Below are 72089 nucleotides of genomic sequence, written 5' to 3' on the forward strand. Positions count from 1 at the left end.
TTTGGTTCTCCTTTTTTTTTTTTTTTTTTTTTTTTTGTTTCTGTTTGACGATTCCATCGGGACATCTATTTAGATCTTCCGTTTTTTTCCCTTTTTTACCGAGTGATTTTTTTATATATATATATGTTCTTGATGAACCTTATCAACGTAAGCATTTTCTATGACTGTTTTTATTCTGAAAATGTGCCTCAAAAGTCCGACCGACGGACACAGATTCATGCTTACGCAAAAACACTATTGACCGAAATAAAATATTATATTCATAAATTAAAAAAATAAATTCCTTGAGCATATATTTGCGTTATGTAATACTAGTAAAGCAGCACACGCGTTGCATGTGTAACATAATATATATATATATATATAGACGTAAAACTTGTGGATCAAAAATCCAATTTTATACAATAATTATGTATTTTTTTTATTTTTTTTGGCGTTAAGTTTTTTTAGTGGAAAAGTTTTGTATAAATTTAATTAAGAAACTTTTTTAAAAAAATACTTAAGAGAAGGGCAAAATGGGAAATAATTTTTTTTAAAAAATACTTTTTTGAAAGGTACATATTTATATAAAATAAATAAATAAATCATAATAATAGATAATAGATAATATATATATATTATAATCATATTGAAACTCGTATTCTTATCTCTATATCAAGTTCAAAATTTAAAAGGTCTATTTAAGAATCATGTAAATAGACATCCTTCCCCACTAACGAGATAAAATTAGACTGGCATAACAATGGCAGATCAACCGCTATCGACGGATTTGATCATCGAAGTGTTGATACGTCTGCCGGTGAAATCTATACTAAAATTCAGGTGCGTTTCCAAAACATGGCGTGATTTGACCAGGAGTCCTGTATTCATCAACGCACACCAAAACCGCAAGGGAAAACAGAGGTCATTGCTTGTGAAACGCTATTCGTCTTCACAAAACGGACACGGTGAGGTGTTGTCCTTTTCCGACCAATCGATTCCAATTGTGGATCGTCATCTGCATATCATATGTCAACGTTTGCCACCACCAAGTGGAAAATCAGGAGAAAGTGCTTTCTCAACTCACGACGAGGAGTTCCTCGACGAGTTGCTCTCGTCCCATCTGTCGATTCCGATTCGGGGTGGTTTGAACATCACATGGCAGCGGGACTCAAACATCACAATCCATGGCCCCTGCAATGGGCTTGTTTGCATTGCTTTTGAAAAAACTCTGTTCTTGTGCAATCCGGCGTTGCGAGAACTGAGGCGAATTCCCCCTCCTGCGGGCTGTATTGCCCTTCCTTTCCAACATGGATTCGGGTTTGACCCAATCACTGGTGCTTACAAGATCATCCAGATATCGGATATGAGACATGAGGTGCCGAATGATGTAAGATTCTGGTACACTCCGAAGAAGAATAGCTTAAGGATTGACCTGTACAATTCAGCCTCCGATTCGTGGAAGCAAATTCATGGCGAAAAAATGCCTGATCTTAGTTACTTACCTGGTTATGAACTCTTCTATAACGGCGCAATACAATGGGCAATCATCTCTCCCGGTAGTTCTCCATGCATTCTTTGTTTCGACTTGAGCAGAGAGAGTTTCCGAGGCCTAGAGTTCCCTGATAGCTTCTGTTCATTTGAAAGGGACCTGAGGTTGATGGAGTTGGATGAAAAGCTGGCAGTGGTTCGCTATCAATACCAGATGATGATAGAACCATGGTGCAAGACGGAGATTTGGGTGATGAAGCAATACGGGGTGAAAGAATCTTGGACCAAACAGTTTGTTATGGACCCTCATCGAGATATCTGCCCTATCCTGTTTTTGAGGAATGAATTGTTGAGTGTTGAATCTGATGACGGGCAGCCGTCGGCACTCCATGAAAACCAGTTCAAGGGGTTTCAGTTTTACGGAGATGTTCTTGCGGTGACCTCGGTTTTTTACGAGGAGAGTTTGATTAGTTTGAATGAAATTATAACTTGCAAGTGACCGATGAGAGTTTGATTTGTTTGTCGTTAGATAGGATAGTGAAGAATGAAGATGGTCTGTTTTTGGTCTCTCTTTTTCTTTTGATAGGGAAAATGTAAGTTTAAATATAATTTAATTTTTAAATTCTAGTGATAGAAATTTTAAAATATATTTATTATAAAAAAAAAAATTTATTGTACAAAATCAAATTTTACTAAATCATAAAAATTATATTATATTAACATACAATAATTTTTTTTGAACATACGATATGTAAAAATATATCAATTTTTTTTTAATTTATATAAATAATAATATTAATAAGTTTCAGGTCATATCGAATCAATCTGGGTTGACTCGAATCCAATTAATTTTTCGAATTAGCTTTAGGATCTAACCTAATTTGACCGGAACCAAAAAGCTTAACTCTAACTCGATATTTTTTGGGTCGACTCGTATCGTATTAGTTGGGTTTATTTTTGACACCTTATCGCATGTGTGTGTCTATTTAAATATATATATATACACACACACAAATGATCCCCTAGTGGTTTTTTTTAAAAATTTTTTGCACCACTAAAACCTACTATCGGGTTTTAATGATCGCTAACAGATTTCTTGCACTCTAGGGTGCAGGGGATCAAAATTTATATATATTATCGACCGAGGCACACGTGATGCGTGTGTGTAATAAATAAATTTTGATATATACTTTAATACGACGCGATGATCTTTCTATAATATATATTTTGTATGATATCTACTCATATTAAATTTATGGATAACGATTATTACACAATGCTTTTTTAAACAATAGTTGTTTTTCCATCAATATAACGTCAATATAGAAATTTAGTAAATCAAGAAATGATTGAAATTGAACACGTATTGTAAAAAAAATTGAATGACTAAAATTAAAAAAAGCATCGTCATTCCCTAATTTTCAATTATTTTATAACAACTAAATACATTAATCTTTAAATGTTTCATAACATAAATATGAGATATAATTATTTGAAACAACTGTTCAAAACTTTTCTTCTTACTTGTGACACCTTGTAGAACTGTAAAATGATGAAAATTTATTCAAGAAAAGCGTTGGTAAGAACTTGACGTCGCTGATTTTTATTTTTTGAAACTAAATGTAAGAGTGTAATTAAGAATTAATACATATATTGTTGAATTTATATTTTCTTAACCAATTTTTATTGTAGGATAAAAATTGTAGGTAGCTTGAGGTTTGATTAATCTTAGTTTTGAAATATGATCCAATAAAACAAAAAACGGAAGAACCATACCAAAATAATTGATGAAAATTAAAAAAGATATAAATAAGTACTAAAAGGTTAAATAAATAAATGAAAACTGAATTTGAAGTTTAAAATTTGAATTTAATGGGTGAGAATCGCAAGAGATAGGAAAAGATCTGGTAAAAAAAAATTATATGGTGGAATAATATATAAACTGATAGCAATTAAAATTTAAAGATCTCGAAATAAAATTTAGATTGCATATATGAAATAAAATTTAAATTGAGCTAGATAAAATCAGAATAGATTTTTTTCTATCTCTTTTTGAGATTCACTCTTAATTTTCAAAATTTAAACCACAAATATTGATTGAGTGGAAGCCGAAAATCAACACAATTTTTTTAAAAAAAAATTCTGAAAAATCAATTTTAGACACTAATTTTTTTAAAAAATGCTTCAAATAAAAATAATTATCACTGAAGAAAAATATCTATGTGACTAAGAATGAATAAAAATTTTGTGGCAGCACGAATTGAATGATTAATTTAATTTATGAGGATAAAATATGAGAACTGTAGATGAGCATACAAAAATCGTTTCACGAAAATAAAAGAATTTGAAAATATACATCTGAGTTAAAATTTAAACCAATTGAAAAAAATTGGATTATTTTTGTTCCTATCGATTCTCAATCATTTATTTCAAGTTTGAAATGTGAAATATAGTTTTCATTATATAGTATTTTTTAAAAAAAAACAATGAATATTAAAAAGAATTAAATTTTTAAAAAAGCAAATTTAAAACACAGAGAAGCCCAAAAGCTTATTTAGAAAAATTTCAGTTGACTTGAATTCTAACGCATTCCAATATTTAATATTTTGCAAATTGATTGATTATTTCCTAAAACAAACCCAACGAAATGTAGTAAAATCTTGGATATCTTAAAACAACTCACTGTTACATAGAGCCAAATTGAAGAAAAAGGAACATCGATCGAAGTCATGACTCATGAACAATCTATGATAATAAAAAATTCTCATCAATAGAATCCCGGATCATTATGATCGTTTTCATAATAAGCCAGATATGCATGAAATAACCATGAGATCATTGCACACATGAGATGAAAAAAAATTAGAATATATATTATATATATATATATATATAAAAAAAAACAGTTGGATTATTGCAAATATTCAAAAATCTGTGAACCAAACAACGATGAACAATCAATCTTCATTTTGCACCTAGCGAGCTCTGTAAAAGCAAAACAAATCAATTCAAATCTAAGTGTTAGCCGCTTACGAACTCTGTAACAAAATCTTGATACCAGATATTAAAAATAATCTATTATATCTAAAATTGAAAATTTTCATAATTTGGTTCATCTGCGTCCTTTTCCAGAAAGTAGTTAAGAAAAAAAATGCATTGGAGAAAAATGAAATTTATCAATTACGAGAGTATTTGGTTCTTCTGCATTGCCCAGCACAGATCCGGGGCACTTATTCCGAACCATGGGCAGCTTGTCACAAAAAATGAAAATCAAAAAAATCAAAAACGAAAGAGAATGAGATTAATATTTTCTAACCGAGTGAGACCCAATTTTCAGTTTTTGAGTCAAATCATGTCAGACAAAAATAGTACACATACAAATTCGCAAATTCAAAACACAATCTCATAATGATAAAAATGGAATATATACAAAACCGCAAAATTTCGTAAATCCATGAGATATTTCTAGGAGGTGGAAAATATTAGAAAATCATGAATCAAAACCATAACAAATATAGAGATTGAGAGGAATAAAGTTACCTGTTTTCGTATCCAAATATGGTGTAAATTGGGAGAAGAAAGCGTCTTTTTAACCGTGTGAAAATTGAGAGAGAACGTGAAGAATTCTCATTGACGTGGAGTGAGAAGTGGTGAGTAAAAAGTATTGGGTAGAAAAACTGAATGAAACTTGAAAAATAATGGTAAAAAAAGGGGTAAAATCGAAAACAAAAGATGGTGTCCTCACACCAACAGTTTCTATACCCCTCTCAACTATTATAAAATAGTAGATATATATTAGAAATGATCTCATGCACACTAGTCTACAAAGAATACATGAACGTCAACTCAACGGAAACCCAACTTGATTTATTTAAAAAAAAGCGTTTTTTAAAAATAAATCGCTGCAAGTTGGGCGTCAGTTGTCCATGCACACTAAGGTGTAGAGATACGGCTGGTACAAAACTTGCAGCTATTTTTTTCAAAGTCTTTTTTATATTCATATTGTGTTAACCCAGAATTACCCGAACGCGATTGATATTTTTGAATTAGCTTTCGTATCCAGCTTTCATATCCAACTGGATTCGACCCAAATCCAAAAATTCCAGCTGTCAAGTCGTGTTGTGTTGGGTTGGTTGTGTTATTTTTTACATTAATCCTAGCCGAACTCACCCGAGTAAGGATACAGCTGACCCTATCTTACAACTTTGTTTAGCTTGAATTCAGGTTATAAATGAAACCAATTTAAATTAACCACTCAGTATTTAGAGTTCTATCTAACTTTAATTGGCACCAATACATAAATTATTATATAAATTTGAATAATAAAATAAATAAAACAGTGAAAAAGGGTTTCTTTTTCGTTTTATTAATTTTGCAAAGATAAATTAACAGAAGTTACGGTTTTTTTATATATATCAAATTTCAAAAGGTTTTTTTCCCTACTTAATTCCATATGTTTTAACATTCATCTTATATTAAAATTTTGATGCGTAAAAAACTTAATCATCCATATAAAGTGAAAAGTTTTATTATAATATGTATCTTTTTTAATGTAGGTACCACAAAAGCGTCCCACAATATGCATGAGCGATGGATCCATTTCCTGCACGAATTGAGTTGGTTGTTTATTTTTTTTTTTCAAAACTTTGCAATGGATTGTTTAATTTTTATACCAGGCAAATTAGCCCAAAACTAATACATGATTTTAAAAAATATATATATATTTTTTGAGCCACCAGCTGTTATAGTCAGGAGTCAGGACCCAATACATTGTTTCATCTTGAGTTTGGATACCACTAGATTTCTACTGTGTTTATAAAAATCTAAATTAAATATCTTTTAACTTTTAAACTGCATGAGACACTTTAAAATAGTTCATTCTCCTACTTTAAATATGGGGTTAGATCTTCTTTTTAGTTGATGTTATTTAACAATTGACCAAATAAAATATTATATTAAAAAATTAAAATAAATTCCTTGAGCATAGATCTACGTTATGTAATACAAATCTATGGAAAAATATATATTATATTTAAAGATTTAATTTCATTACCTTAAAATACATGTAGACTAATCATGTAATTTTAAGTAAATGTCACATGTAATCCAACGTATAAGACTCCGGTGTACATGTAGCAGCATTACACAAATTTAAAACTCATGATTCATAATTATCTCTATCTACAAACGATAAGTTCAAAATTCAGAGAAGTCTTCTTATAAGACTCATGCATGCACATGAATTCCATGAGTTTACAACTCCATGCACAGCTAGCACTAGTATTGATAGAAGAAAAACACTTAACAATGACAGATCAACGGCTACCGACGGATGTTCTGATCAAAGTGTTGATACTCCTTCCGGTGAAATCTATATTAAAATTCAGGTGCGTTTCCAAAACATGGCGTGATTTGATCGGGAGTCCTATATTCATCCACAGACACCATAACCGCGCAATAAAACAGAGGATACTGCTTGTGAAACAATTTTTTCCACCAGAAAATGTAGCTAATTATAGCTCACTCTGCCTTTCACACCTATACGATCCAAACTGGAATCAATTGGAAATCCATTCCTACGGTCATTTGCAAATCGTGAGTCACAGTTTGTCACCACAAAATCCAGAATGTTTCCACGAGAGGGAACATTACTTCAACAAATTATTGGCCTCACCCCACATGTCGATTCCGCTTCTGAATTATTTGAGCAACCCTTGTAACCTGATGTCAAACATCCCGATTCACGGCCCCTGCAATGGCCTTGTTTGCATTGTTGTAGAGAAAACTGTTGTGTTGTACAATCCGGCATTGCGAGAATTCAAGCTGCTTCCTCCTCTGCAATTTCCACTGGAAGTTATTGCTATTCCTTTACAACATGGATTTGGGTTCGACCCTGTTACTGGTGATTACAAGGTTATCCAGATAACGAGTACAAGCTGTTTACCTAGTTTTTTCGCGGTTTCGCCGGGGAGTAAGATCAGGTTTGACTTGTACAACTCAGCCTCCAATTCCTGGAAACAACTCGATGCTAAATCGCCTGCTACAAGTTGGTTTCCTGGTTATGAACTCTTGTATAATGGCGCGATTCACTGGATCGCAATCTACCGTCCCTATTATAGTTCTCCGTCCATGATTGTTTTCGACGTGAACAGGGAGACTTTTCGACAGATAAACTTCCATGACAATTTCTATCCATCTAAAGGGGATCTGAGTTTGATGGAGTTAAACGGAAGCCTCGCCGTGGTTCGGTATGGGTACCCCACGAGGGAACCAATCAAGACTGAGATTTGGGTGATGAAGCAATACGGGGTGAAGGAATCGTGGACGAAACAGTTTGTTGTGGCTCGGTGTGATTGTAATATATGCTCTTTTTTGTTTTTGAAGAATGAGTTGTTGATGGTTGAATCTGAGGATGGCCAGTTGGCAGCTTGTCCGGTCCATGAAGAAAACCAGTTCAAGGGGCTTCAGTTCTTCGGAGATCATCGTTCCATGAGCGCGATTTTGTACGAGGAGAGTTTGATTAGTTTGAATCATGTAATTGCAAGTGACCGGCTGATATGAGATTTAGGAAGATGCATACATGGTCTGTTTGGTTGTGAATTGTGATTTTGTTTTGATTTTGTTTGTGTTTGATGATTCCATAGAAGACTTCTATTTAGATCTTGTTTTCGATTGAATTGTTTTTATGTTCATGACAAACAACCTTGGTATTCTATACCTCAAAATCCGGACACAGTACATAGTAATTAAAAACAGTAGAGTACTTGAGGAAACGTTTGCTGCTAATATATATATGAATGTTTTGTTTGTAATACGAACCAGGATCTTGAAGATGGCCTCTTTGGTTCTCCTTTTTTTTTTGGTTTTGTTTCTGTTTGACGATTCCATCGGGACATCTATTTAGATCTTCCGTTTTTTTCCCTTTTTTTCCGAGTGATTTTTTTTTTTTTTTATATATGTTCTTGATGAACCTTATCAACAACGTAAGCATTTTCTATGACTTTTTATTCTGAAAATGTGCCTCAAAAGTCCGACAGACGGACACAGATTCATGCTTACGTAAAAACACTATTGACCGAAATAAAATATTATATTCATAAATTAAAAAAATAAATTCCTTGAGCATATATCTGCGTTTTGTAATACTAGTCAAAGCATCACACGCGTTGCGTGTGTAACATAATATATATATATATATATATATATATATATATATATATACGTAAAACTTGTGGATCGAAAATCCAATTTTATACAATAATTATGTATTTTTTTATTTTTTTTTGTCGTTGAGTTTTTTTTAGTGGAAAAGTTTTGTATAAATTTAATTAAGAAACTTTTTTAAAAAAATACTTAAGAGAAGGGCAAAATGGGAAAGAATTTTTGTTGTGACATGCCGTTTTTCTAATGTCCTCAACTATTATAAAATAGTAGAGATATTATATTTAAAAATAAAACTTTTAATTGAATTGTTTATTATCTTAAAATTCTTCCCACCACCTCAATTTAACAATAAATTCTCCAAAGAGGAACATAAAATTACATGTAGCTTGAAGGAAATAAGAGGAAGAAAATATTTGCTTCACAACAGGGGCGGATCTACATGATGACAGCCCCCGAAAATTTTAAAAATCTTTAGTATTATATAACAATTTTTGTTAAATATCTATATATATTTTATTCAACCGTCCAATGTAGGGATATAAACGAGCCGAGCTATTCATGAGTAGCTCGGTCAAAACTCGACTCGAGCTCGAGCTCGAGAACATACAATCGAGCTCGAGCTCGAGCTCAAGCTTGAAATATATGTGTTCGAGTAGCTCGCGAGCTACTCGATAACACATATAAATATAAAATATAATATAAATATATATATAAATATAATGTATATAATATTTTATTTATTTATTTATTCATATAATTTTTTATTTGGATATATTTATATATAATTATATGTAATTTTCGAACTCGAGCTAGCTCGAGATATAGACGAGCTCGAGCTCGAGTAAGAAATTAACTATTCGATCGAGCTCAAGCTCGAGCTCGAGCTCGAGTATTTAAATATGAGTCGAGCTCGAGCTCGAGTAGTGTGCTACTTGACTCGGCTCGACTCGATTACACCCCTAGCCCAATGTAGTTGCTAGGCTTTAGCCTAGATGGTGCATTTCTTCGGCTCCATATAGGAGAACACGGTTCGAATCTTGCTGCTCAAACTTTAATTTTCTTTTATACATTTTTTTTATTTGTCTTAGGCTAATTTGCTCGATCTTATACATTTTTATTAATTTATTTGTCGTATACTCATGGATTCATTGACATCTTCAATATTTTTTAATTGGGTCGATTTCAATGGTTCAACAAATTTTAATGTCTATATATTAAGCCTTTATTAAATTGATTTTTTTTTATTTTCATCTATTGACGTTAACGGTTGGTATTTCCTATAAAATTAAAACTTTACTTTTATTTTTAAAATTTTATTTTAACTCATTTTTTTATCATTGACAAAAGTCTAAAAAATTAGTAAAAAAAAACTTTTGAATCTCTACTTCTCTACTATTTTATAAAACATGAGCAACCTATAGAAACCACCATGTGAGGACACCATTTTTTTTTTTCCATTTTTACCCCTCTTATAATCACGATTCTTTTATATTTAGGGTGCGTGTGGTTGGAATGATGGGATAATCGATGGATTGATAATTTGGTTGATATGGAATGGATTATTTAAATAATATTTTAATAGTTATGTGTTTGGTTGGAATGATTATTAACATATGTTAGTGTGTATGTTATTTGGTTGATATGGTAATTTGAAGGGATAGGTGTATAATATATTTGAATGCCCAAAATGCCCTTTTACACCTTTTCTTTAAAATAAAGTCAAATAACTATTTGTATCTCATTTGGAAGAGATACATTATCGGAGCACTTGTCGGTGGAATTCCAATAATTCTCCAGCCATTATTGGAGCACTTGTAAAGGGTGTCTTAGATCTACCATTCCTCTCGTTTCTTCGACATGAAGCCTTAATCACTTTGTGCACTGTCGCGAAGGTAAGACCAGGTAACTCAGATCCTGTGAAATGCGAACGAAATGCATCGTATTAAGGGTGATCGAACGAATTTTTGTTCATATAGCTGTAAATTAAATTTTGCAGAGTTATTACATGTTTATGGTTCTTAGCCCTTATAATTGAATTTAGATGTTATGGACTCGTAATCAATTATCTTCGCTCATCGATAATGTCCAGGAATGATATATCTTCTGTGGTTCTCAAACGGGTTTAGCTTAATGTCCTTGCAATTAAATAATATATGGCCGAGTTTGAAATTTATAAAACCACAATATTTTTGTGAAATAACTAGAATTGATTTAGAAGTGAACACACTAATTGTGAAGCTTCCGTTTTTACAATAATGAGAGAATGTGGCAAAATATAGCGTAATTTAGTTATTCAAGTTTGATACCGTGATCTTCTACTCAATTTATGTTAAAACATAATTAGTATTGTTATTTGTGTTCCTCGGATATGTTGCAAGCTTTATAATAATTATTTTCAGAATAATGATTCAAAGAAGCTCATACAATAACACCTATACAAATGATGCTCATTTACTTTTTGGGTTGCAGTTTAAACAAGAACACTCATTCAAACAGATCCCATTTGAATAGCTCATCGGTACTTGAAGTTTGTAAGCTGATTACATCGAATATAATGGTGATGTCTTAGGCTTTCTTAACAGATTTTAAACTTACATATAATTGGTTAATTTACTAAACTTGATTTCATGTTTTAGGTGAAAACATACGTTGTTTTCAAAGGACGTAACCTTGGACTTTATGAAACTTGGGAGGAAGGGCAAGATGAAGTTCTCGGATTTAATAACGCAGTTCACAGGTCTTATCCTACACGAGAACAAGCATTGACAGCCTTCACCAAGTACATGGAGAAAAGACAATCTACATTCACTAGCCATTCAATGAGATCTGAGGGTTCAAGTTCAACGACTGCTTCAACACGTACTGAACACAATGAATCTTCTACTTTGGATGAAATCATCGATGCTCAGATACAATTAGCACATGAGAAACGCCAACATTCGTTAAGGGTTGCAGAGATTTACGAGGAAATTGAGAAAAAACTAGGGTCGATTCGGTTGAGTCACAATGCGAAGTAGAAAATCGAATTTCTAGTTTAATGATGCTTAGTGAGAGAAATGTATGGAACTGGTTAATATGTATTGTGTAAACTCTTGCTTTTATTTGTGTGTGTTAAGACATGTATTTGGTGTTGAACTTTTGCGGATTTGATCAATACATTTTCAAGGTTTGAATTGGTCTGATCAAGCTTATTATCTATTACTGCATTAAGAGTTGCAAATGACACTGCTATGATACTTGCACATGTGTGGTTGGTTGAAAATATAGATTACTGTCACAACTTTATGAAAAGCATCACCAATCAGACCAAGCACGTATAGGGACAGATAACACAATCCCACAATATTTTTTCCTCTACTTAGATTTATTTCTTGCAACTATTTATTGTACAGGGACAGATAACACAATCTTACAAGATTTTTTTCCTGTACTTACAGACATGCAATGCAACTATTTATTGTGCTAAGATTTGATGGTTCGAGAAGTTGCAGAGAATGAAATTGATGTTGATGAGATGCACAACCACCAAATTTCATTACTTCACAAGCTCTATGCACGGCTCATCGGTATGAATGCATGTACATACATTAATTTAGGTGGTTGGGAGGCCATTATGAAATTCTTTGTATTGCCACCTATATATACATATATATTTTGTAATGACCATGTACATGTGCTGTGCCAAATCCCCTCCACCAGCACTTAATTTTCCAATTTCCGGCCAAAGAAATTTATTCCAGAATGTCTGGTGGAATAAGCTCCTCATCCTCTAACTCTGTTCCACCCAAAGACATGTCCTCTAACTCTGTTCCACCCAAAGACATGAAAAAATTTGTGCCAACCGAAATTATCATATTGTCAAGTGATTCATCAGATGGAGAAGACTTCGATGATGATCCAGATTTTGCTGTTGGTGAGGAAGCCAAAGTAATGCTGCTGTCTTCGGACGATGAAGATGATCCTATGATTGATAACAAAACCGACAGTGAGTCAACACATGACACCACCGAAACTACTTCTGAACCAGATTTTTTTGAAGTCGACAATGCAGGGGATGGTGCGAACTCTGAAGACACTCAACACAATGCTAGTTCCATTGATACTTCTCTTGTGGTAATTGAAGATAGCAGTTCTGAATCATATGTTCCAGAAAGCTCGGACTCATCGGCATCACTTTTCTGAAATATAAAAGGACGAAGCTAGATTTGTATGTATATGTTAATATTGTTGGAGCTACTAGACCCTCCTTTTTTGCTAACCATTTTCAAAATAGGTTTTTTAAGACCTAATATGTGTCGCAATCAGTGGAGCACGCGGCATATGCCCAAGCAAGGGTCTTATTATTGGAGAGGCCAAAGACGTAGCATGATGTTGGTAGTTTAAGTTGGTGAAAATTGTATCTTTTTCGAATATGAAATCGTACCAGATGTATGTTAATGGACCTTATGTTTGTTATCGTTGTATATTTAACATGCTTATTTGTTATTAGTGTCTTCACTCCACACACATCTTAAAATTCGAGTTGGTATAAATTAGTTTGTAGCCAAGCTGCCCCTCTTCCAATTTATTTATTAAACAAGCTTACTGAGTAAGTTGAATTTGCACGCTAAAATTGTCATTTGTAACCATATGGGAAGTGTATCTGTATTTCTCATTAACCAACACTTCAACCTTAGTGCATAAACGAATAGTATTTATACAAGCACTTTCTCCCAGTTATGATGCAGCTGCACAGTACACTCTATATCTCAAATCCATTCTATCTTCATTATTTCTTCTATCCATCCAGCCACACTTCCTATTTCAGTTCAGTTTCATTATTAATATCACAACAGTTTAAGTATGTATATGTGAAATTTACATTGTGCATTAGTTCTTCAAATTCCAGATCACCACTCAGTGAAACCAAATACATGGTGGTCAAGGAAACGTAATTGTGCATTAATAGACCAGGCAGGTTAAATACATGGTGGCCAAGGCAACACAATTGCTATGATAATTTCATATTGAATCACTAACAACATGTTGACGATGAGGAAACGCTACTTCAAAATTCACTAAGTTAGAAGATACAAACAGCAAATTAGGAATCACAAATACATCTAATCATAACAAGCCAGTACCTTTTCATATAAACATGATCCAACAACCCTTGTAACACAATCTAACAATCTTAAGTTCATGGTTCAAACTATACAAAAACTAGAAATCCATTGCCTTACATGCACAACAGTTAAATATACATAATTTAGTTTCAATGACCAAAATACAATCTAGGATAAAAAGACAAATTTCCCCAAATACATGGTGTTCATCACATGTATGGTATCTTCAAAATATCACAAAATAAGTAGCTTTCTTTTTATCCAGACAAAATAGAACTACATCATCAACCATAAAATGGTCCTCCTCTTAGAAGAAGTCTTGCTAATCGCAATCTTCCAGGGTGATCATAACGTAAGAACAGTGATAATTTGGCATGGTTGTCCACCAAAATATCGGTTACAGTTACCTTCTCGTCTTCAGTAAGTTCGGGAATTGATTCGATCACCTTTAGGACATTGTCTTGGGCTACAGACATTTTCTCATCGTCTGCTTGTTTCTTAGCAGCCAATTGTTTGACGATGTCTGTGATAGTATCTTTCGTAATAGAAGCGAAATTATTTATGGCTTCAACGATCGCATCATCATCATCATCCACTTGCTTACGTTTCTTGCCTTTCGATTTAACAGAAGACGGCATGGCCGAGGCCATCACAGATACAGACATTGACTCCGCTGCCCCCTCGTCAACAGAAAACAGATCCTCAAGGCTCATCCATGTATTGCTTGGTATGTCAGGTGTCATTGCAAATACTTCTTGCACTGAACTCACAAAGTGCTCACGGGTAACACCGTTTGCCCGATCATTTCCAAATATTTCTGCCCAGTCGTGGTAGTAGATCCACCTCTTGTGTCTAAGGGTGCGTACATTGTTATCCACCTAATACAGTTTCATAGAAACCCTCAAAATCAACATAAAGCAATGCACAGTAATAAGAAATGTGAGAGTGCCAAAGACTACCTTAATCAGTGCTTCCCATATTTCATTTGTAGCTTCAATCGTCTTCTCGGTCTCATTCCATCCCACTCCACTCTTATTTAAAATTGCCACCAAAGAACCATACAGTTTCTTCCACACGTGAACCTTGGAGTGAATATGTGGATTGCCACGCAGATTGGCATCGGGGAATGCTGTTTTCATACGACTTTCAAGGAAACCCAAGTACCCTGGCCGAAATCCGTTGCCGCTCTTCCAACCTTCCGTTGTAGCATCTTTCAGTGCTTGAACAAGAATCTCTTCTTCACGTTCACTCCAAGTACGTCTAGTCTTATCAGTTTTTCTTCCCTTGCCAACAAAGCTCCCAGCAGTGGCTCCACTTTGCATGATGACTGCATAAAATACACTCCAAAGGTCAATATAATGTTCAAAGTGTTGTGTTCCAAATCACATTAAAAATTAACAAATGAACTAACACTTGAACAGCCCTTGATTAATAAATCACATTACAAATAAACCCTACGAATTTACAACCATAAAATTTAATTGATAAAAAGGATGAATTCCAGTCAATACATTCACACCTACATAAATACGAAAACATAAGAACACCAGAAAATTAAATTTAAGCGTAATTGTTCCACATCGAAATAGCAAGGTTCTCCCTCCATATATCCCACACATCTGATGATTCAAAATTGTCTATGAATTCATCTTGTATCTCATGTGTTGGAGTCACAGCCTTGTCGGGCGCTTCGTCAAGGGGATCCTCAGGCATCTCAGTCCTAATGAAGTTATGCAATAACATACAAGCCAATATGATTCTGTTTTGTGTTTTCAATGGATAGAATGAAGGACTTCGAAGTATGGCCCAACGTTTTTTCAGCAAACCAAAGGTTCTTTCAATCACGTTTCGAGCTTGAGAGTGTCTCCAATTGAATAACTCCTTATAATTTTGTGGACCAATTGCACAGTTTCCCCGATCATCCCTATGGTAACGTACTCGTCTATAAGGAGTCAAAAATCCCTCGATGTTGGCGTATCCATTGTCACATAGATAATAACATCCTATAATGAAAGCAAAAATGTATTAATTCAAAAAGTGTACAATCTTAATTTTTTTGAAAATAATGTCAGATTATGCTTACCTCTAGGAACTTTAAATGTATCGTCACCGGTCAAAGCATCACGAAGAACTCTAGCATCTGCTGCAGATCCCTCCCACCCCGTGAGTGCATATATGAACTTCATGTCACGGTCGCAAATCCCAAGCACGTTCACTGAAATTGTACCTTTTCTGGTTCTATATCGTGCCTTGTCAATGTTTGGTACATTAACACTGATATATGTTCCGTCCAATGCTCCAAGGCATCCCTGTACAATCGCAATATCCCACTCGATTAAAACCTGAATGTCTATTTTGTATTAAAATTTAAACAATTAGTTCAAGTTACCTTGAACCACTTCCAACTATCGTTAGTGCAAGTGTCGTCAACAGGAGAGGGTTTTACCAGTAGTATAGGATGCAACATCAGAATTGATCGGAGCACTTCATGGAAATGGGTGCTAATTGTTTGTCCACTACGCACAAAGTCATGACCTACCACTCGGTTTTTCTTGTGGTGAGCCAAAATAGAAAGAAACAAAGCGACCTTCTCTTCAATACGCACATATCTTGACTCCACTAGCCCTCCAACATTAGTTAGCAAGTAACACAATCGTGCGAACGCATTTCTATTCAGTCTTAAGTTCACCACGCACTGCACATCTCCTATGTTAATAATTCTGTGCAAATTATTCATCTGCATACTAATTTTTTGGGTCATGCTGTAAGCGGCTGCTGTTTTACGCCTCTCACGGAGTCGTTTTGCAATTTTTTTTTCCGATAACGTCTCAAAAGTAACAACATTAGCATTGACTGACACATTATTTGGTGCAGCAGCACAAAAAGTACAATTTGCCTACGCATAATGGCCAATCTTCCAAGATACTTCATACTAGATGAATAAAAAATAAGTTAACCATGCGGGACAAAACAACTAACTAGCTTACAAGACAAAGTCTTAAAAATGTGCATTAGGTCAAATTTCAAAAAAATTAATCAACAATATTTCAATCATTTTTAGAAGGGGTACAAATTCTTAAATTTATATTATTTTTGGCTTAGCGAAATCTATATTAAATTTTTAAAAATGGTATTCCCAAAAAGCTCTGACTGTTCGCAAAACAGTTAACCACTGTTTTCACCTTATCTGCTCGTCAAGACCATTTTACAATGTCTGGGTTCAAATTTGCCTTTATATACACCAAACTACATAGTGCGTAGGTAACAGGTGATCTAAATCTGTGAGCAACATCATTAGTTTTATTGATGGAGTATAGAATCGACAGAAAAGAAATAAAATTGAATTTCACCCTCATTAAAACATATATTCAAAGAGGATGATCACAGAAAATTCCAGAATATTGACATCAGACCACAAACGTTGTGCACAAAACACGTTAATGCAGATTTGTAGCCAAAAAAAAAATACATGACGCTTAATACTGACCAAAATAAGTCAAAAGAAGATACCGTGAACAAAGATTATCGAAACATGTATCAGCAGAGGTTCTTCCTCTTCCTTTACCTTTCAGAAAAAGAGAAAAAGGCAAAATATCAGAGAGTTATAAAGTTCTTCTACGCATAGGCTTGGATTTTAATTTCGCAGCATCGTATTTACCTGAAATCGTGGAGAGAAATAAAACCCTAAACACGAATCTCAGAAGAAGTCGGCCAAATTGTGCGGGAACTGTTGGGGGTATTGTTGGAATAAAGAGGAGGATAGAATGATAGATTATTAATACACGCTACTTCCGGGAGTTTATTTAACTTTCCCTCATCTACCCCAATCTCATGTACGATAGATTACCTCATATTGTTTCACATGCTACCAAACGTATGATAAACCCATTTTGGCAGCCATTATCCAACCTAAACTACCTTACCAAACGGACCCTTATAATTTTGTGCTACATCATTTTATTTTCCTTTTTCTATCCACCCCCACGTTTCTATTAAACTTCCCTCACGTCTCTTCTCTTCAACTTCCCTATTCTCCAAAGTCTCGCATAAAACTGATTCAAAAAGCTCTCTACCACTCCGATCCTCGCAACCCCACTCGATCTTTTAATTCCTTGCTTCATCTTTCTGTCTCTTCCGCTATGATACTTTTGTTCAAGATCAGTCCAAGTACAAATGAAGAAATTGGAACGATGTCGTCGAAACCAAGGTTCAATCTTTTCTCTATGCTTCTTTTTAATATTTTTCAATCTTAATTTTTTGTATCAAATGTATACCGTCCAAGCTTTGAACATTTGTTTTAATAGTTTTAATCTTTAGAGCTTGCGATTTGGATCCAAACTCGCGTCAAACTTGCTCGATGAAATGTCAGAAAGAAAATTTCAAACTAAAGTTGTTGTTTCAAATACGATTGATGTATTATTTGCATAAATAAATGCGTTCCTTTGTAAATTGTAGAAGTTCGCACTCATCACTCTAACGTGATATTCCTTTGTAAATTGTATGAATGTGTTTCTGTGCCTTTATGTACTTTATTCAGGATATATTAAAAGCCATTTGAGTGTTTTTACGATTCATATATTGTTTGAGTACACAATAATATGTATATTATAACTTTTATCCATTCAGTGATAGTGTGTTTGGAAATGCTATGGTGGAACGGACTTCTAATCATGTGTGTTATTTACTGTGGGTTACGATTGATGTATTAATTGCATAATATACAGTTGTTGTTCCTTAAATGAAATTATTGCACACACAGTTGTGATTTTCTAATATTCCGATTTTTCTCCGCCTAGAATTATCTTCTTACTTTATGAATCTGTACGAATTTCTTTATGTTCCATTTCACCATTAATTCTGGAATTGAGTTATGTGTTTACGGATTTTTATGTCTATTATTTTTTCTCAACAGGAATCGTCTTACTTTGTTCTGCAATAATTGAAGAAAATTGACTAACGTTGTTGTTTTCTTTAAGGTGATCCTGTCGTAAAATTTGGTAAGTTGCAATTTATACTCTTCGTTTTAGATTGCACCCCAATGTGTTTGTTTTTGTCAATTACTTCTGGAAAACTACGCACATGAACCAGTTTTTAAATCTTTATGTGCAATTTCAGATATTATAAATTTGTTTTTGTTATCTTCACTTGCTGGAAAATTAAAGGGTTGATTCAATATGTGGTTAGTGGTACCAATAGTTTGTTATGAGGTCTGTGAGCGTCTATATTTTGATTTAAATAGATTTGTTTTGTTTTCAGTTTAAATTTGGTGGGTTTGATATGTGCTATGAAGAGTTTCTTGGATTTAATATGTGAACTTCACTTTGAATGAGAGGCTAATATTACTGGTGCCAAAACGAGAGAAATCAAAACAAGGTGGCCTCAATTTCCCCTGTACTCATTTATTGCTTTTCTTGCTGATATTATTGATTTCGTGTTGGCCTGAGGACTACTGCCCTGCTAAAAAGTTGGTGATATGTCACGAATGCCTATAAAATTAAAAAAAATAAAAGTTGCATTTAGGACTACTGCACTGCACAAAAGTTGCGAGTAACTGAGGAAAGGGTTCGTAGTTGGATGCATGATTTATTCTTTATTGACAATTATTATTTTTATTTGAAACAATTAGAGTTTAAAATTAATTTTTCCAAAAAAAAAAAATAAAAAAAATTATGTTCACTTTTGGCTTTCATGCAATCATTTTTATTGAACTGTCATCTATTGTGCATTTCATGTTTCATGACTAAGAATAGAAAATGATAGGACCAAATATTCTCCGATTCTTTCGCAATCAGTTTAAATTTTAACTTACGGATGCAATCTATATTTTGAAACAAATTATTTTATTTAAAAAATGATAGGACCAAATATTCTCCGATTCATATATTGTTCGACATTATGTTGATGATGATAGATGTATGTATCTGGGTAAATGTTCGGTGTTTTTGGGTTTGTTTATTGTTTATGTTTTCATTCACCAAGTTTTCAATGTGTTTATTCAATTAAAAAAATGTGAAAATTTTGCAGGGAGCAGTGCTTGCAAATTTGGGTAACACATGCTTCCTAAAGTCTGTGATGAAATGCTTCATGCACACTGTACCGCTTCTTCATAGTATTCTATCGGATAATCATGCAGCGGGTTGTCAGTGTAAGAACGTCAATTAATTTATAGTAATTTTTATATTTTTTTGTTGTTGGAATTTACTTTCATTATAAATTTTTTCCAGTACAGTGGTTTGGCTGGAATTTGTTCTTGATCTTGCAATTGTAAATATCTTTGTAGCTATTAATACAATTACTGAGGAAAATTTATGTGTGCTTCGCGCTCTGCGTGAGCTGGTTGACATATCATTTACTTCTAGCAATAGAGCTGTTGCCCCTTGGAAGATTTTCAACAATATTTATTTTATCATCATGTACATAATAAATTATATATCAAATTATATTCGTTACACACGCAACGCGTGTGCCTCGGTCGCTAGTTTACATTAAATTTTAAAAATAAAATATAAAATAACACAAAAAATTAGGATTTTTATAATGTTAAATTTGATTTCGCTAATAGTGACAGATCTTTGTGGCCTTTGAACAAAAATCTTTTCAATTATTTTTCTCTTTATATATCTCACATTAAAACAGAAAATTTTACGAAAATAACGCATATAATAACACAAGTAAAAAGAGCGAAACTAATAATCTTCGCTCGAAATTGATAGCTCCGACACCTTCGCACATTATATCACTTAATATTCGGCCCCCAAAACCTTACCTTCTGGATCCGTCCTTGCTTCACAAGACATGCAAAATGGAATTCAAGAGAATCTCTAAAATATAAACCTCCAAAATGCTAAAAACTCCACTACGACTAGTTTGAATTTTTTATATATTATTGGTTGTGCTTATTTCATCGCCATAAAAGTCAAGAGAGATTTGATTATTTACACACAATGTTGTTTTGTTACGTAAGGGGACCTGCCATTGATTAGCATACAACTAAGTATTCATGGAATATGACCAAATGAAAATCGACTCGAACAAGTTTTCACGTTGGAACTCGGAAAGAAAGAGAAAAAAATACGTGCAAATTTTGAATACAACATTGGTCATCAAACAATCAGAATTACACGGTATCTTTCCCAAGTCAAATGAGCAAATCTTGGTGCCTTTTAATTCATATATATCTAATCTATTTTACAACGAAAGTTGTTTTGTTCGAAAATTTGGGAACCGAATATTCACCCCTCTAAGCATTGTTTTATGATACAACTGAAAATTTGAGCAAACAAGCCTATCAACAATCCTATCAACAATGTCCTAAATTTCTTGATCCAAAAAAAAAAAAAAAAAAAAAAAAGAACAATGTCCTAAATTTGGCTCTCGAACTTGAACTAAGCTCCGTCCATATACCCAGAAGGAAAGCCACTGTTTTTTTTAACTTAACATGGGTTCGATTTGCTGCATTAATATTAGACAAAGTAACAGTATTTACAGCCTTCCTTATAAATATGAAAAAAAATAAAGTGAGTTGGGTAACTATAGATGGTAGCAAGTCCGGTTTTCAGAACTTCCTCTATAATTTGAGATAATATTCTAAAACAGAATGCAACCGAGAAAATTACCAACTTAAGATTCGAACCAGGCCAAGTGCAAGCGCGAACACAACCTTAGGACGACTGAATCTCCCCCAAATTTTGTCAAAGTATTATCATCTTTGAAGACCATACTTTATCCGGCCGGTCAAACATTAGCAACATGGTCTCAGGCATCAGTTCCATCCCATATATCCATAACACTCGATTACCTTGTTCGTGATTGAGCACTTGTGTTTTGGTTTACCGAGATTCAAACAAAAATCCATGCTCGAGGAGCTCAGATAAGACGGTTCTCATTTTATCCACGGAAACAGGCTTTAAGACGACTCCATCCATACCAACCCTTAAGCAGTTCTCTTTTGTCAACTTATCGGTGTTTCCTGTGAGCGCTACAATCAAATGTCTCTCATGATGTTTTGGGAATTTTCCACGAATCCTTTTAGCAACTTCAAAATGATCAGCACCTGGAATGCTTATGTCAAGGAACACCACCTTGTGTTCATAAGTAATGGCTTTGACACACTCATCTCCCAAACCAACAGCCACTACATCACACCCCAGGTGCGTGAGGAGCCCCTTTGTTACCATACGGCCAACACTGCATCACGAAGAAACAACTTTAAAGTCAAATTTATTAAATATAATCTTGCTATTATATTTCAAATCTTCTGTGCAGTTCATCGCGCAATCAACAAGGTCATTAAAAACCAACAAGCCATGCGTTTAGGTACAACAACAGGCAAGGCACATTACTTGCAGGTATGCGTAAACCTTCAATAAAGTGTGGTTTGGATATAAAGCACGTGATTGCCATAAGACTCGATGTGTTTTGTTGTCTTAACACCACCGCACTAGGCGTGCTTCTATATAAAAACAAAAAATGACATGCATGGGAGAGAGATCCAACCAAGTCCTCCTTAATAAAAACAATACCATACAACTTAGCCAAATAAGCATTATAAAGTACATTGGTATTCTAATGTCTGGCAATAGATGTCCCCAACCTTAAAGGCTCAGTGTTAAATGTAGAGTTTGTTTAATCCAAGTTGAGATGCAATTTGATAGTCCTTTATACCCTTAAACTGAAAAATATATATATGTTTCAAAACATTAACGAAGTATATTATTTGCAATGTCGTGTAATTTTCCTATTATATGTAGATCCTAGAAAATTATGTTTCAGCACGCCTTGTATATCACTTCGTGCTCAAGATTCATGTTTTCCTGGCACCTTTGATAACTATGATCTACAATCATAAGAGGATTCAAACAAACCTGCTGCATTTTGGAGATGCGGCTAATCTTGCCTTACTAACCACTCCACGTGAACCCAAAAATAGACCTTGAACAACACAAATTTATTACTTCCAATGAAGTAACAATGGCCAAGAACTCAACCACGATACCACTTAGCAGCAATTCAAAGATTGCTGATAAGTGCATTTTATGCACTTAATTTGCATACATTTTAACTTGACTTTTGTGATTTATCAAACGGTTTTATGCGTATTTGTTTATTGTTTTTGTGATATGCATGGGATTGACAAAATATAATAAGAGCATGAAAAGAGGGATTAAAGATGCAAGGTTTGGAGTTAAGCACCAAGAAGAGGTACAAAGAAGGAATTACGAAACAACAATTGTCCAAAAATTATTGGAGACTCTAGAGAGATCCATCCGATCTACACCATTCAGAATGTAGCATAAAATGTTATAAAGCTGCTGTTCAAATTTCAGCCCGATCCAACCGCTAGAACTCCAGACATGATTTTTGCAAGAATTATGCGTGCAGGACACAAAGCAGCAGCGCCCCAGCGCTTGGTTATCAGCGATGCAGCGCTGTAATGACGAACGTGAAGCGCCCCAGCGCCATAAAAGGAGCGCTCCAGCGCTGTTGGAAGTAATGAGCGGCTCCCAGCGCCTAAAAGGCAGTGCTCCAGCGCTGTGTTCGAAAGAGAAGCGCTTCAGCACTAGGAAGTGAGCGCTGCAGTGCTGCTGTGACAAGAAAGGTTGCAGAATTTTGGAATTTGAAAACTCTCGGTTTTGTCGGGTTTTCTTTGACGGGCTTCAAGGACATATAAAAGAGGCTTCAAGGACGCATAAAGGGGGGAGAATCAGACACACAATAAGCGCACAAATCAGAGACACACCGAAACGAGACAAGAGAGAATTGAGAGAAAAAGGGCTGCACGTTGAAGAAGAAATCTGGAAATAAGATCGAAGATGAAGAACGCACACCCTACTTCGAATTAGTTTTCCTTAATCTTTTCTTCTTTAATTCTGAAACTTGATGTCTAATTTCCAAATCATGCTCAGTTTTTGTTTTGTTCTAATCATGAATTAAATTCTTAATTCTAGAAGTTGATGTAGTTTAGTTGAAACAACTTCTACAACTTTTTAATTTTATTTGATTGAATTCCTTTTTGAGTTTGATTGTGTTTTCTAGATTTGATTGTCTTTCAATTTAATGATCATAAATCATTAAATTGAAGTGTTATATTTATTTGAAATCTGACACTCCGGAAAAGAGATTTTGAATAGGACCATTGAAAAATACATTGTTAATGTTTATATAGTTCGGCGCATATAACGTCAACAAAGCTTGAATAAGAACATCTTTTTTACATATCATTAAGTCTAGATTTTTAATAGAGATATTGGAATCAAAACTTAATTGATAAATTATATTTGTCGCTTAGGAAAGGGGAATAGAATAAATTAATCAAAAGTAGTTATTGTCGAAACTAAGTGAAATCAAAACCTTTAGATATTTTTTCTCATTGATTTTCTCTCAAGTGCGTTAATTGCTTATACTCTAGTTAATTAAGTTGAATAAAATAAAAATCTCATATTTAATTTTCTAAATAAAGTCTGGCCTATTTTAATTAAAAACATTAATATAATTTTCAAAACATACTTCTCGTGAGAACGATGCTCTAACTCTCCTCACTAAATATTAAAACTTGACATCATGCACTTGCAAGCAAGAAAATACGCAACAATTGCAACAATAACTGTAATCTCGCTAGAATATGTAAACAAAATTGACCATTTGGATCCAACAAGATCCAAGTTTTCTCTCTATAACGACAACAATAACAATAACAGCAGATGCAACACAAACCTCAGCAATTTAACAGCAGTGAATAAGGTGGCAAAGACCAATGGGATGGCCAGCAATGATGCCAAAACTATTGACAACAATGCTAAAAGACAGCATACGTTTAAGACAACAAAACATTAAAGTGAACTCGTAATCTCCGCGAGTGACAAGCACATACAGTTTCTCAACATATACTTCATTGAGTCTTGAATTGATTATTTTTTCCTAATTCAAAAAAGTGCCCTTGTTGTTTCTTAGCTCACTTGTAATCCGATCCCGTTGTTTCTTAGCTCACTTGTAAACTTTGTTTTGCTGGCAGTTTAATTTTATCAGTTCATATTCCCAAAATAAAAATAAAAAATGTGCCCCTGTGCAATCTGAACTTGTACAAACATGACTCAAAATAATGGTTCACCGCTATATGGAAATATTTAGAGAAGGTAAATTATATTAGTTACAAAGAAGTATCCGTACACAACACAACTTACTAAAAATAAAACGCATCATTAACGTTCCTGGTATAAAATAACAAAAAAATGCTTGCACAAACATCTCATCAAAATATTTTACTGCGGCAGCATGTACCTCCCATAAAGGAAGCTACAATTAATTTTATTTTATTTTAATTTTCAAAAGGCACAAATACCATAAAAAAATGCAACCAGCGTTTATTGGAAAAGGCAATCCCAAATATTAGCTAGACTATGGAATGAGTTTCGTCAGTTTGGTCAGTTTAAAAGTACAAAATGTATTTGCACCATCACTATCTTCAAATAAAGTATTTTCTATTGTGATACGGTGCAAGATGCTTTTTTTACGCGTTGGATTGCCCCAGCACCAAATAAGGCAAGTAAAATTAGTGAATTTTGGGAGATGTCCGATTTGGACAAAAGAGTAGGTTATTTTAATTGTAAACAGGCCAACGAACAAAACTCATGGCTCTGCTATTAGCCAGACGATTTTTTGGGCAAGTTCCTTCATTTAGACCTTCTTCGTGTTTTTCCTTTTTTGGTAAATTTTTGTTTTGTTAATAAATCAGCCTAGGAAAATCGAACTTTGACTCCGATTTGATTTCCTCATTCCTAAGGCAAGATAGCATCTTTTAGTTACGTACTTTCCATTTTCCCTATTTTGATTATTGTGAGTCCATTTTATATATGTGTGCATACTTTTGATATAGAGCCGTTTTTCTAATTAAATAAAATTGTTGCGAGTGTCTTCTCATTATGTTCGAGATTTTCAGGCATTCTACTTCTATGTGAATCAACAAGTTAATCCACGCTATTGTGAGTGTTTTCTCATCATTTCCAAGATTTCTCGGGCAATCAGTGTGAATCAACAAGCTAATCCTTGTACTACACATTTCTGCTACATTATAGGATAACACCACGAATAGCACATAACAAAGCACAGCCCAATGAACCTGTAGCTCTTATCATACAAAATGGGGTTATGCGTCCAATTACAAAAATAGGATTGAATAATTTGAAATTTGGACTTACCTCTAGAGAAGAAAATGTAGATGTTTATAATTCTCACCGCTTTACAAACAAATATAACATATATTGCTGAATGATAAACCATTACTAACCTGTTCTCATCCATCACAACTACTTTGAGCCCAGAAAAAGTAGTCTTAACATAATTTTCTGGACTTTTAGGTACAAACGAGTACTTGATCTCATTTGAGCGTCCAGGAATCCCAAGTTTAACAATGAAGATGGCAGTAGAACCTTTCCCAATACCTTCGCTTTCAATCCAAATATGCCCTTCCAGGAGATTAACAAACCTGATCAAAGAAAAGATCTAAGCTAATTTTGAAATCGTTTTAAAATGTTTATGGCTCGGGAAAAGTAGCAAGATTACCTCTTACTAATTGCCAGACCAAGTCCACTGCCATCAGAATTTTTGGCAGCTAGAGGTTGGCTCTGCACAAATTTCCTGAATAGCTTAGGAATATCTTGTGGGCTGATTCCCAAACCAGTATCTTTTACCTAAACCAAAATGATAACAGTCGTAAGATGCTTAGAAGAAAAAAAACAAATCATAATATTCGGAAAAAGGAACGAACCTGTACACGTAAATAGAAGTGGTTGTCACTCAGTATGGGGAAAAATTCTGGGGCTCGAGGATCTCTCAAAGCATCTGATTTTGCAAGAAAGGCAGAAATCGAAACTCCACCATCTTTTGAGAACTTCACAGCATTCCCAACAACATTCAAAAGTACTTGCATCAGCCGCTTTTCATCACCAACAGCAAACTCAGGCAGATCTGAAGACAAACTCAATGTAACATATAGCTTTTTCACAGATGCTATAGGCTTTATCAGGTTAAGAACCTACAATAAGAAGCAGAAATTCACATAACCAAAGAAGAATGGGAACATAAATTAAATAAAAACTTGCTACTAAAGATAAGGCAGTAGTTAAACAAACACAACACAGCCAATATCTTATTTTTACCTCTCTGAAGAGTGCATGCAGGTTAAAATTTCCTATCTCGAGTTCAAGGCTACCATCTTCAAGCCTTGAAAGATCCAAGACATCATTTATAAGTGTTGCCAAAAGGTTGCTGCTCTTGAGTATTGTTTCAACCATCAGACGTTGCTCGGGTGTCAGCTCAGTCTCTTGTAGTAAGCTTGAGAGAGCAATTATTGCATGCATGGGAGTTCTCATTTCATGATTCATGACAGCCAAGAAATCATTACGAGCACGGACAGCCGTCTCTGCTTCTCTTCTCGCAAGATCAAGAGCAATGTTCTGTTCCATAAGAAGATCCCTAGCCCTCATTGATTCTTCCAAAATTGCAGCATGCGATAGAGCAACAGCGACCTGATTCCAGAGTAAATCAAACACATAGAAACTCCAAGCATCAAGAAATCTGAGAGAGGGCTAACCAACTGTTCTGAATCAGGCAAGTGCAGAATGCAAGTTCTTCATTTTATTACTTTCAGAGGTGTGACCTCGTTTCCAGAAGATTCACCCTTTAAACTTGTTGGACCAATACAGTCAAAGAATAAAAACTAAAAACTCAGCCAGAAAAAGCAAGCATGCTTCAAATGGATCTAGATCTTGAAAAAATGGATGAATAATGCCCACTCTATTTCACAACAGCAAAGACAAACAGGGGTACAACCGTACGAGTAAAATATTTAAAACTTTTTTTTTTGAAAAAAAAAAAAGAAGAATTTTGTAGCCAGAACTTTCAGTTGAAAATAATGCCATGACCATTGAGACAACATAGATGCAGCTGCAGATACACAAGATCCCATCAGCCATTTTACCAACTTCCAGTCATATATCTGTCACTCACCTAAAGTGCAATTTAAGAACCTGGCAGCCCCAGAATGGGGCCCTGTAGTTTAATTCTTTATTTCAGTAGATTTAGCTTGTCTAAATTCTAAGCACGACAGCATAAACAAATAACAGACACATCCAATGCCAAATTTTTTTATTAACATAAAGATAAAACTACAAAAAAAGGATCCACACCACAAAGGAATGCACAAAGAAAATCTGTCCAAAATCTGAACGCGAGAGGGAAAGAGATGTGGCGGATCCTAACCTGGTCAGCCACCACTTCAACAAGCTCCAATTCATGGACACGCCATTGCCTTGCACTATCCGAAGGAAGCATTAAAACCATTAAAGCATAACGTTTAGTTGAGAGCTCGGGCCAATCATGAATCTGGAAATTGGATAAATGTAGGAGGGGAACCCGCACTGCAACCACTTCTCCAGGCATGTGTTTTCCAGCTCGTCGGAACCTGGCGACTGGAGAATTTGGAGAGATTTTTATGGCTCGATTAGCATTGAAAACTTGATTGATCACAGGATGCTGTATAGGCACAGTAAACCCAACTGGGTTTTGGTGATGAAGAGTGTAGGAAAGTTGGAGCTCCAATCCTGTACGGGTTGGCATCCACAACGCACACTCTTCCAAAGCCAACGTTCTTCCCAGCTCAACAAATGTAGTCTTTAGAATGGTATGCCTGTCAAGAGTGCTTCTAATTTCATGAGTTAGCATTCTAACATGCCTACCAGTTTCTTCCTGTGAACGAATCAATCCCATTTCTCTATCGAGCTCTGCAGCCTTATTTTTCAAAAACAACTCCCTTGTTTTAACACTCAATAGATCAGGGATGATATGAACTAGCATAAGGGCAGTTGCACAAGACACAGCAGCAGTCAAAACTTTTGAAGCGGTCATGACAATTGCCACGGTTCTTGTATGCATGGTAAATGTCCACAAGTTAATTAAGTGTGTTGCCCCACAAAGAACAATAAATGCACCAAATTGCACAAGCACCCATCTATACGGAAATACAGCAGATTTTTTAACGAAGTAGATCAACTCCAAAGGAATCGAGAAATAAGCCAAAGCAATGAAGAAATCTGAAATATACTGATACTTCATCAACAATTCATCAGCCGGCCATTGCGGCTCCATGCAGCAATCCATGCTGTAAGAACCACCTGAGCTCCACTATATATGTCTACATCCCTGCATCAATTAATCAAAAATGAATTCACAATCCCAGCTGCATCACAAGTTATTATGTGATTGTTAATTATCTGGATGAAAAAATATAAAATTTTGATCTAAGTTGAATCATATTGATGGAAAAACAAAGCATAATGAGCAATAAAATAACTTTATACCTCTTTTAAAAAATTCTCTGTCAAGAAAAAGTCTCCCGTCGAATGAAGAATGGATCTTTCCCGTTCTACACCACCGCTCTTCTTCTCAAATCGTTGGTCTCCGTTAAGTCCACAGCCGTTCTATTGTTGCCGCTTTCTATTTTCTTCTTCCCTTGAATTTCCTCTCTCTTTCTACCGGCGATGACCTAGTTCTCGCGACGGTGTTCCCTTTCTTCTCTTTTTCTTCTTTTCCTTTTTCTGGTCTTTTCTCTCTCTCCCGGCTTCTTGTGGGCCGCCTCGCTGCTTTTTCTTGAAATTGTGTATACAATATTCAATCCAGATGTTTAACGACTTTGGTTGATTTTTTTTTTTCTGATAGACTTTCCTATATATTTTTTTTTACTTTGAGAGGAAATCTCACAGAGTTTGTGAAAAGAATTCTATGGAGTTTTATAGACTTTTTTACAAGACATTTGCAGTGATTTATTGACTTTTTTTAATAACAAACTTTCGTGGATTAATAATATTTTTATATGTTTATTCGATAAAATTATCCTTATATATGTGTATATATATGTTTGTGTGTATGTGTCAGTGTGTGTTGATTTATGTATATATTTTTATAAATTTTTAAATATAGTGAAATTATAATTTTAAATTAATGCACAATAAATATATATATATATATATAATTAATGTTCAATAAGTACTGAATAAATAAATTAATTATTAAAATAATTTATTATTACTTTCAACTCTGACAATAAAATCTTATTAAAATTTTATGATTTTTATATGTATAACATGATAATTTTATTAAGGAATTTCTAGGGATGTAAATGAGACGAACAGTTCGCGAATTGTTCGGGTCTCGGCTCGTTAAAAGCTCGTTCGGGCTCGTTTAATGAGGCTCGTTAAGACAAACGAACCAAGCTCGAGCTTTACAATATTCGGCTCGTTAGCTCGTGAATATGCTCGTTAACAAGCTCGTAAGTCATCTCTTAGACGAAAAAATAATAGTATTGATATTTAATTTATAAATTTACACTTTAATTATGAAAAATATTGAAAAATCTATAAAAATTAATTTATTAGAATAAAATTACAAATTTTAATAATAATATTATATATTTTTTAAATATATAATTTAGTTTTTAATTAATTTAATGAATATTTAAATTTATAATTTAAATATATTAAGCTCTTTAGGCTCGATAAAAGCTCGAATAAGCTCGTGAGCCATGAATATATTCCTTAAATAAGCTCGGGCTTGGCTCGTTTATAAATGAACCGAGCTTGAACATTCAAAAGCTCGGCTCGGCTCGGCTCGGCTCGGTTCGGTTCGTTTACATCCCTAGGAATTTCATAATTATAATTTGACGTAATAGAATTTCCATATTAGAAGTTATAAAATAAATATAATTATATTTAATATATTTTTTAAAAAAATACTTTCAATTATATAAAAAATATTAATTTTTATTTTATAAAAAATATCTATAGCAATATTTGTTTTTATTATTATTTTTCATCATTTTGTGGAGTAAAAGTTCTACTACTTAAAAAATAAATGACTTTATATATTTTATTACAATTAATTGCATAAATTATGTATTAAAAATAACAAAATCATCTCCAAAATTTCAACGACCAAATTTTTTTAAAAAATGGATTTTCAAATATTTTACTTTTTGATTTCATATTTGTAAAAAGTTTCATGAAAAAATTTGAGGAAGAAGGAAAAGAAGAGGGAAATGAAATTAGAAATCCATTCAAATCTTCGGGTTCAGGCAAAGATAATTCTAGACATTTTATTATTGTACCTTAAACTTTAAAGTTTGTACTTTAATGACTTTCATGGAGTCATTAAAAGTCTCTTGGAAATTTGAATATCTATGGACTTTTATAGAGTTTTTAAAAGTCATAGTTGAATACTACATTACTTTTTAAAACTCCATAGACTTTTATTTTGGATACAACTAGATTTCCATATAGTTTGTAAAAGTCTAGATTGAATACCTATTGACTTTTAAATTTCACAAAACTCTTTAAATGACATGATTTTTTCCACTTTGAATACACCCCACTAAAACTTAATACAAACATAAAAAGAGAAATATTACAATGTTTTTATTTGTAAGAAAACTGAAGGAAATTATCGATGTCCTCAGCTTTCTCAAATGTCTGTATTTATGGCTGAAGTTCCACGCATTTCACCGAAAAACTTCAGATAATCTTACAGCTGTCTTGAATTATTTATATCATTATTGATGACATCTTTTACTAGTGGAGGAGCCACATGCCTACCACTTTCTTTTGACTTTATTCTCCTCACATGCCTTTTTTAATTTTATCGGGGCATCTTTTATTTTTGAAGTGAGCCCCTGTGGAAGCGCATCTTCAGTGGTCCTTGTCCATCTTTGCTTGTCTTGAAAAAATCCTTTCGATCCGTTCAAGGTTTGAAGGTTTTCCCAAATTCTGGCTCCTTCTGGTTTGGACATTCTGGGTAGATATTCTCGGACCATCTCCCGATATGAGTCATATTGCAAAATTTTCGGCGAGTTTCTTTACTCTCCGGTAGCTTGTTGTTCCACAAAAGGTTCCTCTTATTTTTGAAGAGTTTTTTCGGAAAAGTCGTAGTTTTTTCTGTCATTGTATTTAACAGAAATGATCCATTCACATAATTTTGATAAAATTTGAACGAAAACTTAACCTTGTCCATCTCGATGAGACATACCCAAATACCCCATGCTCTTCTGGTTGAGATTTCATTTTCTCTGAAAGTGGACACCAATGGTATTTCTTCAGATATATGATCCTTGATAAATTTTTGATTATTCATATTAGGTCTCCTTAGCTTGATGAAATGAAAAGACTCGTGTGATCCTTTCCCTGTTGGTTCTGGAGCTGCACTAAAGAAGTATAACTCGAGCGCATCTCCTCTGGACAAATGGTCATTATTTGCCCATGTTTCTTGGACTGCTTCCTGAATCCATTTTGGTAGTTGTGATATCTCCTGGAAGCCTGTGAAATTGTATAAACTGAAGCTAAAGCCCCAAATTCATACCATAACTTTACATCCTTAAGGTTGACATTATTTTGATTGTAAACAGGCCAACGAACAAAACTCATGGCTCTGCCATTAGCCAGACGATTTTTTGGGCAAGTTCCCTCATTTAGACCTTCTTCGTGTTTTTCCTTTTTTGGTAAATTTTTGTTTTGTTAATAAATCAGCCTAGGAAAATCGAACTTTGACTCCGATTTGATTTCCTCATTCCTAAGGCAAGATAGCATCTTTTAGTTACGTACTTTCCATTTTCCCTATTTTGATTATTGTGAGTCCATTTTATATATGTGTGCATACTTTTGATATAGAGCCGTTTTTCTAATTAAATAAAATTGTTGCGAGTGTCTTCTCATTATGTTCGAGATTTTCAGGCATTCTACTTCTATGTGAATCAACAAGTTAATCCACGCTATTGTGAGTGTTTTCTCATCATTTCCAAGATTTCTCGGGCAATCAGTGTGAATCAACAAGCTAATCCTTGTACTACACATTTCTGCTACATTATAGGATAACACCACGAATAGCACATAACAAAGCACAGCCCAATGAACCTGTAGCTCTTATCATACAAAATGGGGTTATGCGTCCAATTACAAAAATAGGATTGAATAATTTGAAATTTGGACTTACCTCTAGAGAAGAAAATGTAGATGTTTATAATTCTCACCGCTTTACAAACAAATATAACATATATTGCTGAATGATAAACCATTACTAACCTGTTCTCATCCATCACAACTACTTTGAGCCCAGAAAAAGTAGTCTTAACATAATTTTCTGGACTTTTAGGTACAAACGAGTACTTGATCTCATTTGAGCGTCCAGGAATCCCAAGTTTAACAATGAAGATGGCAGTAGAACCTTTCCCAATACCTTCGCTTTCAATCCAAATATGCCCTTCCAGGAGATTAACAAACCTGATCAAAGAAAAGATCTAAGCTAATTTTGAAATCGTTTTAAAATGTTTATGGCTCGGGAAAAGTAGCAAGATTACCTCTTACTAATTGCCAAGCCAAGTCCACTGCCATCAGAATTTTTGGCAGCTAGAGGTTGGCTCTGCACAAATTTCCTGAATAGCTTAGGAATATCTTGTGGGCTGATTCCCAAACCAGTATCTTTTACCTAAACCAAAATGATAACAGTCGTAAGAAAAAAAACAAATCATAATATTTGAGGAAATTTGATTTCATATTTGTAAAAAGTTTCATGAAAAAATTTGAGGAAGAAGGAAAAGAAGAGGGAAATGAAATTAGAAATCCATTCAAATCTTCGGGTTCAGGCAAAGATAATTCTAGACATTTTATTATTGTACCTTGAACTTTAAAGTTTGTATTTTAATGACTTTCATGGAGTCATTAAAAGTCTCTTGGAAATTTGAATATCTATGGACTTTTATAGAGTTTTTAAAAGTCATAGTTGAATACTACATTACTTTTTAAAACTCCATAGACTTTTATTTTGGATACAACTAGATTTCCATATAGTTTGTAAAAGTCTAGATTGAATACCTATTGACTTTTAAATTCCACAAGACTCTTTAAATGTCATGATTTTTTCCACTTTGAATACACCCCACTAAAACTTAATACAAACATAAAAAGAGAAATATTACAATGTTTTTATTTGTAAGAAAACTGAAGGGAATTATCGATGCCCTTAGCTTCCTCAAATGCCTATATTTATGGCTGAAGTTCCACGTGTTTCACCGAAAAACTTCAGATAATCTTACAGCTGTCTTGAATTATTTATGTCATTATTGATGACATCTTTTACTAGTGGAAGAGCCACATGCCTACCACTTTCTTTTGACTTTATTCTCCTCACATGCCTTTTTTAATTTTATCGGGGCATCTTTTGTTTTTGAAGTGGGCCCCTGTGGAAGAGCATCTTCAGTGGTCCTTGTCCATCTTTGCTTGTCTTGAAAAAATCCTTTCGATCCGTTCGGGGTTTGAAGGTTTTCCCAAATTCTGGCTCCTTCTGGTTTGGACATTCTGGGTAGATATTCTCGGACCATCTCCCGATATGAGTCATATTGCAAAATTTTCGGCGAGTTTCTTTATTCCCCGGTAGCTTGTTGTTCCACAAAAGGTTCCTCTTCTTTTCGAAGAGTTTTTTCGGAAAATTCGTAGTTTTTCCTGTCATTGTATTTAACAGGAATGATCCATTCATATAATTTTGATAAAATTTGAACGGAAACTTAACCTTGTCCATCTCGGTGAGACATACCCAAATACCCCATGCTCTTCTGGTTGAGATTTCATTTTCTCTGAAAGTGGACACCAATTGTATTTCTTCAGATATATGATCCTTGATAAATTTTTGATTATTCATATTAGGTCTCCTTAGCTTGATGAAATGAAAAGACTCGTGTGATCCTTTCCCTGTTGGTTCTGGAGCTGCACTAAAGAAGTATAACTCGAGCGCATCTCCTCTAGACAAATTGTCATTATTTGCCCATGTTTCTTGGACTGCTTCCTGAATCCATTTTGGTAGTTGTGATATCTCCTGGAAGCCTGGTAAAGTTGTATAAACTGAGGCTAAAGCCCCAAATTCATACCATAACTTTACATCCTTAAGGTTGACATTATTTTTTAGCCAAACCCTTGGATATATCCCTGCAACATCAACCCTGCAAGTGTTCGGGCTAATTTTACTTCTTGTACTTAATTTTTCTTACCTTTGTTGATAAACCTAAAATGGAGAAATGACAGCTGGGTTAGTATCAATCTTAGATTTGCCCTTGTCTGTGTTGGACCTAAGATTGATCTCTTCCTCTTTTATCCCAGAGGCGGAAGGTTGACTCGATGAGTTATCCTTATCAATTGTTGCTTTATCTAGATCATCAAAAGCTGATGATAGATTATCACTTGTTTCTTGAATTTTAGAATCATCAACATCTTGTTTTACAACCGGTGGCTGTATTTCTTGTTCTTGTAAAATCAATGGTTTTAGCATATCTTGGCTATAGATAAACCAATACCATTTTGAGCCCAGAGGAAATATTATTTATAATTGTTAAAATAAGGGTATTATAAGCAATTTTTAGTTTGGAAGACAATTTTTTTTTTTTAAAATAGGGATGCAATTAGGAACAAATAAAGTGTTAGTATATTTTTGAGAAAGTTTGGAAACTTTAGGGATATATTCTGCATTTATCCCAAATGTATATATATTTATTATACAATTATATTATATTAATAAAATATTAAAGCTAGCGAACTATTCGCGAATCATCGAACAAAATAATTTTGGCTCGAGCTCGACTCGAAAAAAAGTTCGAACATATTCGGATTCGGCTCGAGTTCGATAAATTCTAATACAAATCAAATATTTATCAAGCTAGCTGAAAATCTAGCGAACCGTCTCGATGAATTTACACAATTGAGTCGATGCTGGCTTAAGAGTACTATCATAAGCTAGCCAAAACATGACATGTGTCATTTTAAATATATATATATATATAATTTTGCTGAGTTTTGACCTATCCAACTGGGGTTGAGTCGATGCTAGCTCAACGACAATGCCTTAGTACGTGACACTTGTCAATTTTTTTTTGAAAGGAAAAAATCCGATTTTGCCGATTTTTGAACTACCTATCCTAACCATGGTTAAGTGAGAGAAACTCAAAAATTGCATATCCATGATTTTACTACTCATTGACTCTCAAAATAATTGAGCCATTATTCCCCAAAACTAAAAATTTCTTCCAATCCCTAATATGAACCAACATCATCGGTGACTCTGTTGTCCCTGCCCCCATCCATCATAGTCCCTATCAATATGTTTCACTGGATAAATCACAAATATCAGTTTTTGGCTTAAGATTGCATGTTGATGGGAAAAAAAAAACCCAATAAACCTAATAAATTTATATGTCATCTTTTAAATTATCCCACAACAATTTTGTATATTTACAGTAGAATGTAGATTATAATTGAAATTTTTTGGTTCTAAATGTTATATTTTAAATTAAGACTTCTAATTTTTCTTTGGAATTGTTTAATTGTTCAGATACTAATTTTACCATGGATTATACATATATATTTTCATGTTTTATTTTGTATGTGACCAAGAAATACCATTTGTTAGTTTTACTTTGTATGTGAGTGATTTCAGGCTTCAGCCCTCATTTATATTTATTCAAATAATTTTTTTATGATTTAGATAGGTTATTATGTCATAAAATTTGTTTTATATAGAATATAAAATTTATAGTTTCATATATATATATATATATATATATATATATATATATATATATTTCAATGGGTTATACTGATTTATAATATAAATCCGTCGATTGATTCGTATTTCACTTTAAATTCTTGATTCGTATTTCACTTTAAATTCTTTCATACAAACGTATAATGGACTATCTGTGTTTTTTTTTTTTTTTCTGGAAAAACAACTCGAGTTCAACACATTGCAAACTCGAAGAATAGTAAAACAAAATTTTTTTATATACTTGTATTTAATTAAATGTGAGTCATTCAAGTTTAAGTTACTATTTGTTATAATGTTGTTGTTATATTTTAGTAGGATTTTGTGTGTTGTTTTCGTTGGACGCAAACATTGTGTTTATGAGATCTTGGAAGGAACACAAACTCAAATCAACAAATTAATTGATGTTATACACAATTTTATTATATATTATCCCATATATTATTTCTAATTCGGTTGAGGAGTCAATGGGCGACTATGCAAGGCAAAAAAATTGAAGATTCAAGTGCATTAAGTGGTTGTTACGTTTTCTATGTGATAGAAAGGAGACGATACCATATGGAAGAGTGGTTACAACAGATGTAGGATGTAAGGCCCGGGATTAATTGATTTAATCCGCAATATTATTTAATTTTAATCCGAGTATATTTAATTTGGGAATATTTAGAGTTTTGATTTAAATTTTAATATTCTTAAATTATTTAGGATTGAAATTGAATTAAAAAGATTTGCCAAGGACCGATTTGCAAATAATGAAGAGTTGAGGGGCCAAAGTGCAAATATGAGGTTTTGACTTGGACACTTGCTATATTTAGAGTCTTAAACGTGTATTCACCATAATTTTTCAGAATTTGAGCTGCAACTTCAGAAAGGGATCGAGAACCCCATCTCCAAGTCCATTCTCCATTTTCAATCTTTCATAACTTTTGCTCCAGTTGTCCGAATTCAACTCCGAAAATAGTTCCGAACTCCTTGCGAGAAGGGCTATCATTTGATGTAAGTCTTGATGAGCTTTCTAATGATTTTGAAATGTTGATATGGGGCAGAAATCAGATTGATCATGTATTGATGTTCTTAAGCTTCTATGTTTGATTATATTGATGGTAGATTGAAGAATGAGCGTCGTTTTCTTTCTATATGAATGTCCAGCCATTATTTCGAAATTTTCAGTTCTGATGTGTTGATTTATGGCTGGTATACATGTTGATATGTGTGTGTTACGTGAAGAGGATTGATATATATTTGACGATATCAAAGTTGAACCGAAGAACAAGCATCGTTCGCAAGTGCTATGATTTTTTAGAAGTTGGATTCGATCTTATGCTTCTGATTGAGTTGATATATGATGATATTCATCTGTTATAATATTTATATAAAGTTGATAAGAATGATAGAATGGTTGGAAATGAATTACGGTTGCCGAAATTATATCGTTAATGCCGTAGAGTCAAGAATTGAGTTGATTTGTGATATCTTTGAGTTAGCTGGACATTGATGAGTGTCTTGCTGATGTTTTTGAATATATATGATGTGTTTTCAGATTGAAAACAGGGGACATCGAGCTTGGAAAGTTCAGCGTCGAATCGAGAAAGAATTGGACAAGGTTTGCTTTGAAGATTAGCTTGCAAGACCTAGATTGTTGAGCAGATTTTTATTGAGCTTTGTATGTGCATATTTTGAAGAGTTGAAGAGTTATAAACCAAGATTGAAAGGTATAAGACAACCTTTAAAGAAAGGGCTTGCACACTCAATATGAATCTATTGAGTATTCCTTTCTAAAACCACATACTTTGTGCTTCTATGTTAATAGATGCTTATATGATTACTTACTTGATCTAGTTTGTATTGTTGGTCTTGACTTGATGCGTTTGAGTTTGTTGCATTCATATTGGGCCAACTTTCTTTTGAGTTTTGAGGGCTGAGTTGCCCAGATATAATGATAGGATGTTTGGACGTATATTGAGGAGTTTAGGTGATTGAGTTATCCCTAACGTTTGACGGCTAGGTGATTGAGTTATCCCTTCCATTTGACGCTCAATATAGTGGACCCAAGTCCGGAAATAAGCACTCAACATCACCTTAAAGGGAGAGTAGGTGGATGGGTTGATGTGTTTCTTTCCTAGGGATCCCAAAACGAGAACCGATACCGATATGATAACCGATTTTAAATCATGCATTGCTTTTGAATTTAATAGATGAGTTTCTATTATTTGTTTAAGCTGAAATATATTGTATGATGGTTTGAAGAGTTGATATTGAATTATTGATTTGATATGATTTTGTAGATGTTAATAGCATGTCTTGCTTGAATAAAACATTGCAACTTGATTTATAGCATGTTGAGTTAATATGCCTTAAGTTGCTTTGAGTCTTATTTGTAGAATGATTGCTAATATGCTTCAAGTTGAATTACTTGAGTTTATGCATGTTTATGTTGTTTTATACTGGGATTAAATTCTCACCGGAGTCTCTCCGGCTATTGTCTTATTTGTATGTGTACATGATAATCGGTGGGACTGGAACGAGTCCGAAAAGATCATGAAGAATAGAGATCGAGAGAAAGTAGAGTGGTGATCCGGGTTTAGATATGAGTTGCTGTCAAGTTGCACCAATTTGATTTGTAGTTGGGATTTGGCTTGTATGCTATGACCTTAGCTTGTGTTGTACTAAATTTTAGTTTATGAATTCTAGTTGACATCTTTATAGAGATGTTATGTTAGTGATAAAGCTAGTAGTAACTTGTTGAGATGTTGTGAATTGAACTTAGCATGAGTATGCTAGATGAATATGAAATGGAGCTTGTTGAAACTCTTGTTCTGAATCTTAGTATTACCTTGATTCTTCTTAGACTTGAGATAGCATGTATATTATGTTGTAGCTTATACAAGAATAGATGGTTTATTATTTCACCTTTGACAGTAATCTTTGTGTAGCAGAATTTTCAGAGTTAAGAGCCCGCTCGATCGGCTGAAGTTCACCGATCGAGCGAGGCCTGTAATTGTGCAAACAGAGAATTCAATTTTTTTGGCCGCTCGATCGGTTGAAGTTCACCGATCGAGCGAGGCCAAATTGTGCAGACCCGAGAGCTTGATTATTCTAGCTCGCTCGATCGGCTGAGTTTGCCCGATCGAGCGAGGCTCTTGAAGTTTTAAATTTTTTTTTTTTTTTTTAGCTCTTGGTTCTTAATTTCTTTTGAGTACTTGATTAATTGTTCCAAGAGAAGATTAGCAACCCAGGTCCCCACAACAGGTGGTATCAGAGCGTAGGTTCTGGACTGATTTAGAATGAGCGGGGTAGATCGAGTCCGCTTGATTTCTTTATTCGCATGTGATTGAATTCTTTTTGTGATTACCTAAAGTACATGCGAATATTGTGTTATAATGCCAGAACTGTATCATCGCATGATTTTATGATTTAAATTATCGAGCATGCTTTACTGTTTTTCGAATTATATGATGATATAATTATGTGATCAAATGGTAAGAATAGCATGCCATACAGATGCAAGAATTACATGCTTTCCTTATTATCTGAGTTGATTGAAAGCATGTATTAATCGAGAATGAATCAGAATTATTCGAGAATGAATTAGAATTTGATCTCTTGAGAATGCACAAAAGCGCTAATCAGAGGAGAACTGAGACAGAATTGTTATACATGAGATTGTATTTTATACTAATCTGTTTGAATTAGCAAATATGCCTCCTCGTCGAATGATGAATAGACAGACAGAGACAGTTCCTCAGCTAGAGCAGGTGAATGTAGCCCCGATAGTGCCACAAACACCTGAAGCACCGAGAATAGAGCAAGGCAGTACATTGAGAGATATGAGTGATGTTACAGCATCACCAATGGAGATACTTCTGAAAAAATTTCAATCTTTCAAGCCGCCTACTTTGAAAGGAACTGAGACTTCAGTTGACTGTGAAGGTTGGTTAGAGGATATTGAGATGATGTTTGATTCTCTTGATTATGCAGATGATAGAAGAATTAGACTGATTGGGTATCAATTGAAAGATGTTACAAAGAGCTGGTGGATTACAACCAAGAAGGCTCTTGAAAATCGAGGTACGAAGATTAATTGGAAATTGTTTAAAACTGAATTTTATCAACGATTCTTTCCAGTATCGTATAGAAAAGATAAGAATGCAGAGTTTGCCAATTTGAAACAAGGCAATCTGACTATTGCGGAATATGTTGCTAAGTTCTCTACTTTGCTGAAATTTGCTCCACATATAGCTGAGAATGAAGAGGCTAAAGCTGATCAGTTTATTAATGGACTAAATCCAGATGTATTTACACTGGTGAATGTTGGTAGACCAAACACCTTTGCGGATGCACTTGATAAAGCAAAGGGGGCAGAGACTGGTCTGATGAAACAACGAGAAGCATTGTTTGTGTCACAGTCTCAACGACAGCCATTGACTCAGTTTCAGCAACCATTTCCCAGATTTGAGGAAGGTGGTAGCAGTTTTGGCAAGGAAGATTCTTTAAAAGCAAGAGGAAAGCAATTTAAGCGATCAGGAGATAGTTCATCTAACTCTAGTGGGCAGAGGCAAACTAGTTCAGATTATGCAGGAATTTATTGCCACAAATGTGGAGGAGGACATCCTAATGATCAGTGCAGAGGTGTACTTGGGAGTTGCCATATATGCTATGAATCGGGACATTTTGCCCGAGTATGTCCGCAACGTGGTTTGAAAAGATCACATAGTGCAAAGTCATCGAGAGAAGTGACTCAGCCGAAAAAGCAAGCATCGGATGATGTTTAGCAGGTAACTGTTCTTTTATGATTCTTTTGTGTAGGTGAGCGAAGATATTGGAGCATCCCATATGTTATTTCTGAATGACAGTTCCATATTATGTGCATTACCTGTTGATGTATTATCTATTGTGGTATATCTTATTTCTTTTGGAGGATGTGACATCGATCGGAAATTGTATACTACACTTTGAAGGTAATGTGAGAGAGATAGATTGTATCGTGCTTGATTTGTCAGAGTTTGACTGAATTATCGGTTTAGATATGTTGATCAAGTACAAGAATTTCGTGGATTGATTCAGAAAGTTATGAGATTCAGAACTGAATTGATAGAAGGATGGAAATTCTACGGTAAGAGTTCGAAATTTCGAATTCCTTCAATATCTATTCTATCTATGATTTCATTATTGCAGATAAGAGCAGAGAATATTCCTTATTATGCAATAGATGTATTGGAAGCTAGCTCAGAATTGGTTGATTTGCCCATTATTATTGAATTGCTGATCTTTTCCAGATGAAATTCCGAGATTACTGTCAGTCTGTGAGATGGATTTCCATGGTGAAATGATGCCAGGTATCTTATTGACTTTTAAAATACCATATAGAATGGCACCAAGAGAACTGCACGAAATAAAAGAAAGACAGATCAGTGAAATTTTGTGTTCATTATCAGCAATTGAATAAGGCCACAATGATGAATTGTTATCTTTTTGCCTTGACTAGATGATTGATTTGAACAGTTATAGAATTTATCGATTCTAACAGATGAGAAATGAGTGCAGATATGATAGAATTTTTGGTTTTAAAGCCTAGACTATCAATGAATTAGACTGAGCGATGTCAACTGAATGATTTATGAACAGTTTAGTAGTTCAGAATCGAAAGAAGATCAAATGCCGTTGAATTTTATTCTGAAACTATCTATATCGGCATGAGATTGCAATATAATTGTTGATAGTTCTTACAGATGGCATGATATGTTGTATTTGAAGCTATACAATATGATGAAATAGCTAGGAACTATACAAGAAATGTTATTCCATTCTATGAAAGATCGCCAAAAGAATTTGATTCTTGAATTGATATGACTCGATGATATTGCAGAGATACTGAAATCTAGTGTGTCAGAGTACTATTTTGAGTTATATAGTACTGATGTGATATTGATCGTTATGAGTTTGCGATTTACTTGAAGTAGATTTCGACAAATATAAGAATATGTGGTATTGGATATGATACAGATATGAGAAGATAGCTGAAAAAGAAATTAATGACATGATGAGATGACAGGAATTATTCAAATCTATTGTCGAGTTGGAAACTTTAGATTTATTTGATAGATTGTGGCATCGATTGTCAGATATTTTGAGTATTTGGTTGTATGCGATTTCATTCTACCATTCTCTTTTCGATGGATTGTCTGAGTTGACTATCCAAAATTTGAGGAGATGCTCAGAATTCTAATACCTGATTCGGTATTAGCTGACTAATATTGCCACTTGGAGATTGTAATTCCTGTAACAACTATCTAATAGATGTAGCGATATTGTTCTGAATTGTGAAATGACAAGAAAATCATAAATTCTCTGAATTGAGATAGTATTTCAGAACTATCAGTTATCGGATCAGATATGATTTGAGAAATGACAGAAAAAGAGAAGCTTATTCAGAAGAGAATGAAGATAGTTGATGATCAAGAAGCAAAACATACACAGATCAGACACCGACCTTGTGGTTTGAACAGGGAGACCGAGTATGTTTGCAGATTCATTTATTTTCTGAAGCGTTATCTGATTTGATAAGCGAAGAATACTATCTCCACGAATTGTTGTATCTTATGAAACTTCTGAAGCAGTAGGCAATCTTTCCTATCGACTTATATTGTCCTTATTGCTTTCTGATCTTCACGATGTATATTATGCTGCGAACGTATTAGAATGAAACTTCTTATGTACTTCAGTCAGATGAGATTGAGTTTGATGAGACATTGATCTATGTCGAACAGATGATACATATATTTGATTAGAAAGAAAAGCAACTCAAAATTGAATCAGTGGAATAATCGTAGAACTGAAGAAATTATTTGAGAATCTGAATCAGATTTGAGTCAGTGTTATTCTGAGTTATTCTACTGATATGAGTTCTTATTCTGTATTTCTCATATTCCTTATCTTATGTGCGTATCGATTGCAAGATTTCGAGGACGAAATCCAATCTTAGAGGGGGAGAATTGTAAGGCCCGAGATTAATTGATTTAATCCGCAATATTATTTAATTTTAATCCGAGTATATTTAATTTGGGAATATTTAGAGTTTTGATTTAAATTCTAATATTCTTAAATTATTTAGGATTAAAATTGAATTAAAAAGATTTTCCGAAGATCGATTTGCAAATAATGAAGAGTTGAGGGGCCAAAGTGCAAATATGAGGTTTTGACTTGGACACTTGCTATATTTAGAGTCTTAAACGTGTATTCACCATAATTCTTCAGAATTTGAGCTGCAACTTCAGAAAGGGATCGAGAACCCCATCTCCAAGTCCATTCTCCATTTTCAATATTTCATAACTTTTGCTCCGGTTGTCCGAATTCAACTCCAAAAATAGTTCCGGACTCCTTGCGAGAAGGGCTATCATTTGATGTAAGTCTTGATGAGCTTTCTAATGATTTTGAAATGTTGATATGGGGCAGAAATCATATTGATCATGTATTGATGTTCTTGAGCTTCTATGTTTGATTATATTGATGGTAGATTGAAGAATGAGCGTCGTTTTCTTTCTATATGAATGTCCAGCCATTATTTCGAAATTTTCAGTTCTGATGTGTTGATTTATGGCTGGTATACATGCTGATATGTGTGTGTTACGTGAAGAGGATTGATATATATTTGACGATATCAAAGTTGAACCGAAGAACAAGCATCGTTCGCAAGTGCTATGATTTTTTAGAAGTTGGATTCGATCTTATGCTTCTGATTGAGTTGATATATGATGATATTCATCTGTTATAATATGTATATAAAGTTGATAAGAATGATAGAATGGTTGGAAATGAATTACGGTTGCCGAAATTATATCGTTAATGCCGTAGAGTCAAGAATTGAGTTGATTTGTGATATCTTTGAGTTAGCTGGACATTGATGAGTGTCTTGCTGATGTTTTTGAATATATATGATGTGTTTTCAGATTGAAAACAGGGGACATCGAGCTTGGAAAGTTCAGCGTCGAATCGAGAAAGAATTGAACAAGGTTTGCTTTGAAGATTAGCTTGCAAGACCTAGATTGTTGAGCAGATTTTTATTGAGCTTTGTATGTGCATATTTTGAAGAGTTGAAGAGTTATAAACCAAGATTGAAAGGTATAAGACAACCTTTAAAGAAAGGGCTTGCACACTCAATATGAATCTATTGAGTATTCCTTTCTAAAACCACATACTTTGTGCTTCTATGTTAATAGATGCTTATATGATTACTTACTTGATCTAGTTTGTATTGTTGGTCTTGACTTGATGCATTTGATTTTGTTGCATTCATATTGGGCCAACTTTCTTTCGAGTTTTGAGGGTTGAGTTGCCCAGATATAATGATAGGACGTTTGGACGTATATTGAGGAGTTTAGGTAATTGAGTTGTCCCTAACGTTTGACGGCTAGGTGATTGAGTTATCCCTTCCTTTTGACGCTCAATATAGTGGACCCAAGTTCGGGAATAAGCACTCAACATCACCTCGAAGGGAGAGTAGGTGGATGGGTTGATGTGTTTCTTTCCTAGGGATCCCAAAACGAGAACCGATACCGATATGATAACCGATTTTAAATCATGCATTGCTTTTGAATTTAATAGATGAGTTTCTATTATTTGTTTAAGCTGAAATATATTGCATGATGGTTTGAAAAGTTGATATTGAATTATTGATTTGATATGAGTTTGTAGATGTTAATAGCATGTCTTGCTTGAATAAAACATTGCAACTTGATTTATAGCATGTTGAGTTAATATGCCTTAAGTTGCTTTGAGTCTTATTTGTAGAATGATTGCTAATATGCTTCAAGTTGAATTACTTGAGTTTATGCATGTTTATGTTGTTTTATACTGGGATTAAATTCTCACCGGAGTCTCTCCGGCTATTGTCTTATTTGTATGTGTACATGACAATAGGTGGGACTGAAACGAGTCCGGGAAGATCATGAAGAATAGAGATCGAGAGAAAGTAGAGTGGTGATCCGGGTTTAGATATGAGTTGCTGTCAAGTTGCACCAATTTGATTTGTAGTTGGGATTTGGCTTGTATGCTATGACCTTAGCTTGTGTTGTACTAAATTTTAGTTTATGAATTCTAGTTGACATCTTTATAGAGATGTTATGTTAGTGATAAAGCTAGTAGTAACTTGTTGAGATGTTGTGAATTGAACTTAGCATGAGTATGCTAGATGAAAATGAAATGGAGCTTGTTGAAACTCATGTTGTAAATCTTAGTATTACCTTGATTCTTCTTAGACTTGAGATAGCATGTATATTATGTTGTAGCTTATACAAGACTAGATGGTTTATTATTCCACCTTTGACAACAATCTTTGTGTAGCAGAATTTTCAGAGTTAAGAGCCCGCTCGATCGGCTGAAGTTCACCGATCGAGCGAGGCCTGTAATTGTGCAAACAGAGAATTCAATTTTTTTGGCCGCCTGATTGGTTGAAGTTCACCGATCGAGCGAGGCCAAATTGTGCAGACCCGAGAGCTTGATTATTCTAGCTCGCTTGATCGGCTGAGTTTGCCCGATCGAGCGAGGCTCTTGAAGTTTTAAAAAAAAAAATTTTTTTTTTTAGCTCTTGGTTCTTAATTTCTTTTGAGTACTTGATTAATTGTTCCAAGAGAAGATTAGCAACCCGGGTTCCCACATAGGATATAAATTAGAAATATATTTATATATATATATATATATATATATATATATATATGTTCTTTCTTCTTGTTCAATTCCTAATGTGTGATACCTGAGAAGCAAAAATTCTAAAGAAAAATGAGTGATCTTCAGATGAATCAAATGAAAATGAGTATTGTTTGTCTCTGGATGTAGACGAATTCTTCGAACCACGTTAATTTTGTGTCATTTATTTTCTATTGTGCTATTAATTCTTGTCTGATTTAGTGTCATTTCATTTCTATTATGTCTTATTTCTTGTCTGAGTTAGTACTCCAAACATGTTAATTCGATAATCTTTGGTTCATATTGGATGGTTTGAATAGATGAATTTGAGCACTAGCATCAGACAATTCTTGCATGAAGTTTTTTGCTAGTCTATCTTGACAAAATAGCTTTTAAGTAGGAAGGAAATATTAAGAGCGTGAAGTAACATTCAAAATTTTCTCACAAAACTAGTGGTGAAGAAAGTCTGTGTTCAACTTTCAGTAAAGCAAATTGAAATAAATAAATAAATAAATAAATTGAACGATACTCATTGGTCGATTTATGAGGACCATTTATGTATTGTTTTCAAATGAGTGACTAGTTGGAATTTCAAATGAGTGACTAGTTGTTATTTATGTGTGTTTTTAAGTAAATAGTTTCAAGATGGTGGTTAGTTCTTGAGCTTTGTTAAATGTCTTGCAGAATTTATAAAATATTTTCTTTATTTTCAACCGTATATGACATAAACTTACCATTCAAATCACAAAAATGTTCAATTGCAAAAATTTGAGGAGTTAAAAATTGAAATTTTTATGTCTTTCACCTTATGTTTTTGTATGCAATTATGCATCATGTAAATGTATAATGATAACTATACTAAAAGATAAAATAAAATTGAGGATCACACAAACTATTTTTAATGTTTACATTTCCTATACTCAAGTCTCACAACTCCAACTTCGAAATCCAAATCAGAGTACAAAATAGATATTGCAATTTATTTCACAATTCTAAAATTAAATTTAAAACACATTTGTAGCAGATTAAATATTGTTAAGCATAAGAAACCACTTATAAATTATAAGTGTAGATAATGCGTCTATGAGGTGAATCAATGCAACCATGAAACAATAAAACTTGAACTTAACCCAATTTCAAGAACACAACATTATCATTTCCTTTATTTATGTTGTGAATTCTTGCTCAAATTAATCCAATTTCAAGAACACACTCTTCATTTCCTACAGTTATACACGAACACAAATATTTCGAGAGAAAAATTATTAAAGGACAAAATATTACTTCAACACAATAAAAAATCGTCAAACAAAAAATAAATAACTTAGATAAAAAATAGAAACTTCAATGTACAATTGCCAAAATTTTCGATGCCTCATCCATTTTCTGATTATCCATATCAATCAAACCTACAAAACAAGACAAAAAATATTACTTTAATCTTATAATACAATAATATAATAAAAAATAGATAGAAATTTGGAGAAACCGAGGAAGTTTGGAATAAATAGCTTCCCACTTGTTTTTTTATTTTATTATTAATATCAATTTGTCTTCTCACGTTTTCAGTTATTTTTTTATTTTTATTTCTTTTAACTTTTTTAATCTTTATTTAAGAAATAATATTTTAATTTTATTGGGAAAAATAACTAAAAAAATTTGGGTCCGTTAACGCTGAACAAGGTGTCAAATAATAGATCATGTTTGTTCTAGAGCATTAAGGACAAATATATGATTTGAATTGATATCAAGTCAATATCTTTTGATATATATATATATATATATATCACATATATTTTTAATAATCTTTTCTTAAAGATATTGACAATTTTAGATCATATATCGACATTATTTGAGAAATTGTACTAAATTTCTGTAACGTCCCAACTTTTACATCGAAACGTTACTCAACATACATACTTAAAATTTAGGAAAAAATCAAAATATTGCGGAAGCATCATCTTATTTATTAAGAATATGCGTATTAAAAGTGAACAATAAAGAAACGACATCTAAAAATTTTTGCCAAACATGGCCATAAATCTTAAATTTCAAAACTTATTTTCCTCTCCTCAACTAAAAATGTTTTAAACAACTTTCATTCAAAAGCATTCGCACTCATGCATTGCCCGATGGATCGACCCATGCATCTTCTTCATGTCCTCCCGCATAATCATCAATGAATGCATCCACATCATTGTTACCTGCACCATTCAAGTATAGTGAGTCTAAAGACTCAGCAAGAAAATGCATACAAAGAAGATTTTTCTACTTTAAAAGAGAACATTATTTAAACATTCATGCAATAAGCATAACTTTGATGTAGCAATAACATAAGAAATATTTGAGGTGATGAAGTATGAGTAGTGTGACAACCGTCATAATGATCATTCATAAATTTCTGTTGATCAACAAGCATATGACATTACGCCCTTAAACTTTCATTCTTTGGATAGCTGCTTCGGAGCTCATCCCGAAGTTCATACCCCATATAACCATCTCGTGAGCCATGTTTTGGGACAGACGCATTCCGAACCATTGTCCGGACCCATGTCCGGATGAGGCATGGACCCCGTGCCCACCCCCGTGCGCAACAAAATTACGATTTTTAGGGACACATGGCATACGGACCCCCTTCCAGGGTCTGGAAATTCGTGAAAAAAAAAATGCTGGCCTGCGAACAGCTTTCACAAAAATCAGATTTTTGGGTTCCTAATTTGGCCAATCTTCTTGAACCTTGGAAATACAATTCAAAACTCTGATAAGGCTTCAAAGGACACCTCAAAACTCATTCATCAATCCATTAATTCAAAGATTTGAATAAAAAATCCATACCCAACACACTCAAACTCAAAACTTGGATTTCAAACATCTAAGCCCTTACAACTCATCAAACTTGTACCGAAAACATCAGGAACGCCTCACGTTTCACAATTAATCATATATATATTTTCATGAATCATCAAGAAATATGCATAGATCATAAATCTTCATCATAGGGTTTAAATATTTAAAATAGATATATTCTTGAATGAGTTTCAAACCGATGAAAACTTGTCTGAATCGTCTGATTGGGATTAACCTGGACTGCGGAACGATCTAGCCTTGAGAAGTCGAAGAGCCCTAGCTTGGAGATCGCAGTGTTTGAGAGAGATTTTGAGAAAAGTGAGCGTTCAGAATAAAAAATGAGAAGAGAAATCTGAATGTCTGATTTTTCTTTTCTTACCTGTGACTAATGGGCTTCCCACACGGCCCATTAGTTACACTTAAAAAAATTCTTTAAAATTTTTACTCTCTCAATAAAATATTCTGCATCTACTAACTTTATTTAAAATATTTTTCTTAACTCGTTCCAAGTCTAGGCTCGTCCCGACGACCCAAAATTAAATACCAACCTAAACATTTAAAAAAATCACATCACATCACATAAGGATTCACAGGCATCAACATAATTCACATAATTTAAACATAACAATTATATATTTAAAATAACATACAATAACTCATATAATTAATTATTTTATTATAATTAAGGTAGTGGACTTTTGGACCTTACAACTCTACTCTCCTTAAAAGAATTACGTCCTCGAAATTCGACTTATCAAACAGTTCCGGATAGCATGCTCGCATATCCTGCTCGGTTTCCCATGTGGCTTCCTCAACCAATTGGTTGCGCCATAGGATCTTCACCATCGGAATCTCTCTGGTCCTCAACCTACGAACTTGTCTGTCCAAAATTTGAACAGGCATCTCCTCGTAGGACAAGTCTGGTGTCCATTCTACTGTCTCATGGCGAATAACATGGGAAGGATTCGCTACATACTTCCTTAACATGGAGATATCAAAAACATTGTGTACACCCTCCAAGTTTGGGGGTAATTCCAGTCGGTAAGCTCGAGCCCCAAATTTTTCTAGGATCTCGAATGGTCCTATATATCTTGGACTCAATTTATCTCTTTTTCCAATTCTCATAACACCTTTCTATGGTGAGACCTTAAAAAATACATTGTCACCTACTGCAAACTTGAAATCTCTACGCCACTGATCGGCATAACTTTTCTGTTGACTTTGAGCTGTCAACATTCTGTCCCTGATCTTGGCTATTGCATCTACTGTCTGAGTCACAATCTCGGCCCCCAAAATAGCTCTCTCTCCAACTTCATACCAATGTAAGGGAGTCCTACATCTTCTCCCATATAATGCCTCATACGGAGCCATGCCAATAGTTGCTTGATAACTATTGTTGTAAGTAAACTCCACTAAAGGCAATTTCGATTCCCAATTTCCTCCAAAGTCAATCATGCAAGCTCGCAACATGTCTTCGAGTATCTGAATCACTCGTTCTGACTGACCATCTGGAGGGTGGAAAGTTGTACTGAAAGCTAGCTTCGTTCCCAATCCTCTATGTAAACTTTCCCAAACGTTTGAAGTGAACTTAGGATCTCTGTCAGATATTATCCTCGCTGGTACTCCATGCAATCTGACAATTTCTCGAATGTACAACTCTGCATACTGATTCATCGAGAAGTTATTCCTGACTGGAATAAAGTGAGCTGACTTAGTTAACCTGTCAATTATCACCCAAATCGAGTTCATCCTTTGCGTTGAAACTGGCAATCCTACCACGAAATCCATGGTGACATCTTCCCACTTCCATGTGGGTATTGGCAATGGTTTTAGGAGTCCTGCCGGTCTCTGATGCTCGATATTCACTTGCTGACAAGTCAAACATTCATTCACAAATTTTACAACATCCTTCTTCATACCTGGCCACCAATATAAGGATTGCAGGTCCTTATACATCTTTGTACTCCCTGGATGAATAGAATATGAAACAGTATGGGCTTCAGTCATCACTTCCATTCTCAATGAATCCACTGCTGGCACCCACATTCTACCTCTGTGATGCACAATGGCGTCTTTGATGGTATACAGTGTACCACCCTTAGCCTCATCTCTTGTTCTCCAGGTTATCAACTGTTCATCAGAAACTTGGCCTGTTCAAATTCTATCGAGCAAATTAGGTACTACTGTTATTGCTGATAGCGTGCACACATCCCTTGGTCCAAGTACCTCCAAGCTCATCCGTTCAAAATCAGCAATAAATTCTTGTTGGACTGTCAATTGGTTCAATGTCGCAGACTTGCGACTCAATGCATCTGCTACTACATTATCCTTGCCTGGATGGTAGCTAATGTCACAGTCGTATTCCTTCACCAATTCCAGTCATCTTCTTTGCCTCATGTTTAACTCCTTCTGAGTGAAAAAATATTTTAGGCTTTTGTGATCAGTGAAAATCTGACACCTTTCGCCGTACAAGTAATGTCTCCATAGCTTCAAAACAAAAACAACTGCCGCCAACTCAAGATCATGAGTCGGGTAGTTCCTCTCATGGACCTTCAGCTTTCGAGATGCATATGCTATTAATTTATCATCCTGCATCAAATCAGCTCCTAATCCACTCTTAGAAGCATCGGTATAAACCACAAAATGACCCGTGCCTTCGGGAATTGCTAGCACTGGCGCTGACATCAATATTTTCTTCAATTCTGCAAAGCTCTTCTCACATTGTTCCGACCACACAAACTTCACACCTTTTCGAGTTAAGGAAGTCAGTGGTAGAGCTATCTTGGAGAAGTCTTGAATAAATCTCCTGTAGTAGCCTGCTAAACCCAAGAAACTCCGTATTTCTGTAGCATTCTTTGGAGCAACCCAATTTCGAACCGCTTCCACATTAGACAGATCCACCTCAATTCCCTTAGCTGAAACTATATGACCCAAAAATGAAATCTGCTCCAGCCAAAATTCACACTTATTGAACTTAGCATACAGTTGCTTTTCTTTCAAAATCTGCAACACTGTAGTCAAGTGTTGACGATGCTCCTCTAGACTGCGAGAGTAGATCAATATGTCATCTATGAAGACTATGACAAACTGATCCAAGAAGGGTTAAAACACCCTGTTCATCAAATCCATGAACACAGCTGGTGCATTGGTCAACCCAAACGGCATTACTAAGAACTCGTAGTGGCCATAGCGAGTCCTGAATGCTGTTTTCTACACATCTACATCCTCCACCTTCAGCTGATGGTAGCCTGATCGTAGATCGATTTTTGAGAACACCTCTGCCCCTTGCAATTGGTCGAAAAAGTCGTCTATTCTGGGCAAGGAATATCTATTATTCACTGTAACTCGATTCAGCTCTCTATAGTCAATGCACAACCTCATTGACCCATCTTTCTTCTTAACAAACAACACCGGTGCACCCCATGGCGATACACTTGGTCTGATGAACCTCTTATCCAGCAACTCTTGCAATTGATCTTTGAGTTCTTTCATCTCAGTCGGTGCTAATCTATATGGTGCCTTAGAAGCTGGATTAGTTCCAGGCATCAATTATATCCCAAATTCGACTTCCCTGACTGGAGGCAATCCCGCAACATCATCGGGAAAACTTCTAGAAAGTCCTTCACTACCTCCACTTCCACAAGTTTCGGTCGCTGCACTTCCAGCTCGGCTGTTAGACTTGCAAGAAATCTTGTACACCCATTATTCAATAACTATCAAGTTGTTCCTGCAGAGATCATACCTGGTGAGCTCCTCTTAGATGTAGTGTGGTACACAAATGGTTTTCCATTCTGATCTTTCAAAGAGACAGTTCTCCGTTTGCAGTCAATAATAGCCTCATGCTGAGCCAACCAGGCCATCCCAAAAATTGCATCGAAATCCACCATCTTCAAAACAATAAAATCTGCACACAACACTAGACTCTGCAACTGAACCTTGCAATTTCTTATCACACTACTAATTTTTAGTTCTTCTCCTGAGGGTAACGACACACAAAATTCCGAAATAGATTCATCCGGCAAGACCCTCAATTTCATCATAAAACTAACAGACATATAAGAGTGTGTAGCTTCTGTATCTATCAACACGAAAGCAGGTAAATCAGCAATACGGATCATACCTGTGACAATTGCAGAATCTGGGTCAACCTGATCGTGAGTCATAACAAACACTCTTCCCTTGACAGGCTCCTTTGATTGCGCGCAGTCTTTGGCAAAATTCCCTAGCCTCTTGCAGAGAAAGCAAGTATTGGTCCCCAGCATACATTGACTGGAGTGTGATTCCCACACTTCTGACAGATAGGTGCATTCGCCGGCCTTGGAGCATTGGCGTTCGGTTGATTATGTCCCTGAGGTCGCGCCTGATTGGGGTTTTGGCGCTGCTGCTGCTACGGTCTCCTTTGAGCTGGAGCTTGGTACGAACTCTTCTGACTAGGCCCTTGCTGCTCTCTCCCCTGGTAACTGATTCTCTTTGCTTGCGATTCTTTGATAATATCATTCCCATCTTTTTCTGACAACACAGCCTCATCGACTGCTGCTCGGTACGTTTGTGCCCCACTCAATCTGACATCATGAAGAATAGTGGCATTCAGTACTTTTGTGAAATGCTTCAACTCCTCTGCAGCATTACTCGAAATCATGGGCACAAAGTACCTCCCCCTCTCAAACTTCTTCACAAACTCGGTAATGGACATGCTCCCTTGGCGAAGCTCCAGAAATTCTCTGGCAAGTCTAGTCCTGGTGCTGATAGTGAAATACTTCCCATAGAACACATCTTTGAATTCATTCCAAGTCAACGTAGTCATATCCACAGCAGAATGGGCTCTCTGCCACCAAACTCGTGCATCATCACGGAACATAAAGATGGCACACCTCACATGGTCTGCATCAGTGAGCTGCATGTAGTCAAAAATGGTCTTCACTGATTGCACCCATTACTCGGCTACAAGGGGATCAGCCCCTCCTTTAAACTCCTGTGGCCCTAGATCCTTAAACTGCTTAAAGATAGGATTGGTCAAAAGCAGCTGATTGTTGTTCCGCCCTCCCGCTTGTGCTTGGATTAACTGTTGGATCTATTCCCCTTGGGCTCTATTCTGCTCTTGCAACAGAGTCGCCAACCCAACCAAAAACTGGTTATTTTGATTGTCCTCATTGTTCGGATTCCTACGGTTAGCCAAGATCCTGATGTCCATACAGTCCACATGCTTAATTACGCTATTTAAAAGTAACATCATAATCAACGTGCATAATTTATTAATTGTAATTACTATCATGCATCTTAAAAAATCCATAACATAAAACTTACAGACATGAAGACGAAGCATAGGGTCGTGGCGAAAATGCATGCGTGCAAACAAACCCAGAGCGAACTGCTCTGTTACCAAGCTGTAACGTCCCAACTTTTACATCGAAACGTTACTCAACATACATACTTAAAATTTAGAGAAAAATCAAAACTTTGCGGAATCATCATCTTATTTATTAAGAATGCGCGTATTAAAAGCAAGGTTCTAAAAAGCGTGAAGCGGTCCAAAGCGTGGATGGCAAGCTCCAAGCTCTTTTGAAAAGCGTTAAGCGTGAAAAAGCGTTTTTGATTTTTAGTGTAATTTTAATTATCTCAAACCAATAAATAGATAAAATAATTCATAAATATGATAAATTTAAGTCTAATGCATTTATTCTCATGTTTATAAAATAATAAAAATCTCAAAATTACAATCTTTAGTTGTTTTTGCAATTAAACCATATAAAAAATGTTAAATATTGACCAAATCATTGTCAGATACGCTTAATCATAATTAAAATTTAAAAAATATACATCTAAATTCTAAAAATAATTTATTATTTAAAAAAACATACATACCTTCAAAATTAAAAAAATTAAAAAAATTAAAAAAAAATAAAAAAGCGCACTTAATCACGCTTAAGCTCGCTTAATTATGCTTAATCCAGTCAAACTATGATTTGACCGCTTTTTTCCCGCTTTGCTTCAAAGCGGAGCTTTTTTTCCATGCTCCACGCTTAATCGCGTTTAATCGAAGCTTAAGCGCGCTTTTTAGAACACTGATTAAAAGTGCACAATAAAAAAACGACATCTAAAAGTTTTTGCCAAACAATGCCATAAATATTAAATTTCAAAACTTATTTTCCTCTCCTCAACTAAAAATATTTTAAACAACTTTCATTCAAAAGCATTCGCACTCATGCATTGCCCGATGGACCGACCCCTGCCTCTTCTTTATGTCCTCCCGCATAATCATCAATGAATACATCCACATCATCGTTACCTGCACCATTCAAGTATAATGAGTCTAAAGACTCAGCAAGAAAATGCATAAAAAGAAGATTTTTCTACTTTAAAAGAGAAAACATTATTTAAACATTCATGCAATAAGCATAACTTTGATGTAGCAATAACATAAGAAATATTTGAGGTGATGCAGTATGAGTAGTGTGGCAACCGTCATAATGAGCCATTCATAAATTTCTGTTGATCAACAAGCATATGACATTACGCTCGTAAACTTTCATTCTTTGGATAACTGCTTCGGAGCTCATCCTAAAGTGCATACCCCATATAACCATCTCGTGAGCTGTTAGAACCTAATTGGGGGGGGGGGGGGGGTGTGGGGGGGGATTTAGGTTCTATTGGCAACTTTAGCAATTTAAAGCAATTATGCTAGTACGCAAGCGGAAGACTTAAAATAATCAAATATAAGTACGGTAAATAAATGCGTAATGTAAACAAAGCAGTAAAAGGGATAAGAGATGTTTATGGAAGTTCGACGATAAATCGTCTACGCCTCCCCTTTTTGGTTAAGATCGATTAACCAAGGATCTACTAGCACTTCAACGTCTTGGCCTTGATGGCTTCAAGGATAGCCGTACAACTCAACACGATCACCACGCCGATACAACTCGAACACTTGGCCTTAAGGGCTCCAATGATAGCCACAACACTCGCAAAATACACTTGGCTTCACACACAAGTGTTTACAATAACCGAGCAACCAACTCACGAATGAACTTATACAAAAAACCCTCGATTTTAAATAAACACACAAATATTTCTTGAACTTTTGAAGGAGAGGATCTTGCTTGCAAAGAGAGATGAGAGTTAATTGGTGTGTTAAAATGACTTCAAATGGCATGTATTTATAGTTGCTGATTCGGGCTGGTTCGGAGCCTCCGAACATGTCTTCGGGTTGTCCAAACTTTGTCTGATTGAAATTCAAATTTCTACGGCTGGTGAACTGTTCGGGTGGTTCGAACACATCTTCGGGTCGTCCGAACGGCTGCATTAAATTCATTCCGGCAAATTTCTTCTGACAAAATTTTCAGTGGCCGTAAAGTAGTTCGGGTCCTCCGAAGTCCGAACTTGTCTTCGGGTCGTCCGAAGTGTCATTTCGTGGCCTCCGAGAGTGCCTCCGATCATTTTTTAAATTCCAAGAAATTCTTCGGGCCGTCCGAACTGTCTTCGGATCGTCTGAACTAGTCTTTCGTGTCCTCCGAGCCTGTCCTCCGATCTTTATTTAATTCTAAAATATCTTCGGGTCGTCCGAACCATTCTTCGGGTCATCCGAACCTGGGCAATTTCCAACCTTTAAAAATTTATCTCCAATTTTTGATTATCGGTTCTTGCTTCCAATATTGTTCATACTCAAAAAGTATTATAATCTGTAATTTTCTCACTTTAAACTGTTAGTAACGATTAACCGAGTTTTGTAATCATCAAAACATATTAATTTGAGATTTTTTAATGCATTAAAAACATTAATATCAATACACGAGATTTGTATGTGTTTAAGGCGTAACAATCTCCCCCTTTTTGATGATCACAAAACTTGGTTAAATAGGAGAAATAAAATAGAGCAATAATATATTTAAACAAATTTAATCAAATATTGTTTAAACATTAATAATTAAAACTCCCCCTCAATTTAATAAATAATTATTTAACCAAATTAATTCTCCCCCTTTTTGCGATAATAAAAAAGCAATTAATAAAAGACGAGAAAATTAAAATACACAATAATTTCATTTAAACTAATATTGAATTTTACATAAAAAGCATAAACAAAATACAACTTAAAATGCAAAATAAAATCTAAGAGTCATCATCGTGCTGCGGTGGAGGATAGCGGGAGAAAAAGTCATCAAAGCGAGTCTCCAACAAAGCAACTCTCATAGTCAAGGAATCCATGGAGGCAGTAGAAGATGCAAAGTGGCTGGCTAGATTCCCTTCAATGCGCTGAAGAGTCTCGAAAATACGATCAGGCTGATGACCGGGTAGCAGGAATCTCGGGAATCTCAAATGGAAGCTCGCTAAGATTGGCTGGAAAGGTCTGAAAGCCAGAAGAAGAAGGTCCTCCTTCTTCTGCAGGCGGCCCATTGGGAAAGCCCTTAGCCTGAGAAGTGGGTGAAAGACTTGATTAGGGAAGTGAAAAATGTTTGACCGAAAGATATTTTTTAAAGGCACGAGTTGGGTCATTAACCCAACAAGAAAGGACAGGATTCCAAGATAGTTCCATCTTGGTAATCATAGAATGGTTGAAAGTGTGGAAATCAGAGATGGAAAAAGAAGTTAAGCTATCAAAAGAAATGTCAAAATGAGTCAAGATGCGGTTGATGATACGAGCAAAAGGTAGAAAAACTTTCCTCGTGGCTTTAGCCGCATTATGCATAACCTGCATAATGAATCGAGGAAGGTTGAAAGGACGGGAGGAAACGATATGGTAGAGAACATAGAGGTCAAGATATTTGCAGGTGGAGGAGTCTCCACTGCGCGGAATAATGGAAGTGGTGATCAATTTCTGAATGATTTGGTAGTCGGGATGGAGTTGCTTTAAAAGCAGACGATCGTCGGCAATAGTAGCAGGACGACCAAGAATAGTAGAAAGGACCTCATCTCGATCAAAAGTAGGATCATCGAGAGGCCATCCCTGACCAAAGTAGTTGCTGGGTCCCTGTGTAGGAAGATCAAACCACTCAACAAAGTTGGAGACGGAAAAGCGAACATGCCGACCCTGGACAATCGTGGCGATATGGAGCTCCTCGCCAAGTTTAAGTTCCAGGTTGGCATAGAACTCGTAGAGTAACTATGGGTAAATAGCATCTGGAATGGACGGCTGGAAAAAGGATTCCCAATGCTGGGCAGCAATGAGAGGCAACAATAGCAGATGAGATGTCGCAAGATAGGCGACATCGAAAATACGACCGTGTAGAATGGGTCGAGTGGGGTAATCATCCGGGATAAGACATGAAATAACAGGTAGGTTGGGATCATGGATAGGGATAGGGCAATTGGAACTGGCTTGATCACGACGGCATTTGGCAGGCATTTTGTAGGCTAGATTTCGGACTATAGAGGAGAAAAGAAGGAATTTAGGGGTGAAGAATTCGGATGGCCCGAGGGGGTATATATAGCAGAGGGTTCGGACGGTCCGGACTGGGTTCAGACAGCCCAAACTTGATTACCGAGGTGATAAGATTGACAGACTGTGAAACGGTTTGGAGGGCCCGAAGAGCGTTCGGAGCGTCCGAACAGTTTATTTTCAGTTCGTTACGTCCGAATATTTTCGGAAGGCCCAAAGATTGGGCGGTCAAAATTCAAAGTTTTACCGCTAAGAGTTCGAACGGCCCGAAGCTAAGTTCAGAGGGTCCGAACTGGCTAATCCGGAGGGAATTTTGAAAGTTTTATACTGAAAGGGTGTGAGGCAGTTCGGGTCATCCGAACTAGGGTTCGGGTGGTCCGAAGTGGCCGAAGTCAGAAAAACAAAAATGAGCTTAAATTTATTAAATTTTGAAATTTAAGTATTTAAATCAAATAATTCACATAAAAATGTGAGCTTTTTAATTTTGGATAAATACAATTGATTTATATTATCCAAAATTAATTTGCTCGATTTTAATATTAAGCTCCCCCTTAATGTGACATTAAATCTATTTATGTCCACAAGTGATTACAACTCAATCATGCCAAGTTCACCACGCAAACGAATAAAAGTATTTTCATCTAGTGGTTTTGTAAAAATATCAGCAATTTGATTTGTTGTGTCAACATATTAGAGTTCAATGTTGCGTATTTTTGTGCCCACAAGTGCACGGTGTCAAGTTTTAATATAGAAAATGAGTCCAAGTCGATCCCACAGAGAATGAATAAAATGATATTATTATTGAATATTTGAAACTAATAAAATCTTAATCCTATGTAGAGCTACGAGAATGGTTTGAGTTTAAATAACTAAAAATTGCAATAAATAAAATAATTAACAATGAGTTCGCAAGACAAAAATTCAATGAGAGACAAATTCTAGAGGTTCGACATCACTTAACCATCTATCAAGTTAATTCATAAAGAAATCTATATCATAAATTCTTCTAATTTATTAGCCAAGAATTTCTATTATTTTCTACTACCTCTCTCGAGTGTCAAGCAGAAATTCGTATTCAATAGCAAACTCAATATCTCTATCAAAGTTCAATTATTAAATCCGATAAATAGCACAAGAATTCTTCTATGACTTCTATGGAGTTATATGCCTCTCGAACAATATAAACACCAAAGATGTATTTTCCTATATCGTATTCAAAATCTCCTCTCTCAAGTGATAGATTCTAAATAAAATATCATTCAATACATGACCAGTAAATTGAACGCAATCAATTCAGGAAAACACAAATAAATCGAATGAATAATTCTAATATATCAATCAAAATATAAAAAACATGGTTTCAAGTCAAGCTACGTCGTCCCTCTAGACAAAAGAATTAATTCATAATGAAAATAAAAATCAAACAAAGCATGTTCTTGAACATCATTCAAAAATTATGAGAAAGAATGAAATAAAAACGAAAGTAGATGATGCTTCTCCGTCTCCGGTAGTCGCTTCGTCCGTCTTCGTGCCAAGAATGCTTCTTCTCCCTTTTCCTAGGTCTCTAGCCGTCTCTAGCCTTCAAAAACTAATGAAAACCCTCGATAATAATCTGATATATGCCAAAGAGTCCTTTTAAAGTTCGAGACTAAAATTTTCCAAAAATACGACACGTCAGGCGCGGGTGCGCTTCTCTCGGGCGCGGGTGCGCCATGTTTTTGGGTTCCAGGGCGCGGGTGCACTGTCCTAGGGTGCAAGGGCGCTGATTGTCGATAATTTTCTCCAAATAAGAGCTACAGGGCACGGGTGCACCGGTTCCGGGCGCGGGTGCGCTACAACGCATCCAGCTCGCGCAGCATTCTTGAAAAAATCATAACTTGAGTTCTAGCCGTCGGATTGAGCTGAAATTTTGACAACAGCTTTAAAAAATCACAAAATTCATTGTGAACACTGGAGATTGGATTTATATGTACCTATCAGCTCCAGAAAATTTGTAAACTTGTATCTCTGTAATTACTTTTTCCGTCTCTTCTCGTTACTTTTCCTCCAATCCTTGCATCTCACAAAAACAACAAAAAATACGCATAAAATCTACTCGATACATCACAAAAGCCAAGTCAAATCATATGCAAATTAAGTGCATAAAATGCACTTATCAAATCCCCCCAAACTCAGACTTTTGATAGTCCCGAGCAAAACAGTAATGAGCAATATAGTTGACCTCCAAATTTTTACATTCCAAGATTCAATACACATGTCCGCTAATTTTCTCAAGAGTTCTCGTGTGTGTGTGATTTGCCAATCTTGTCTATCCTTCTTGCTTTCGATATACTAATGTAACATGTTCATTTCATAGATTCATAAATTCCGCTCTCTAGTTTCAAAACACTCTCCACCAAGTTCAACTTCTACTAACTAAGATCAAAAGGACATTTCAAGTTATATCATAGTTTTTTCATAATATCGCTGGATTTTGCACCCAGTTTTATTTTAGCCCCAATAATTACCCGTAGACTTAGCTATAACTAAAGATAGGATTCAGATTTCAATCCCCTCGTTTATAGCCCGGATGGAGCATCAACCCCATTTTATCCGCAAACTTAGCCATTGATTGGTGATTAGGATTTCAATCCCTTTCCAGGCCCGGATGGAGTTGTAAAAAAAATTCTTTGTTTCTTTGGCAACTTTTCATCATTAAATAAAAATTTTGCCTAAATTATTTCTAAGCTTGTAGAAGTCTATCTCGATTTCAAGTATAAATTACCAAAGTTAAGAATCAAAACATCCAGCTCACTCACAAAATCATAAAGCTTCTCTAATAACTAGAGTGTCAACAATCAAGCATAGTTCATATGGGCGAGAACTCAAGATTAAATAAAGCTAACACAAGATTTTTAGCACAAAAATTATTTTCATCATAGGCCAACACAATTACACATTATGCGTTTAACTCAAACTAACTCATGAAAAATTTCACAATTTTCAAATTTTTTAAACAACCCCCCAAACTTAAATATGTGCATTGTCCTCAATGTACGATAATTCAATGACAAGAACGGAGGAATGCACATACCTGTGGTATGACCGTCAGTAGTCATAGCCCATCATAATTTCTGGGGCAGGAACATTGATACTCGATATTTCTTTACAAGGACCTACAGTAGAAAATTCAATGTTAGCGCATGAACAAGACATGCCCTCAAAAAAATTAAAATTTAAATAAATTAAAAAAATTAAAAATACTAAAACAAAACAAAAATAAAATAAAACTTGGGTTGCCTCCCAACAAACGCTTGGTTTAAAGTCTTCAGCCCGACTTGAAGCTGATTTTAGTCAATTCCTGTCACTTTATTGGAGGTTTTGTTCCTCTCTTTCACCCTCCAAACATACTCAAAAATCATCTTGGACTTAGCTTTATTTTTCACCTTCTTTGCCACCTTCGGATTTCGCCCACTTTTCAACTCTATTCCTACACCAAAATTATTCACAGAAGAATCAAATAAATCAATGTGATTACAAGCACGTACTTCATCTTGGTAATTCGTGGTCATATAAATATTAAAAGTGACCGCTTCACCACCAACTCGTAGAGTTAATTCACTCTCCTGCACATCAATTAACGCTCTGCCAATCGCCAAGAATGATCTCCCCAAAATTAGAGGAACATCTTGATCTTCTTCCATATCAAGCACTACAAAATCAGCAGAAAAAATAAATTTATCTACTTTTACCAAAACGTCTTCCATAACTCCTCTAGGATAAGTAAGAGAACGATCAGCCAACTACAGAGTAATCGTGATTGGTTTCACCTCGCCAAGCTCCAAAGACCTAAAAATAGGCAAAGGCATTAAATTAATACTTGCACCTAAATCACATAAGGCTCTATTAACAGTCGCACCACCAATAATACAAGGAATTGTGAAACTTCCTGGATCTTTCAATTTCTGTGGCAGTTTCTTTTGTAGGATGGCGCTGCACTCCTCTGTCAACTTCACTGTTTCAAACTCTTCAAGATTTCTCTTCCTCGCCATCACATCCTTCATGAATTTTGCATAATGCGGCATCTGTTCCAAAGCATCAGCGAATGGAATATTAATATGAATTTTCTTGAAGATATCAAGAAACTTAGAAAACTTCTCATCCACCGCTTTCTTCTTGAACCGCTGAGGATATGGCAGAACAGCTTTTGGCACAGGCGGTTTCTCAGGCACAACTGCAGACTTGCTGGAATTTTGGCTATCAGATTTTTCAGACTCTACCACAATCTCTTCAACTTCTTCATCATCCACTGCCTTCGGCTTATCTGTTCCAAGTTCCTTGCCACTTCTAAGAATAACAACCTTGCATTGCTCTCTAGGATTAACCTCAGTGTTGCTAGGAAACACACATCTATGCTGATTATTCAATGCATTCGCCAGTTGACCAATTTGTGTTTCAAGATTTTTCATAGAAGCGCTCACATTGGTCAAGTGCGTCTCCATACTGTCAAGCCTATTTTCATTCCTCTTAAATCTTGTGGATGATTCTGCAATAAAATTACTTACCAAATCTTCCAATGATGCTTTACCCTCACCATTCTGAGTATTGAACCCCGGTGGAGGATTCAACACATTCTTATTGTTTGCATAGGAAAAATTCTCATGATTACGCAAACTAGGATGATACTGATTGGGTACAGGATTACCTCGATAATTGTTGTAATTCCTGTTGTTCACATATTGCTCTTGCTCCACATGTTGGAAAACTGGCGAGTTCCCAGATCAATCACGATTGATACCCGGTGCAGCGGAAGTTTAAAAATTTTGTTATGGAACAATTCCATAGTGTGGGTATCAACCGTTCAACGATTAAATTATTGTGTGTGTAAAATTCAAATAACAATTAAATAAATTTTACCTCAAATCTCGCAACGAGATTAATGGACACCAACAGAACAATTCTGCTCTTGTTGTCTCTCCCTGGAACCGATGAACGCCTTCAATCAGGTCCACGAACAGAGGTTTAATCCCTCTGATAGATTGCACTAGAAAATCTATCAGAAGTTTTCTGCGAAGAGAATACACGAATTTGATTCGTTATTCCTTACTGCGATTCAAAATCACAGACCGGAACTTTCTCGGGCAGAGGGAGGGAGAGGCGGCCGAAAACGTTTTTGAGAGGGGCTAGGGTTTCGAAAATCCTGTCTCAAAAATTATGACCTGTTGTGTGTAATTTCTGTACTGAAATAACTTATTTATAATGCAGGCCACTAACACCTTAGGGCCCATTAGTCATAAGCTGGGGCCCGACAAGCAAAGCCCACTCGTTCAGAAATTAATATAAAATTCATCGTGACTCCGATTGATGAAACGATTTCACCAATGTGCACAGAAACCATTTCTGCACGTTTTAAAGTCAAAATAAATTTCCTGAATCCGAATTCAGTGGTTTCCAAAAATGTCCATCCCTATGTCATTTTAGGAAATCCTACTCCCTTACTCTTATTTAAGAAGTCCAACTCCTTAGTTCATTAAATTTAACTCTTTAAATTTAACTATCTCAACGGGGATTAAAACTCCATTACACTGTGTGACCCTCAATGGTTCAGGGATACAGCTAGCCGTGGGCTCACAACTCCTTGTGACTCGGAACAACACTTTCCGACTTGCCCAACGAATCATGGTAAAGCGCCTAGCAACATCGCCCCATGATTCCCTAGGTATCACTGATAGTGCCTACAAGAACCAGTAGATTTTGGTTAGCGTACAGTACGGTCCCTTCATCCATATATCCCGATCGAATCAACAACCATTGGTATATCGAGAGTCGCTCAAGATTCGATAACTATGCAATACATCTTGAAGATCAAATTAGTGACATCGCATGTGCTACTAAGAAACCATTTCTTAAATCACATCAAGTACTCTGGCCAGAGATTTGTCACACTAATATCTCCTCAGATCGCATAGGATATCCACACTCGCAAGTATGTGGTGAATCCTTGACAACAATGCATTGACTCCTATATGTGTCGTAACTGTACCCAATCTCGACACCTGATGACCCCCTCAGAGTCGGTAAACGAGTCAAAGCACAGTAATAGCATATAGAGTCTCCATGATGTTTCAAGTCGTAAGGACTAATGGTGTACAACCAAAACCGCGGACTTTATCCACTCGATAAGTGATAACCACTTGGAAAGTCCGGATAGGGTAGTTCGACTATTCATCCTATGAATATCCATTTGCATGCTTCGAACATCTCCATGTTCCCTACCAATGAAACGTGGTACTCCGCATCGCAAATGCTAGTCTCAAACTCGAGCGATCCTTATCCTTATTATCGGACGGCTCAATCGACTAGGAACGGTTTTAGAATATACAGTGACTATAAGATGTATTTCATGATAGACATCTCCATGTTCTACCACATCTTACATACACTATAGTATATTCAAGGTCTTTATCAAAACAACAATAGTATATCACAATATAACAATATGAAGTAATATAAAGTCATTGCCATAAAAGTGTAAATAATATTAAACAAAAGATTGTTTATACAAAGAGTCAACAAAGCCCATAGCCACACAGTTGGCTCACTGGGCACCCACTCTTACAATCTCCCACTTGCCCTATAGCCAACTAGTCATACTACGTAGACCCATTGCTTCGCGATGTTTGTCAAACAATGGTCCTGGCAAAGGCTTAGTAAGTGGATCAGCGATATTGTCTGCAGAGGCCACTCGTTCGACACTGATGTCTCCTCTTTCCACAATCTCCCGGATTATGTGGTATTTCCTCAGTACGTGTTTGGATCTTTGATGAGACCTTGGTTCCTTTGCTTGAGCAACGGCACCCGTGTTGTCGCAGTACACCGGGACTGGACCAACAAATTCAGGAATGACGCCCAACTCTTGGACGAAATTCCTCATCCAAACGGCCTCTTTAGCAGCAGCTGATGCTGCAATGTATTCAGCCTCAGTGGTGGAATCCGCTGTGGTGTCCTGCTTGGAACTCTTCCAAGAGACAGCACCGCCATTGAGCATGAACACAAATCCAGAGGTTGACTTCGAGTCATCCACATCACTTTGGAAGCTAGAGTCGGTATAGCCTTCCAGTTTGAGTTCTCGTCCTCCATAAACCATGAACATATTCTTAGTCCTTCGCAAGTACTTAAGAATGTCCTTCACGGCTTTCCAATGCATCTGACCAGGATTAGACTGATATCTGCTCGTGACACTCAGAGCAAATGCTACATCCGGTCTGGTAGATATCATCCCATACATGATACTACCTATAGCTGACGCATATGGTACATGTGTCATATTCTCTATCTCTGCTTCAGTCTTGGGACACATAGACTTGGATAGAGAAACTCCATGACACATGGGTAGATGTCCTCTCTTGGACCCATCCATTGAAAACCGTTTCAATATGGTATCGATGTAGGTTGATTGAGTGAGTCCTATCATTCTCTTAGATCTATCCCTATAGATCTGTATCCCAAGAATGTAGGATGCCTCACCCAAATCCTTCATCGAAAATCTACCTGATAACCATATCTTTGTTGACTGCAACATCCCTACATCATTCCCAATGAGTAGGATGTCATCAACATAAAGTACTAAGAATGTTACCGCATCCTTAACTACTTTCTTGTACACGCAAGGTTCCTCCGGGTTCTTTATGAAACCAAAATCTTTTATTGTTTCATCAAATTTATGGTTCCAACTTCTTGATGCTTGTTTTAGACCATAAATTGATCTCTGAAGCTTGCATACCTTATGCTCGCTTCCCATGGATGTGAACCCCTCAGGCTGCTTCATATAGATTTCTTCCTTAATGTCTCCATTAAGAAAAGCAGTCTTCACATCCATCTGCCATATCTCATAGTCATACCATGCAGCTATGGCAATTAGGATTCTTATGGACTTGAACATTGCGACTGGTGAAAAGGTTTCATCATAGTCAACTCCTTGCCTTTGAGTATAACCTTTCGCCACCAATCGCGCCTTGTAAGTCAATATCTTACCATCAGGCCCAAGCTTTCTTTTGTAGATCCATTTACACCCTATTGGAACAATTCCATCGGGAGGATCCACTAAAGACCAGACTTGGTTAGTATGCATCGAATCCAATTCAGACTGCATAGCTTCAAGCCATAAATTCGAATCCGCATCAGAAATTGCTTCCTTGAAGCTTCTTGGATCACATCCAATGTCGGGTTCATCTTGACCCTCTTCAAGAAGAAGACCATATCGAACTGGAGGTCTAGAAGTCCTCTCGGATCTTCTAGGTGCAGGCGTGTCCAGCAATGGTTCCTGAGGTGTGGGATCGTTATTTTGTATTTCGGGTTCTTCTCGAACTTCTTCGAGTTCCATCATCTCGCCTTTCTTATCCAATAAGAACTCCTTCTCCAAGAAGGTGGCATTCCGTGAAACAAACACCTTTGTTTCAGCAGGATAATAGAAATAATATCCGATTGAATTCTTCGGATACCCCACAAAATAACACAAGCTGGATCGACTATCCAACTTATCTCCCACTGTCCGCTTCACGTAAGCAGGACATCCCCAAATCCTCAAGTATGAATACTTAGGAGCTTTGCCATTCCATAACTCGTATGGTGTTTTGTCCACTGCTTTAGTGTGGACGTTATTCAACAACAATACCGCCGTTTCAAGCGCATAGCCCCAAAACGAAGGTGGAAGCTCAGTGAAGCTCATCATGGATCGAACCATGTCCAACAAAGTTCGATTACGACGCTCCGATACACCATTAAGCTGTGGTGTCATAGGAGGAGTCCACTGAGAGAGAATCCCATTCTCTTTTAGATAGTCCAAAAACTCGGTACTCAAGTATTCTCCACCTCGATCCGATCGAAGTGCTTTAATACTTTTACCTAGCTTGTTTTCTACTTCAGCCTTGAATTCTTTGAACTTTTCAAATGCTTCAGACTTATATTTCATTAAATATAAATACCCATACCTTGAATAATCGTCAGTAAAGGTAATGAAGTAGGTGTGGCCATATTGAGTCCCAACTCTAAATGGTCCACAAACATCTGTATGGATCAAATCCAACAGATTTTGACTACGCTCAGGTTTCCCCTTAAAAGGAGATTTAGTCATTTTCCCTTTTAGGCAGGATTCACAAGTAGGTAGAGAGTTAATATCAGACATATCAAACATGCCCTCTCCCACTAGCTTGTTCATCCTCCTTGAGGAAATATGACCTAGCCTAGCGTGCCAAAGGTTTGCCGGGTTTTGACTATCGATTTTCCTTTTGTTTGTTGTAGCCGGTTTATCAAAATAATTAATTGGAACGTCTTTTAGTTTTAAATTGTATAGATCGTTTTCAAGTTGTCCATTTCCAATTAAACATTCATTCTTGTAAATATTGCAAATCTCATTCACAAAATTACAAGAATAACCATCTCTATCAAGCATAGAAATAGAAATAATGTTTTTAATTAAATCTGGCACAAATAAAACATCTCTCAACAATAATTTAAAACCATTCTGCAAAATCAAACAGACATCTCCAATGGCCGTAGCTTCAACTCTGGAACCATTCCCGAGCCTTAGCTGGGTCTCACCCATTCTAAGCCTGCGACTTCTTGTCATCACCTGCAAATCATTGCAAATGTGAGATCCACATCCGGTATCCAATACCCAAGAAGTTGTATTAAGTGACATGTTTATTTCGATATAGAACATACCCTTTGCAGTTCCTAACTGCTCAAGATACTCCTTGCAGTTGCGCTTCCAATGACCCGGCTTCTTGCAGTAATGGCAAACATCCTTGGATTTTCCATTGTTTGAAGCCTTTGTCTTTTGCTTCTTCTCGGGTTCCACTTTCTTGGGTGGGGCAGAACGTTTCTTGCCCTTCATACTTGGCCCCTTCTTAGCAGAAGATGAGGAGCCCACCAAGAAAGCTGGCTTATCCTTCTTAAGTGTGGATTCATATGTAACGAGCATATTGACCATCTCTTCAAGGGTGGCCTCTATCTTGTTCATATTAAAATTTATCACGAATCCATCAAATGAAGAAGGAAGAGATAGAAGCAGCAAGTCCACATTGAGTTCATGCTCCAACACCAAATCAAGGGTCGCTAACTTCTGTATGAGCCAAATCACTCGTACCCCATGATCACGGACCGAAGTCCCTTCACGCATGCGGCACGTCATCAACTCCTTAACAGTAGAGAACCTTTCAGCCCTCGACTGAGCCCCAAAAAGTTCCTTGAGTTGCGCGTGAATGTCAGCAGCATTCACCGTGTCCTCAAATCGCCTCTGGAGTTCATCAGACATCGAGGCTTGCATATAGCATTTGGTCTTGATGTCATGGTCCCACCATGCATCAAGCTTGGCCAATTCCTCCGGACTAACATCAGCTGGTGCTTCCTTCGGAGGTGCTTTCTCTAACACATAGAGCATTTTCTCCGAAGTTAAGACAATCTTCAACTTCCGGAACCATTCCGTATAGTTGGCGCCAGTCAGCTTGTTTTGTTCGAGGATCGAGAATAAAGGATTTCGCGAATTCATTGTATGAAATACTGAAAAGGAAAACAGACATATATCAATGATTGTTTAACAATTTACTAAGACATAAAATAGGCGAATTTAATTTTATGAATCTCACTCCCACTATTTTAACGATTTCACCACCCTCTAGTGAAAACGGGAAACTCTTTCCTTAGTGAGAACATGGAGTCCAATTGACAAACTTATGGTCCCGAATAATATCAGCCAACCATAATTCTCAAAAGGTAGAGCCCAATTGCTTCCAAAGCAACCCCCATGTATTTACCTCATGTCCAATAAGGGCCCAATAATATGACGCCGTTTAAAGTGACATGTCAAGATGACCCATCAATATTAAGTTGTGATGGACGGTCGCCATGTGGATCCCCAATAATATGAGCCGATCCCATGGGAGTTCCGCCCAACTTACAACATTTGTCGATCCAATGTACAGCTTTCCGACGGACGGGCCCCCCCAATAATATGAGCCGGACCGTATCCGCGGGTAGCATCACATACATTGACCGTTGATGGAAGGTAGGAACATTTAAACAATATTTAAATTTCCTTTATATATCTTGATATAAATTTTAAATCATATTTAAAATGAGGGATTTTTAATTATAAAATTATTTGTCTCATCATATTTTTAATTTATTGCATGCTTGCCGGATTCACGCAATTTATGTCTAAACATGCATACAATCATAATATCACATATTATATAGGATGATCGATTCCATTTCTAATTGACCCGTGGTTGCCAATCACGGGTCTTAGTCCAATCCTAGGTAATATGCAGTATGCAAATGCAATCCTATTACATATGCTTCCAATTTACATTTCTTCAGTCTTCATTGTCTGCTGGGCCCACCATCTTCAAATCTTGATCTCCCACTAAATCTAATGTATTTACAATAAATAACAATGACAAGTAGGGGATACATTTTTAGGGGGTGGGAACGGGCTATAAACCAAGCCCACTTTTATTACATATGACATTCATATCGGGCCATAAACCAGGCCCATTAATAAAACCAACAATAATAAAGACAAAATGTAAATTCCTAACATACACCTACAAAATTGGTCATGGCAATCGATCATCCTTATCCAATAACATTTAATTCAAAATTAATTTATTGGATAACATGCTGTGGCAATTCAAATTTAAACAAGATAAAATCATATTTTATATAAAATCTCATTTCACATATAAAATCATATTTTATCTCTATATCAAATAAAATCATATTTTATCTATAAAATCCAATTTTACAAATAAAATCATATTTTACTTAATATATCATAAGATCATATCTTATCATCAATTGTACCAAAATAATTGATTTCAAAATTCAATTTACGGATAAAATATTAAAATTTTCCAAAAATTCAAATTTATCCAAAATCAATTTTAAAATTTACGGACTCGAACAATTCGATCCGAAATCTCGTGAACCAATCAAAAACAATTTTTGACCGGACCAAAAATAAAATTTTAAATATTAAAATTAATAAAAATATAATTTTTCCCGCGGGCCGCCCGGGACACTCCCGGGCCGGCCCGCACCCGGGGCGCGGGCCGGGGGCAGCCCGGCTGCCCCCTTAGGGCAGCGCCTGGCGCCGCGGCGCCGCCCTGCGCAGCGCCGCCCCTGGGCAGCGCCGAGCGCTGCCCTGCGCAGCGCCCTGCGCTGCGCTGGGCAGCGCACAGCGCTGCCCTGGGCGGCGACGGTCGCCGCCTTGGGCGGCGCCGTGCGCCGCCCGGGGCAGCAACAATTGCTGCCCCACCGGGCAGCGATCCAATCGCTGCCCGGGTTTTGCCCCGAAAAAAAAAATTTTTTATTTAAAAATATTTATTTTGTTTCAAAAACCGAGACTCAAAAATTTTGTACAATTGATTAATTTAATCGTTTGATCTGAGCAACCTGGCTCTGATACCACTGTTGGAAAACTGGCGAGTTCCCAGATCAATCACGATTGATACCCGGTGCAGCGGAAGTTTAAAAATTTTGTTATGGAACAATTCCATAGTGTGGGTATCAACCGTTCAACGATTAAATTATTGTGTGTGTAAAATTCAAATAACAATTAAATAAATTTTACCTCAAATCTCGCAACGAGATTAATGGACACCAACAGAACAATTCTGCTCTTGTTGTCTCTCCCTGGAACCGATGAACGCCTTCAATCAGGTCCACGAACAGAGGTTTAATCCCTCTGATAGATTGCACTAGAAAATCTATCAGAAGTTTTCTGCGAAGAGAATACACGAATTTGATTCGTTATTCCTTACTGCGATTCAAAATCACAGACCGGAACTTTCTCGGGCAGAGGGAGGGAGAGGCGGCCGAAAACGTTTTTGAGATGGGTAGGGTTTCGAAAATCCTGTCTCAAAAATTATGACCTGTTGTGTGTAATTTCTGTACTGAAATAACTTATTTATAATGCAGGCCACTAACACCTTAGGGCCCATTAGTCATAAGCTGGGGCCCGACAAGCAAAGCCCACTCGTTCAGAAATTAATATAAAATTCATCGTGACTCCGATTGATGAAACGATTTCACCAATGTGCACAGAAACCATTTCTGCACGTTTTAAAGTCAAAATAAATTTTCCTGAATCCGAATTCAGTGGTTTCCAAAAATGTCCATCCCTATGTCATTTTAGGAAATCCTACTCCCTTACTCTTATTTAAGAAGTCCAACTCCTTAGTTCATTAAATTTAACTCTTTAAATTTAACTATCTCAACGGGGATTAAAACTCCATTACACTGTGTGACCCTCAATGGTTCAGGGATACAGCTAGCCGTGGGCTCACAACTCCTTGTGACTCGGAACAACACTTTCCGACTTGCCCAACGAATCATGGTAAAGCGCCTAGCAACATCGCCCCATGATTCCCTAGGTATCACTGATAGTGCCTACAAGAACCAGTAGATTTTGGTTAGCGTACAGTACGGTCCCTTCATCCATATATCCCGATCGAATCAACAACCATTGGTATATCGAGAGTCGCTCAAGATTCGATAACTATGCAATACATCTTGAAGATCAAATTAGTGACATCGCATGTGCTACTAAGAAACCATTTCTTAAATCACATCAAGTACTCTGGCCAGAGATTTGTCACACTAATATCTCCTCAGATCGCATAGGATATCCACACTCGCAAGTATGTGGTGAATCCTTGACAACAATGCATTGACTCCTATATGTGTCGTAACTGTACCCAATCTCGACACCTGATGACCCCCTCAGAGTCGGTAAACGAGTCAAAGCACAGTACTAGCATATAGAGTCTCCATGATGTTTCAAGTCG

General features: G+C 35.7%; 4 protein-coding genes and 1 long non-coding RNA gene across 6 annotated transcripts; 4 read left to right on the top strand and 1 right to left on the bottom strand.

The window, feature by feature from the left end:
• The first annotated feature begins 742 nt into the window (after window positions 1-742).
• On the top strand, window positions 743-1969 carry LOC140861152 (F-box/kelch-repeat protein At3g06240-like). The gene has a single exon (XM_073264163.1). The coding sequence runs from the start codon at window positions 743-745 to the stop codon at window positions 1967-1969; it is 1227 nt and encodes a 408-aa protein (XP_073120264.1).
• A 4808-nt stretch (window positions 1970-6777) lies between these two features.
• Window positions 6778-8031, top strand: LOC140861153 (F-box/kelch-repeat protein At3g06240-like). Its single transcript, XM_073264164.1, has one exon. The coding sequence runs from the start codon at window positions 6778-6780 to the stop codon at window positions 8029-8031; it is 1254 nt and encodes a 417-aa protein (XP_073120265.1).
• Window positions 8032-17747: 9716 nt separating this feature from the next.
• LOC140894366 (uncharacterized) lies at window positions 17748-20037 on the top strand. Of its 2 annotated transcripts, XR_012153800.1 has the most exons (4): window positions 17748-17946; window positions 18652-18736; window positions 18996-19112; window positions 19764-20037. It is a non-coding gene; the product is annotated as an uncharacterized lncRNA (long non-coding RNA). The 2 variants fall into 2 exon arrangements; XR_012153801.1 differs by lacking the exon at window positions 18996-19112.
• A 912-nt stretch (window positions 20038-20949) lies between these two features.
• Window positions 20950-29394, bottom strand: LOC140860099 (ethylene receptor-like). Its single transcript, XM_073262878.1, has 7 exons — window positions 29093-29394; window positions 27996-28934; window positions 26894-27262; window positions 26503-26769; window positions 26298-26425; window positions 26023-26220; window positions 20950-21926 (listed from the first exon to the last, which is right to left on the bottom strand). Exons 2-7 carry the CDS (start codon window positions 28890-28892, stop codon window positions 21569-21571), a joined length of 2217 nt encoding a protein of 738 aa, XP_073118979.1. The 5' UTR covers window positions 28893-28934; window positions 29093-29394; the 3' UTR covers window positions 20950-21568.
• A 10663-nt stretch (window positions 29395-40057) lies between these two features.
• LOC140861154 (uncharacterized) lies at window positions 40058-40853 on the top strand. Its single transcript, XM_073264165.1, has 3 exons — window positions 40058-40427; window positions 40485-40727; window positions 40810-40853. The coding sequence occupies exons 1-3, from the start codon at window positions 40058-40060 to the stop codon at window positions 40851-40853; spliced, it is 657 nt and encodes a 218-aa protein (XP_073120266.1).
• Window positions 40854-72089: the final 31236 nt, after the last annotated feature.

This window comes from Henckelia pumila, chromosome 4 (assembly GCF_033568475.1).
Source record: "Henckelia pumila isolate YLH828 chromosome 4, ASM3356847v2, whole genome shotgun sequence".
NCBI classification, from domain to species: domain Eukaryota; kingdom Viridiplantae; phylum Streptophyta; class Magnoliopsida; order Lamiales; family Gesneriaceae; genus Henckelia; species Henckelia pumila.

Excerpts from the sequence above, each read along its gene's own strand:
- LOC140861153 (XM_073264164.1), top strand. The coding sequence starts at position 6,778 with ATGACAGATCAACGGCTACCGACGGATGTTCTGATCAAAGTGTTGATA.
- LOC140861154 (XM_073264165.1), top strand. The coding sequence starts at position 40,058 with ATGCCTCCTCGTCGAATGATGAATAGACAGACAGAGACAGTTCCTCAG. Across the intron at positions 40,428-40,484 it reads GAAGGCTCTTGAAAATCGAG|TATCGTATAGAAAAGATAAG; the intron begins GTACGAAGATTA and ends GATTCTTTCCAG. Across the intron at positions 40,728-40,809 it reads AGCAAAGGGGGCAGAGACTG|ATTTGAGGAAGGTGGTAGCA; the intron begins GTCTGATGAAAC and ends ACCATTTCCCAG.
- LOC140860099 (XM_073262878.1), bottom strand. The coding sequence starts at position 28,892 with ATGGATTGCTGCATGGAGCCGCAATGGCCGGCTGATGAATTGTTGATG. Across the intron at positions 26,770-26,893 it reads TGCATGCACTCTTCAGAGAG|GTTCTTAACCTGATAAAGCC; the intron begins GTAAAAATAAGA and ends TTCTTATTGTAG. Across the intron at positions 26,426-26,502 it reads ACTTCTATTTACGTGTACAG|GTAAAAGATACTGGTTTGGG; the intron begins GTTCGTTCCTTT and ends ATTTTGGTTTAG.
- LOC140861152 (XM_073264163.1), top strand. The coding sequence starts at position 743 with ATGGCAGATCAACCGCTATCGACGGATTTGATCATCGAAGTGTTGATA.